Below are 72,089 nucleotides of genomic sequence, written 5' to 3'. Positions count from 1 at the left end.
GGGGAGAGAGAGAGAAACATCAATAATGAGAAAGAATCATTGATTGGCTGCCTCCTGCACACCCCCTGCCAGAATCAAGCCTGTCCCTGGGCTGGCAGCCAGCTTTGGAATGTAGCATGGCCCCTCCCCTGCAGAAGGCTGTCTGCAGGCCAACACTCTATCCACTGAGCCAAACTGGTTAGGGCAAGATTTTTAAATTCTTTAAAAATGCTGCTAATAATATCTTCCCCAATTTTATAATAACTTTCAAATAACAGTATGGAAATTTTGAACAAAATGATGAAATATTTAAAAACACATATAGTTAACCTTTTTATTGATTTCAGAGAGGGAGAGAGAAATAGAAACATTAATGATGAGAATCATTGGTTGGCTGCCTCCTACAAGCCCCCGACTAGGGATCGAGCCTGCAACCCATGTATGTGTCCTGACCAGGAATCAAACCATAATCTCCTGGTTCATAGGTTGTTGCTCTACCACTGAGCCACACTGGCCAGGCATATGATTAGAATTTCTTTCCTTGGTTTATCACCTATTTATCCATCCCTCTAGTCACCCATCAACTCATTTCATTTTTGGTGCTTTTCAGGGTAAGTTGCAGAATGAGAACACTTCTCCCTGCAGCAGGTGTGTGATGACCTAAATGAGTCTTGGTGTGTAAATGAAATTAACCTACTGAGTCAGCCTTTATTTTAAAATTTGATATTTTGTTTCTCATTTTTTTGGGCATTACTATTGATTTTTTACATATTGCACTAGAATGTATAAGTATTACTGTGATATTTGACCAATTTGTACTGAAGCAGAATCTCCCTCTCCTCGCTCTCATTCTGAGCCTGCCTGGAAGTCCCACTGACCTTTATAAATTCCTAGTGTTGGTGAGAAGAGAATGAGCTCTCCCTACTCCTTCTTATGGTTCCCATGGGTTTTGGGAACCGTTTAGAAACAAATTCTGCCCCACCTGAGGAGCAGGGTGAAAGGGATTTCAACCGAGGGGGCTTCAAGATCCGACCTGGTTGGGAAAGGTGGGGTGTGGTGGGCCTGCTCCGGTCCCTGCGCTGTCACAGCTGGGCAGACTCCACCAGCCCTAATAAGAAATCCAGGAAGTTAAGGCTCTCGACATTTATGAGTTCAGTGGCTCCTCACACAGCAATTATTAAAAAAGAGCCATCTGCTTTATTTATTTTCTAAATTAAATTTATTGGGGTAAAATGGATTAATAACATGGCGTAATATTCAGGTGCACAAGATTATAATTGAACATCTGTGCACTCTGCTGCATGCTCTGCACCTGAAGTCTAGTTTCATTCCACTGCCAAATATTTGAACTCCTCTACCCTCACTCTTTCCCCGCTTTTAACCACCATACTATGAGTCTGGTTTGGACTGTTTTGATACCTTGTTACTTTTTGTTTTATATCTCACATGTGAGTAAAACTTTATGGTTTTTGTCCTTTTCCACGTAACTTGTTTCACTTAGCATAAGCCCTTCCAGGTCCATTCACATTGTCACAAATGACAATACTTTATCTTCTTTCTGGCTGAGTAGTAATCCATTGTATATATGTACCACTACTTACTTTTTTGATTTTCCGTTAATGGATAGTTCGGTTGTTTCCATGTCTTGGCTTGGGAAGTAATACTGCAGTTACTAGGGGGCACATACATCTCTACAAGTAAGTGATTTTACATTTTGTGGGTAAATACCCAGAAAAGGAATTGTTGGATCATATGCTTAATTTTTTTAGAAACCTTTATAAATCTTTTCATATATCTGTAGGATCATATGCATGTTTTTCTTGAAAAAGTATCTAGTCAGGTCCTCTGCCCATTATTTAAATCGAGTTGGCTTCTTCTTTATATTCTTAGCTGTAGGACTTCCGTTCAGCTAATATGTGTTAAGTAGCCTTCAAGGGTGATTATTCTATCATTTGTAATTTTGATATGGTTGTGGGTGGAGGAGCAGAGCATTTACCTCATTATTGACAGGAAGTCTGATTTATAGGCTTTATTTTGTTAATATGGTAAATCACATGTATCGATTTATGGATGTTGAACCATCCCTGTATCCCTGGAATGAATCCTACTTTATTTTGATGGTTGATATTTTAAATCTATTATTATATTTTATTTGCTAATTGTATTTTCTTTAGGATTTTTGCATCTCTGTTAATCAAAGATAAAGGCCTATAATTTCCTTTTTTTAAAAAATATATTTGTATTGCCCTAGCTGGTTTGGCTCAGTGAATAGAGCATTGGCCTGCGGACCAAAGGGTCCCAGGTTTGATTCAGGTCAAGGGCACGTACTTTGGTTGCAGGTTCCTCCCTGGCCCAGGCCCTGGTTGGGGCATGTGCAGAGGCAACCAATCGATGTGTTTCTCTCACATCAATGTTTCTCTCTGTCTTTCCCTCTCTTTTCCACTCTCCATAAAAATCAATGGAAAAATATCCTCGGGTGAGCATTAACAACAACAACAAATGTATATTATTGATTTCAGAGAGGATAGGAGAGGGAGAGAAAAATACAAATATAATGATAAGAATCATTGATCAGCTGCCTCCTGCACGCCCCTCCTACTGGGGATCGAGCCCACAATCCAGGCATATACATGTACCCTGACCAGAAATCAAACCATGACCTTCTGGTTCATAGGTCGACACTCAACCACTGAGCCACACCAGCCAGGTTGTAATTTCCTTTTTTAAAAATGTCCTTGCCTAGTTTTGGTATCAGGATAATGTTGCCCTTGTAAAATGAGTTAGGAAGTATTCCCTATTCAATTTTTTGGAAGAGGTTGAGAAGTATTGATATTAAATCTTCATTGAATGATTGGTAGAATCTACCAGTACTGTTTCAACTTCCTTACTAGTGATGGGCCTATTTAGGTTTTTCAATTCCTTATGATTTAGTCGAGGAAGGTTGTAGTCTTCTAAGAATTTGTTCATTTCTTCTAAGTTATCCAATTTGGTGGTGTATAGCCTTTCATAGTATTCTTGCATAATCTTCATATTTCTGTGGTGTCCATTGTAACTTCTCCTTTTTCAATTCTGATTTTATTTGAGTCTTTTATCTTTTTTCCCCTTAGTTAGTCTGGCTGGAGGTTTGCCAATTTTGTTTACCTTTTCAAAGAACCAGATCTTTGTTTCATTCATTTTTTTTTATTGTCTTTTTTATCTCTATTCCATTTATTTCCATTCCAATTTTTATTATTTTCTTCTTTCTACTGACTTTGGATTTCATCTATTCTTTTTTAAAATAGATCTTTAAGGTGTAATTTTAAATCGTTTATTTGAGATTTTTTTTTTTGTTTCTATAGGTAGGCCAGTAATGCTATAAAATTCCCTCTTAATATTTTTTGCTGCATCCCCAAAATTTGATACGTCATAATTTCATTTTCATTTGTCTCCTTGTATCTTTTGATGTTTTATTTTATTTCTTCTTTGACCCAGTAGTTGTTCAATAGCAGATTGCTTAGTCTCTATATATTTGTCATTTTTCTAGCTTTGTTATTGTAGTTAATTGCTAATTTCATATCACTGTGCTGAGAAAATATGATTGGTATAATTTTGTTTTTCTTAAATTTATTGAGACTAGTGCTGGGTCCCAGCACATGGTCTATCCTTGAGAACGTTCCCTATGCACTTGAAAATAATTTGTATTCTGTCATTACTGGGTAGGAAGTTTTATAAATATCTATTAAATCTATTTGGTAGAATGTGTCACGTAAGGCCAATATTTATTGACTGGATAATGTACCATTGTTAAAAGAGGGGTATTCAAGTCCCCTATTATAACTGTGGGTGTTTTTTTTTTCCAGCTTCTCTCTTTAGGTCTGTATTAAATACCTTATATATTTTGGTGCTCCCTGATTGGGTGCATATCTATATAATAAAAGCCTAAGTGACTATTACAGCAGAATGACTGGTTGCTATGATGTGCACTGACCACCAGGGGGCAGATTCTCAACTCAGGAGTTACCCCCTGGTGGTCAGTGCTCTCCCACAGGGGTAGTGCTGCTCAGTCAGAAGCTGGGCTCAAGGCTGGTGAGCGCAGAGGCAGTGGTGGGAGCCTCTCCCGCCTCCATGGCAGCAGTAAGGAGCAGCGAGCAGGTGGGCAATAAGGAGCGAGAGATCCCGGACTGCGAGAGGGCACTGTCCAGGCTGAGGGGGAAACCCCCCCTCCCCCGCACAAATTTCGTGCACTGGGCCTCTAGTATATTGATAAATGTTATGTCTTTTTGATGAATTGTCCCCTTTATCACTATAAAATGTCCATCTTTGTCTCATTACCATTTTGCTTTAAAATGTATTTTGTCTGATAAAAGTACTGATACACCTACTTTTCTCTGGATTCCATTATCTTGGAGTATTATCTTTCACTCCTTCTTTTTAAGCCTATTTTTATCTTTGTATCTCAGTTGAGTCTCCTAAAGGCAATATACTGTTGGGTCTTGTTTTTTAAAACCCATTACTCTATGACAATAAGAGCCATTTTAATACAATTAATGAAATGGAAAAAGGTAAACAGCTCACACTCAGCAAACTCCCAACATTTTAATTCTTTTTTCAACTAAAGCTTGAACTTTTATCTCCTCTTCTTGCTAAAAGAAAATACATTACTCAATTTAGGGTTACTTTATAACTCTTGTCCTCTCTCAGACACTAGTTGAACTGTTTATGAGTTCACATGGGTGAACATTTCTGGATGAACCTGCAGAGGGTCAGATATCTGTCTGAACACTGTCATATAGTCTGTATAGTCATAGCTACCATTCAAGCTGCTGCAGTTTACAAGTCTTTTCTGGTCAGGGCTCCTTTGGGAGGAAAAGACATAATTATTCATGCTCATTTTATAAATTGAGCAACTGAGGCTAAAGTGTTTAAATAACTTCTAGAGTGCAAGCATATCAGTCACATTCTGTGGATCCCTACTAGCTGACTATCTACACTACGGAGAAGATACATGTCCCTGGAATTCATGGATCAGGGGCCAACCAAGCAGATTCCCACCACACCCTTTTCTTCTCCTCCTCTATCTAGTATGTTCTCACAGGTTCTTACCCAATGTGTTGCACAAAGTTAAAATCCCAGAAAAATTATGACTTCAAAACCATTAGGGTGGCTATAAAGAAAAAAACAACTGTTGGTGAGAATGTGAAATGTTGAAACCCTTGTACATGGCTGGTGGGAATGTAAATTGGTGAACAACAATTCAGTAGTTTCTCAAAAAGTTAAGTAGAGCCCTAGCCAGTTTGGCTCAGTGGATAGAGCATCAGCCTGTGGACTGAAGGGTCTTGTATTCGATTCCAGTCAGGGGCACATGCCCGGGTTGCAAGCTGGATTCCCAGTAGGAGGCATGTGGGAGGCAGCCAATCAATGATTCTCTCTCATCATTGACGTTTCTATCTCTCTCTCCCTTTCCCTCCCTCTCTGAAATAAATAAAAAAATATTTTTTAAAAAGTTAAGTAGAGAATTACCATACAACTCAGTAATTCCACCCCTGGGTATATACCTAAGAGAACTGAAAACAGTTTCTCAAAGAAATGCATGTACCTACTTGGCACAAGAACAGACATATAGACCAGTGGAATAGAATAGAGAATCCAGATATCGACCCAAACTACTATGCTCAATTAATATTTGACAAAGGAGGCATGAACATACAATGGAGTCAAGACAGTCTCTTCAATAAATGGTGTTGGGAAAATTGGACAGATACATGCAAAAAAATGAAACTAGATCACCAACTTACACCATACACAAAAATAAACTCAAAATGGATACAGGACTTAAACATAAGACAGGAAACCATAAAAATACTAGAGGAATCCACAGGCAGCAAAATCTCAGACATATGCCAAAAGAACTTCTTCACCGATACCGCTCCTAGGGCAATGGAAGCTAAAGAGAAAATAAACAAATGGGACTACATCAAAATAAAAAGCTTTTTTACAGCAAAAGAAACCATCAACAAAACAACAAGAAAGCCCACTGCATGGGAGAACATATTTGCAAATGCTAGCACTGATAAAGGTTTAATCTCCAACATCTACAGGCAGCTTATGCAACTTAATAAAAGGAAGATAAATAATCCAATAAAAAAATGGGCAACGGACCTAAACAGAATATTTTCAAAAGAAGACAGAAGGAAGGCCAAAAGACACATGAAAACATGCTCAAAGTCACTTATTATCCGAGAGATGCAAATCAAAACAACAATGAGGTACCATCTCACACCTGTCAGAATGGCTATCATCAACAAATCAACAAACGACAAGTGTTGGCGAGGATGCGGAGAAAAAGGAACCCTCGTGCACTGCTGGTGGGAATGCAGACTGGTGCAGCCACTGTGGAGAACAGTATGGAGTTTCCTCAAAAAACTGAAAATGGAACTCCCATTTGACCCAGTAATCCCACTCCTGGGAATATATCCAAAGAAACTAGAAACACCAATCAGAAAGGATATATGCACCCCCATGTTCATAGCAGCACAATTTACAATAGCTAAGATTTGGAAACAGCCTAGGTGCCCGTCAGCAGATGACTGGATCAGAAAACTGTGGTACATCTACACAATGGAATACTATGCTGCCATAAAAAAGAAGGAATTCTCATCATTTGCAGCAACCTGGATGGAATTGGAGAATATTATACTAAGTTAAATAAGCCAGTCAATGAAAGAAAAATACCACATGATCTCACTCATTTATGGATAATAAAGAACATTATAAACTGATGAACAAAAAGATAGTTACAGAGACATTAAAGCAACAAACAGACTTTCAAATTACAGGGGGAAAGTTAGGGAGGGGGGGGGTAGATAAGAAATCAAACGAAGGACTTGTATGCATGCATATAAGCATAAACAATGGACGCAAAACTCTGGGGGGTGAGGGCATGTGTGGGTGTGGGGTGGGGGGGTAATGGTAAGATATGTACACATATAATACCTCAATAAAAAAAAAGACAGTCTCTTCAATAAATGGTGTTGGGAAAATTGGACAGATACATGCAAAAAAATGAAACTAGATCACCAACTTACACCATACACAAAAATAAACTCAAAATGGATACAGGACTTAAACATAAGACAGGAAACCATAAAAATACTAGAGGAATCCACAGGCAGCAAAATCTCAGACATATGCCAAAAGAACTTCTTCACCGATACCGCTCCTAGGGCAATGGAAGCTAAAGAGAAAATAAACAAATGGGACTACATCAAAATAAAAAGCTTTTTCACAGCAAAAGAAACCATAAACAAAACAACAAGAAAGCCCACTGTATGGGAGAACAAATTTGCAAATGTTATCACTGATAAAGGTTTAATCTCCAACATCTACAGGCAGCTTATGCAACTTAATAAAAGGAAGATAAATAATCCAATAAAAAAATGGGCAACGGACCTAAATAGAATCTTTTCGAAAGAAGACAGAAGGAAGGCCAAGAGACACATGAAAACATGCTCAAAGTCACTAATTATCCGAGAGATGCAAATCAAAACGACAATGCGGTACCATCTTACACCTGTCAGAATGGCTATCATCAACAAATCAACAAATGACAAGTGTTGGCGAGGGTGCGGAGTAAAAGGAACCCTCGTGCACTGCTGGTGGGAATGCAGACTGGTGCAGCCACTGTGGAGAACAGTATGGAGTTTCCTCAAAAAACTAAAAATGGAACTCCCATTTGACCCAGTAATCCCACTCCTAGGAATATATCCTAAGAAACTAGAAACACCAATCAGAAAGGATATATGCACCCCTATGTTCATAGCAGCACAATTTACAATAGCTAAGATTTGGAAACAGCCTAGGTGCCCGTCAGCAGATGACTGGATCAGAAAACTATGGTTCATCTACACAATGGAATACTATGCTGCCATAAAAAATAAGGAATTCTTACCATTTGCAGCAACCTGGATGGAACTGGAGAACATTATGCTAAGCAAAATAAGCCAGTCAATGAAAGAAAAATACCACATGATCTCACTCATTTGTGGATAATAACGAACATTATAAACTGATGAACAAAAAGATAGATACAGAGGCAGTAAAGCATTGAATAGACTGTCAAATTACAGCGGGAAGGTTAGGGAGAGGTGGGGGAGATAAGAGATCAATCGAAGGACTTGTATGCATGCATATAAGCATAACCAATGGACGCAAAACACTGGGGGGGGGGGAGGGCATGTATGGGAGTGGGGTGGGGGGAGGCAATGGTAAGATATGTACACACATAATACCTTAATAAAATAATGGGAAAAAATAAAACATAAAATATATTAAAAAGTTAAAAAAATGAGGAAAATGCATTTTAGATTCTTAAAGAAATAAAATCCTATTGTGTTTGAGACATTAAAAAAAAGAAAAGAAAAAGAAATGCACGTACCTACTAGTACATGTTCAAAGAAGCATTTTTCACAGTAGCTAAACGGTGAAAACAACATAACACAGGGGATTAATGGATAAGCAAACTGTGGTATATACATACAACACAATAGTATTTAGTCATAAAGGAAATGAAGTATTGATACATGCCACAATAAGAATGAGCCTTGAAAATTTTACCCTAAATGAAAGAAACCATATATAAAAGGCCACATATACATGATTACATTTATATAAAATATCTAGAAGGGGTAAATCCATAAAGCCAGTATGTATACTTGTAGTAGCCAGAGGTTTGGGAGAGCTGAAAGCAGGAAGACATTGCTCGGTGGACACAGGGTTTTATTTTTGGTGCAATGGAAATGTTTTGAAACTAGATAGAGGTAGTGGTTGTGCAACATTGTGAATGTATTAAAAGACCCTAAATTGTTTATTCTAAAATGACTAATTTTATGTTATATGGATTTTACCTCACTCAATTAAAAAAAAAAAAAAACCCAAATATGTACCCTACTAAGTACACTACAGATCACCATGGGGCCTGCCAAGCCCAGTGGCTATTCCCAGAGGACCTGCCCAGCCTTAAGCACCCTGCTGACTGGTCCATGGCTGAGCCTTGACCATGGAAGCAAAATTAATTTGCCTGCGAACTAATTTCTTCCTTATTAACAGTAATAAAAGTTGGCATGATTCAGACACTATTTACTTTGCAACCAAGAAATGGTAAACACTTGCCTAACAGGTATGGTTCAATAGCTGAGTGTTGACCTATGAATCAGGAGGTCATGGTTCAATTCCCGAACAGGGCACATGCCCAGGTTGCAAGCTCGATCTCCAGCTGGGAGTGTGCAGGAGGCAGCCAATTAATGATTCTCTCTCATCATTGATGTTTCCATCTCTCTCTCCCTCTCCCTTCCTCTCTGAAATCAATAAAAATATAAAAAAAGAGATAATAAACACACTCAGCAATGATAATAATGGTAGGCTAAGCCATTCTCACAGCCTTAGATGCCCTCTCTCTTCTTCTTATGTTTAAACACTCCTCTGTCCATGGTAGTGCAAGCGGAGTGTCACCTCCTCTGGGAAACCCCCCACCCAGGTAGCTCCATATCCCACTTACCTCTGCCTTTCCGAAGCTCCCCATGCCTTTGGAGGTGTCTGCCTGCAATGGAGCACCCCTGGAAGCAGGGGTGATGTTCTTGTTCACACTATGTCCCCATGTACATCTTAGCACCAGACACACAAAGACCTAATTCAGACTGATAGGCAGGGCCCCATGGCCCTGTGACTGATTGGAATAGGGCATCTTGTGCTGGAGTTCAGGAGAGTGCTGAACTTGGCTGGGCAGGGCTCCTGGAAAAAGTCACATGGCTTGGCGGGCACCATGGTGACATGTCTCCTTGGGAACCGCTTGGAACTGCATGGAAAATGATGAGTGTTTGTTTATTTTCTGGGGAGACTGGTCAATACTTTAATCTGATCATCAAAGGAGCCCATGTTCTGACTAAAGGTCAAAACTCCAACTTGTGAACTTAGGTGATCTCCACTGAATGAATTGCTGGCCTCCCGCCTCCCTGCTTCTTTCCCTGGCTGCCCCTAAATCTGGTCAGTTCACACAGCTTCATAAGGAGAAAATTATTTATTTAATTTTTTGAGTAATTTTCATACTGTTCACCCTAGATTCCACAAGCAGGATTTCTGACAAAACAGAACAAAAAAACAAGTAAAGTTCTTCTCACTAAAAGCAAAAATATCTTACTTGATGGGATTTTATTTAAGAAATTACTATTTTTGAGGGAAAAGATGGCAGCAGGCCCAAACTAGAATTGAAACTAAATTATAGAGCAGTCAACCTAAACAACTAAAGACTAGATGAACAGAAGCCTGATAGCCAAGAATTTTCAGAAGCAATCCCATCCAGACTGGTAGGAAGAGCCAAGATGTGAAAAGAGCTGGCCCTGTACCCATGTGCCGCGAGGGATATGGGATCTCAACTCCTTGCCAGGGCCCCAGCCCAGAACAACAGAGCCAGGAAAAGAAGCCTACGTAACATCTGGCTGTGAAAATCAGCAGAGATTTTGTGTGCCAGGGAGAGATAGGAGTCTGCTGGAAACCCAGGTGCCCTATTAAAGGGCCAGTGCACAAAATCTCATTTGCAGACACCCACCCTACGCTCCAGCAAAAGAAGGTTGGGTAGGAGCGGACTAGAGTCCTATGAAGACAGACTGGGTTGCATGGCTCTGAGGAGAGAGCTGAAGAGACAGCCACCAGGGTCCCTATGCTGAGTCTTTCTCTTGTGATGCCCACAAATGCCATCTTTCCTGAGTCAAGTACTCCCCTCCAAACTGCACTCGCCAGGAGGGATTGTACAAACCCTACCTTCCCACCCCCCATCTCCTTGCCCAGCTGAGCTCTTGCCCTGCAGATGAGTCTGCTGCCGGAGGCTATGGTAGAGACTTTCCTGAAGGGACCTTGAGGGTGATCTCAGGGAGAATCAAGGACAGAGTTGTGTGGCTCTGGGGTGGAGGACAATTCTTTCCTTCTTCCCCATGCCACGCTAGAACAGTGACACCAACTTTAGCATACCCTTCCTGGGCCAGAGTAGCTGCACCACAAGCACCCAGAGTGCCAGAGAAGCTGTACCCCATACACCACAGCCCAGACCTGCTGCCCATGCACAGAAGTAGCGGCACCTCTGCACCCTCCCGGAGATCCACTAGCCCCCACCAGGGGAGAACCTTCAGCTCCACCCTCCCGAATCCTGATGGCTTCATTTTGCTGAGATTGCACATTGTTATCAGTGGGCTGTGGCTAGTCTGGTCCCTGGTGCAGAAGACTCTCCAGGAAGTTAGGGCAGACTCTAGGAAAAACTGAGTTGTGGGGCTCTTGGGTGGGGCCATTTTCTCTTACATGCCAGACTGGTGCTATCATTTCTGTACAGGGCTCTCCTTTCACACGGCCAAATATTGATATGTGTGGCCTGATGAGCACTCCTAGCTTCACGCTGATAAAAACCTGAGACCCCGCTCCACTGCAAAGGTTCACAGGCACCTGATGGGTAGCAGCTGACCTTGCGATACCCTAAGACTATTGCTGATTGGCCTCAAACCCAGCACTGAAACCAAGTTTGAATCTGTGTTAATCTGGGGAACACCACTCACACCTACCTGGTGACTCACCAAGATCCTCCCTCATGCAACTTGAGTACCACTAGAGACTCTTTCAGTGAATGAGCCTAACAGGCAGCTAACAGGTGAGGGTGGATCTTGGGGATCCTTGTGTCTTTTCCTGACCTGCCCCAGGCTCAGAGCTGGTAGAAACCAGTCTTGGTATGCAGCTGTACTCCTCCCACACATACCCAGGCCCAGGAGAGGCAACCACAAACTGTGGATCACTTTGTAGCTCCATATAGGTAGCCCAAGGCGGTGACAGGAAGCACCTGCCATTGACAAGCACTGGATCTCTTACAATGTAGCCCCAGAATTAACACACCCAGTAGTTCAGACCACATTAAAGTACAACCCAATTAGCTCCACAAGAAGTACACAAAAAGGGAGATCTTGGCATACAAAAGACCTTGTTGGGGCAAATTAAGCTTTGTGGAGTCAGCCCTTGTATAGCCGATCATATATTGTACTTGGGGTCAATCCTTACAGCCAGTCAGAGGGGCAACCCCACCCATTGATGGGCCAACAGCAATAAAGACTCAACTATGACAGGAAGGCGCATATAACCCACACAAGGAAAATTCCTGGAGCACCTAGGTCAAGCAATCAGGGAGATTGCACCACTGAGCCCAACAAGACACCTACTATGTAAGGCCACTGTGTCAAGTCATAGTAGGTCTACCTAATACAAAGAAACAAATAGGGAGGCAGCTAAACTGAAGAGAAAAAGAAAGATGCCCCAAATGAAAGATGGAGGTTCTCCCAGGGGCCATGGTTCTTGTACTGGGACCTCCCCTATTGCAGGAATGACTGGCAGGCAGATCTGAGTTCCCATCACGGCAGCCCACACTGTTAACTATCCTATAATCCAATCCCTGCCTTGCTTTCTCTCACCTTCATGTAAACCCTGCGGATTCCCTGAGACTCTGCCCCAAGCAATTTACAACCCCACCCAAGCTCTGCACAGTGACTTTTGCATATGAATGGTCAGTCCTTTCTCAGGCTAAAAATCTGTCAACCTGCAGCTGGGTCACGGAGCCCAAACCTATCAATAAGAGACCCAAGACCCAGCACCAGCATGGAACAGAGATAAATCTCAAAGGGAAAGGGGGTGGGTGGGAAGAGATTAAGCAAAGATCTCACCTATGGACAGAGTCATAGGGTGATGAACGCCTGGGATGGGGCGGGAACCGGGTGGAGGGCAAAAGGGGTCATCTGTAGTACTCTCAACAATAAAGATGAAAAAATTAAATTAAAAAAAATTTTAATGGACAGAAGACCTGAATAGACATTTCTTCAAAGAGGACATACAAATGGCCAAGACACATATGAAAAAAAATGCTCAGTCACTAATCATCAGAGAAATGCAAATTAAAACCACAATGGGATATCACCTCACGCCTGTCAGAATGACTATCATAAAAAAATCAACAAACAAGTGCTGGTGAGGATGTGGAGAAAAGGGAACCCTAGTTCACTGCTGGTGGGAATGCAGATTGGTGCAGTTACTATGGAAAACAGTATGGAGTTTTCTTAAAAAATTAAAAATGGAATTTCTATTTGACCCAGTGATCCCACTCTGGGAATATATCCTAAAACAAAACAAAACAAAACAAAAGAAAAAAAACCCACACACAAAAAACACCAATCAGAAAGACTATATGCACCCCTATGTTCATAGCAACATTATTTACAACACCAAGATTTGGAATGAGCTAGACATGAAGCATTCTTTTATAATTCTCTGGATTGGTTTTATGTGACACTATATTCTCTTGGTTTCACATCTGTGGGAGTATCCTCTAAGATGGCCGCCAATGGCCCCTGCCTCCTCTTAGTTACACACCTGTGTTATCCCATCTCCTTGGTATGGGCTGGATCACACGACTTGGTTCTAAAAGACAGTATATGGCAAAAGTTATGGTATGCCTCTTCTGAGATTAGGTTACAAAAAGTCTAATCTTTGTCTTTGACTTAAAAAGTTAGTCATTAATGCATCATTTGGTTTGATTTATGACCAAAAGGGGGAATTGTGAATTAAAAAAGAGGTTTTATGGGAAGTAACCTCACAGGATGATCTGACCAAAAATTCCTAACTGGGCAGGTCACGCTCAGTACTCATGCCATAGAACTTTTTAGTAAGAGGTTTATCTTTTTCCTAAGCAAGCCATGTCCATTGTTTAAAGTGCCTATATTTAGACCCCTCCTTCTAATGGATGAACTATCCTTTCAGATCCCCCCTTCTAAGATTTACCCACCTTCAAGAGAGAAAATAATTTTAACTATCCTATAATCCAATCCCTGCCTTGCTTTCTCTCACCTTCATGTAATCTTCCTTACATTCCCTCCTTAATTTCAAATGCACAACAAAGAAACTGCAAAACCGTTATTCATCGAAGCACTTGAGATCTTGCTCCCCAGCATATGCTGTCAGTTTGGCTCAAATAAACACATAAAAACTTTTTATTTTTTTTACCATCTACGGCTTCCATCTTGGGCATCTGCTCTCACTCACTCATTTTGAAAGAAGCCAGTTACCTGCCCTATGAAGAAACCCAGATATGAAAGAACTGAGGGAGGCCTATGGTCAAGAGCCAATGATGAACTCAGGCCAGGAGCTTGTGAGGAACTAAAACCTGTGAATAACCACCCAAATGGATCTGAAAGTAAATCCTCCCCCACTCAAATCTTAGGGTGGGATTGCAGCTGAGCCTGACAGGAGGACTGTCACCTCATGAGAGAGCTGGAGCCAGAAGTTTCTAGCTAAGTTATACCTGGATTCCTAACCAAGAAACTGACAGAATTAATGTTGGTTGTTTTTTTTTTGTTTGTTTTTTAAATATGTTTTTATTGATTTCAGTCAGAGGAAGGGTAAGGGAAAGAGAGTTAGAATCATCAATGCTCACACATGCTCCCTACTGGGGATGGAGCCTGCAACCTAGGCATGTACCCTGACTGGGAATCAAATCATGAATTCCTGGTTCATGGGCTGACGTTCAACAACAGCCATACCCGTCTGGCTATTTGCTGTCTTAAGCTGTTGCATGTTGGGATAATATGTTAGAGCACATTAATAACTAATGTACCTATCCTGGCCTTTGGCTACTTGTTTGGTTTCAGCCACTACTGCAGGAAACACCCAAACAAGGAAAAGGTAGGGCTCATCTGATAATTACTGACTACTTAATTCACTCCCCCAAACACAAAGCCTTTATTATTCTTTTTGGAAACAAAACTTCTGTGGAAACTAATATGCTTTATTCTTTCTCTAAAATCAAACTTAACTGCCTTGATTTCATAACTAAGCCTAATATGACCACTCCCTGGCCCTATTCACCGTAGGGACTGGTCCAGCAGGTTGGAATATATCCCAAGACTCGTAGGCTAGTCATTCCTTAGGACTAAAATGTAGCCAGCACCGTGTCCTAAACAATGCGAATGGTCTTGCTCCTCAAGGGGAAACATCCCACAGAAGGAAACTTCTAACAAGAAGAGACTTACATACTAAGAGTTGTGCTCAAGTGTAAAAAACCGCATTGTTGTGTTGGAAGCACACCCCACACAACCCATGCCTCTCATCTCCTCATTCGTGCACGTATGAGCTCATCACCTTCTTTTAGAACTCTGCTCTACATGCTTACAGTACAAATATGACTAAGACCCAGATGTTATTTAAGTTGATACAGAGACAAATTAACAGATAATTTTAGTACAACAAAGTTAAAGTAATTGTGCAAGTCTGAGAAACATAATGTCCTCATCAAAAGAGAATGGCTTATCTGCTTTATTGATCTCCTTAGCAAATGGTCAAAGTTGAATCTCAAATAACATTCAAGGAAGCATTAGGCTCAGATATCAGTATAATAGGACAGGTTGTCAGGGACTCGGGGACGTGAGGAGCACCATTAGCCTGAGACTCCGGTCCTTTTATAATGTTAAAGCTCAAGTGGCACCTCTTCTGGGAAGCCCGTCCTGACATCCACTGGCCGAGAGAATTGCTCAGAGCATGAGGAGGCAGAGTTATTCTGAAATGATTTGTGCATTAGAGTCAAATTTCACAGGATACAATCTTGAGCGTGCAAAAAATGAAAGCAACATTATGTGTCTATAACTCAACTCACAGTAAGGTAAAACCTGATCTTGCCAATTTCCAGCAACAAGTTGGTATCTAAGTTTTGGTGGCTGGGCCTGTGGTTGGTGGAGATGTGGCAAAAAAAAAAAAAATGTGGAGGAGGTGGGCATGTTGATTGGGTGCAGTCGATTATGATTAGGTCATATGAATGGTCAGTGCCTGCTGTGGTCTATGCCTGCTGTGTTCAGTCCATGTTTCAAGACTAAATATAAGACTCAGGATCCTTGCCCTTGAGGATGGAGACTGTATGGTTTGTAGCCCATAACCTGGCATGATAACTCCACATAACATTCATGCACTTGGCCTTAAATCAATGCATAGATGAGTAAATATATTCCTGCATTGCACTTTCCAGTGGGAGCTATGGAATTTAAAAGGTACCTGTAGGAGAAAACCTTAACCCAGAGATGACAAACTGTGATAGTAGAAATTTCAGACTTCATAACAAGCTTCCAAATAAATAAAAGGAGGACGTAGGTGATATAGTTGGGACTTTCTGCATTTTACCAATGAGACATACACCAACTCAATCCAGTTTTATGCAACCCTGGAGAATTTCTGGCCAGAGGAACCTAAAGAATTGGTGACAGACGAGTATCACTTTCTGCAGAAGGGCTGAAAATGAGAAAGGATGAAGAGAGAAGGAAGTACACAAACAGCTTAAATGTCTCCCGTTTCTTTGAGTTTTAAGAACATTTAAGGTTTCCTTTGGACACAATCCATGATTTCTCCAGCCAAGCAGACACAGAACATGGGTCTGAGGGATGATAATGAGCTGGTAGAATTTCCAGACCCTCAGTATTTGGATTTCTTGCATCAGGAATGTGGCAGAAAGGCCACAGGACACTGATTTTCTGATTGACACTGACTGCAATTGCAGCCCTATACCTACCAGCTCTTACAGCCCATTAGAAAATCCCCCACTAGTCAAAAAACAAGGAAGCCATCTTCTCTAACCCCCTTTGCCTCAGAGAAAAACACATGCCGTGTTTCTGCAGTCCTTGTGCAATGCGTGCTGCCCAGAGGGACATTTGCAGTGTCCGTGGTGGCTAAGGTGTTCAGGATTCACTTGGCCATCCAGCTGCTGTTCTCCGCTTCACACCCATTGGTCTTGGACTTGCAGTCTTTCCAGAGGGAGGGAGCCATTCTTTGGTCATGAGTCTATCTAACTCCCTGTCTACTGCAGGACCCTCTGAGGGGTGGGACAGGAAGCAGGATGAATTGATAAGCTTGGTGTAGCCATCACCATCTTGACCATGTCCTGCCTCTCCTTCGGGGGCATGGATCAGCCTGAATGTGCAGCAATGATGACCGAGGCATAGCCAGGCCCTCTTGTTGTATTAACCATCTAGTAAGATGAGTGGTCACCAAAGAGTCACAAGGAAAGGACATGCAGGGGACCCAGCAATATTACTTCTACCAACTCAACTCTGTCAACATTTCTCAATACACACTATGCATAGTGTTCTGCTAGGCACTAGGGACATAATGGTGAATAATACCCAGAAGGTGCCCTTGAGAAGCTCTTATCTGGCAAGGGAACTTTGTATAGAGACTAACAGTGATGCCGGACAGTAGAGAGGTTGATACTGAATCCAGGTTCACCTGCTTGCCTCCTGAAAGCCAAGAATGAAGAGGCAAGGGCTGGTGCAAGGAAATTTGATTTATTCAAGAGTTGCCAGCCTGAGAAGACAATGGATGAATGTCGCAAAGACCACCCTAACATCTCAGTGCAGGCAGGGGTTTTTATGAGCAGGAAAGGGGAAAGCAGAACAAAGGAAACCAGTGGGAGACTAGGACTGAGTTGTGGGCTCTCTGTTGAGGGAGTCAGCACAGTCTTCTCAATAACCATCTTGGAGCCAGTCAAGTGATGGTCTGGTTTTTGTTATCCTGATTTCAGGGTCCAAGGTGAGCAAGTCTGGAACTGAAATGCCTCAAGGCTTCCTTTCCTCCTAGAATCCTTTAAGCAAACAGGCTGTTTATGTAGCTACATGTGACTTTACAAGTCATAATTTACAGAAACAATGAGATTTTTTGTTTGTTTGTCTTGTTGTTGTTAATCCTCACCTGGAGGATATTTTTTTCCCATTGATATTTAGGGAGAATGGAAGGGAGGGGGAAAGACACAGAAAGAGAAACATCAATGTGAGAGAGACACATCCATTGGTTGCCTCTTGCACATACCCCGATTGGGGCTAGGGATCAAACCTGCAACTGAGGTACGTGCCCTTGACCAGAATCCAACCCAGAGTTGACCGGAGACCCTTATTCTGTGTGCTGATGCTCTAACCACTTAGCCAAACCGCTTGTGCCAGAAACAATGTTAAAAGAATGGCGTGAACAATAAAATTGTCTGCAAAGAACAGAAGCTGCCCAGAGAAGGAAGAGGTTGTATCTGTTCAGGGAGGTTGGTTAGGAAAGACTCCAATAGAAGGGGTCCTGTCTGAGCTGAATTTTGAAGGATGAGTAGGAGCCTTCTAGGTGCACAGAGACATTTCTTGGCAAAGGAAACTTCATGGGTTAAGATCTGTAGACCTAGCTTGTTTAAAAGATTTCAAGTATTTTTTTTTTTTTTTAGTGCAGGCAGCCATGGAGTCAAGGGCAGTTGAAAGATATAATGCCAGTGGCTTTACCTGAGTTTTTGTAACCTTTGGGTTGAACAACAAAACGGAGTGAGTTGTTTACTGATTTCCCACAGAATATGAACTCAAGGGAGATTAAAGTGGGAGTGTCCATGATGCTTTGCCAACTATCAAAGTGGAGAGGTCATAACAGTTTGTGCACAGATGGCCCTATTGGCTGAAGCTCAAGCCCCACCTCCTCTCCCAGTATATATAAACATCCAGTCTCACTGAATATCCATGACTTGGGAAGGGAAACTCTCAACACACAGACCTGCTAAGAAGAGCACACACAGATACAAAGAAAACTCAAGAGGAGAAAATCTTGGAAGGAAAGTGGCCATGGACCTGATTCCAAGCTTTTCGGTGGAAACCTGGGTTCTCCTGGCTACCAGCCTGGTGCTCCTCTATCTGTGAGTTACTGTCCAGGCTCATGGTCTCTGTGATCTTGGACTTGGGGATCTCATCAGACCTCCCTTCCCCTTATCTATTTTGGAGACCCAACGGTTAACAGAGGGGTAATTGCTTAAGTGTTGGGTGCACAAACACCAAAGGAGGTATTACCGGTCTTACCCTGATCTATTGAAGGAGAGACATCTCATGTTCACCCAACTCCCAGCTTCTGGGATCTGGAGGGTTTGCTGACATTACTTGCTCCTGGGGGTGATTTTCTGATTGACTGACAGCTTGGGTAGGCCTAGGTAATTAACCCGAATTTAGCAGAGGCAGATTAAAAACAGCTGACTTTTGTGCAGTGGGGTCCTTACCCCTTTCCCAGCTCCAGGGACCCTGGAGGCAGGAGGGAGTGGCCTGGGGTTTTGTCTCATGATCTTCACCTTTCCAGTTCTGTGTCTGCTGCTAGAGATGTGTGCAAGGAATGGCCCTTGTGTCACTAGGTTTGTACCTGCTTCCTCCCTCCCAGTGCCTGGGATAATTTACACCATGTACGACGGTGCACCCCGGACTTCCGGGTGGGGGGTGGCCTGGCGATTGTCCCACCTTCTCTTCACACTAGCTCTTTCCTCTATTCTGTCTCTCCCCTGACACTCTCCTCCTAAGACTTAGTTCCCATACTCTGTAAAAAGGCAAAACTGTTACCCGTAAGTGAGAAAGCAGTAGAGCAGAAGAAACTAAGTAGAAATCTTGAAACTGTATTCTTTTCTTTCATCTTTTTCTTCTAGTCTTTGGGGAGGGTTGGCATCATTATAGAGATTTATTTTTCCCCAATATGAAATCTGCTAACTGCCTGCACAGGCATGAGCTCAAAAGCTAATTTGGATTTAAATAGTTTCCCCTTTAAGTTGCAGTGCAGGAGGATGAATCAAACCATCTAGCAGAGGAATTCCTTTCAAGCATGAGATTCCTGGCATCATGAAACAGGTTGGGGGAGGAGTCATTTTGGACACGTGGGTGTCCCATTTGTTCTCTATCTCAATTTCACTTTCATTAAAAGTAGGAAATCATGATGGCATGAATAGAGAAAATATATAATTTGTTTCAATTCTATGAAATAGGTATTATAAATAGTTTATTGTGGCAACATATTTACTGTCTGATGACATTTTAAAATTAATTGATAGTGTTTAATTTCATTCTATTTAATCCTAGATTATTTTAGTGAGATAACACTCTTTCTAGCATACTCTCTCTGAAGGATAAAAAAAGGGCTGTTGGTTCAGAATTTTTGGCTGCAAAGGTGTGTAATTAACCTCATACTTCTAGAATAATATCAGGAATATGTGTCCATTGTACAAATATATACTTCTATAACATAGATTGTACATGTGTTTTTAAATACACCTGCCCAGCCAGTTATTTTAATGTCACAGTGAGTGAGATTGTGAGCCAGTGATGACAAGAGAGGCATCCAGGTAGCAGTCTGGATGGGTTGGGAGAACATTTCTCCCAGATACTCCTGGTTCTGGTCTCGCAGGAGGTCATCAAGAGAGCAACAGTGTAGGCATCTCATCTACTTGAAGCTTGGGGATAGGGGTACCATCAGTCATACTGTGTGGTCTGGGTCTGTCACTAGATACTGGCACCACTGACTAAACCACATTGTGGTCTTAGAAGACACTGGTACAGCAGCTGTACCATGAGGGAGTAGCTGTAGAGTAGACAATGCCCTCTGTTGGCAACACAATGTAAGTGCAATAAAAATGATTGGCTTTCATGTTAGCCCCTTTATTTGCACCAAAAGCAGCATTTCTCTACCAAAAAGAGGAAGCTGGAAAGAAAAGTTCATTTAGCCCACCTTCTGCCTTGATATGGAACCAGGTGAGTTAAGACACTAGACCAGATCACTAGGTGGGACCAATGTTGCTGACATATTCACTCAATTGCTTGGCCTCACTTGAGAGTTCATGTAACATGTTGAAAGTTCAGAAGCAGAAATGGGTTTAATTGATTTGTCATGTTAATTATTGCTGTGGGAGTTGTTGTTACTACTTATCACCTACATGTTCATTCCCTACCTTGGCTGTTCCAGTTCTGAGACAGTGACTGTTCCAGCCCCCGGACCTAATCCATAATCCCTGTAACCTGGCCTTCTCTTTCACTTTACAGATATGGGACTTATACACACGGACTTTTTAAGAAGCTGGGAATTCCTGGGCCAACACCCCTACCTTTTGTGGGAACTGCCCTGGCCTACCGTAAGGTGAGTGCTGTTTGGGCTTCCTCTTTTGCTTCTTATGGTTCCAAAATCGCAGCTGAGTTCCCTAGTAAAAGGGCCTTGCTCAGGAGGAAGTTTCCAGAAAGAGCATCATAGGCCCCGCCCTGCGTAGGGCCAGGCTTCCCCAGGCTCAGTGTCAGCGTCAGGAGCCTCAGGGGTTGGCCCAGTGGGGCAGCAGAGCTCTCAGCTGATGCAGCACACGCCTTGTCCCAACTTGTGAGCATCGCGAGGAGCATTTTCTTTCTGGGAGGTGCAGATTCCCAGGAAGACATAATCATACTTAGGATTAGGAGAAAGGCATGAAGGGATGCCTGGTCGTGCCCCAGGAAGTCGGATGTGCTAGAGTCAGACTTCCCTGTTCACAGGATACACTCAGGGTAGCCTTCTCTAGATTCCTCTTGGGTAGCTTTGAAACTTCAGTGTATTAGGCAGCCCAAGTAGTCACCATCGGGTAATTTGCACATAAATACTTGAATTCTCTAAAGAACTGATGAATCCCTGCAGTTATTTTCATGGTTCTAACTTACCCTTTGCTCCCCATGACGTCTTTGGGGATTTGAGAGATGGAAGAAGAGCTGTCTGCTTTACTTCTCTGCCCTCAAAGGAGGCACCCTGTGGCTGAGTTTGAGAGGGAGTGGATATAACTGAGACAAGATGGTGTTTGTCCTTCGACTTCAGATATTTAACCTCTAAGTGAATTGTGTGGGTTGTTTTTTTTTTTTTTTTTTTTTTTTAAACTAAACCAAAAGCAGAGTTATATGAAACTAGAGGCCCGGTGCATGAAAATTCATGCACTGGAGGGGGGGAGGTCCCCTCAGCTCAGCCTGCCCCCTCTCACAGTCTAGGAGCCCTCAGGAGTGGGAGTCGACCTGGTGATCAGGGGAAGGTGATGCCCCCATCACACCTCTGCTGCTGCCACTGCCAGTAGCACAAGCCTTGGCCAGCCCTGGTTACCTGAGCTTCAGGTGGCCCTGGGCGGCTGGGCAGCCACCATCTGAGGCTTGCCTGTGCCTTGGGCTGGCCCTGGGGGGCTGAAGGGACTGAGGGACTCTGGAGGCAGGCGCGAGGGTGGGGCTGAGGGGACTGAGCGCTGCCATCTTATGGCTGTGGGCGCCTCCATCTTTGAGGGTGTGGCAGTCAATTAGCATATTCTCTCCTTATTGGCTGTGGGCACCACCATCTTTGTGATGGCATGAGGGTCAATTAGCATATTCCCTCTTTATTAGAAAGGATATGATTTGATGAAATTATTTTAAAATTAAATTAAATTAATGGCCCTAGCTGTTTGGCTTAGTGGATAGAGCGTTGGCCTGTGGACTGAAGTGTCCCGGGTTTGATTCTGGACAAGGGCACAAGCCTGGGTTGTGGGCTTGATCCCCAGTAGGGAGCATGCAGGAGGCAGCCAATCAATGGTTCTCATCATTGATGTTTCTATCTCTCCCTCTCTCTTCCTCTCTGAAATCAATAAAAATATATGTTAAAAAATTAACTGAATGGAATGTCCTAGGTGACACATGGACTGTTAATTTTGGCAGAGCCTTTGTGATTAATGCAGCCCTAATGCTTTACCCAGGGCCTGACCCTGAGACGGAAAGTTATGAGCTCATGTTTATTAGGCCAGCGGGTAGAGTCTTCTGTGCAGGCTGCTCTCTGCCTCAGATTTTCTTTCCTGAAAGAGAGAGGCTTGATTCTCAAATGCTCATTCTCCCAGGTGAGGTCTTAATGCCTTTATTAGTGTAAGAACTTTCCCTACTGAAAAGGCAATAATTTCCTATCTACCTTCCCCAGATCAAGTCCTTATGGATGTACCCCAAGACCCACATTTCTGGGGCCTTCCTTTGCATAATTAAAATATCAAATATCTGAAACCTAGCAACATGAAGATGTGTGTTTTTAATTACAGAGGTGAGAACACAGAGAAAGTGTTTTAATTTGCTCTTTCTTTCTGGAGTGGTGACATTTACCAATCTTTTCTGTGTTGAGGTAGAAAACTGGAAAGCAAGTCACTTGGTCATTCATTCACTCATTCACTCACTTCTCACTCAACAAAGATGCCTTAGACATTTAGACTAAACCTGCTAGACTAAAAGTGGTCACTGGTATCTTAAACTTCCTAATTCTGCTAAGACTCATGAGATAAATGAAAAGGATGCTTGACCAGGAGGTCAAAGAGAGTGCAAGTCACTCTTACTCTCCCTCAGCTTCACTTCTGGAGTGTCTATGGAGGTAATAATTCTGGGGTTATGAGATTTTAGAGACAACACATTCACAACAAAAATCCTTTAAAAAGACAAGGAATTACTAAGTATCATAGATAAGGGTAAGTCGAGTGTCAACACTACTTGGAGAAAATTCAAGAGTGATTTCCAATTCTGTGTTTCAAACATCTCCATTTTCTCTCTGTTCCCCAAGACACATCTGAATAAGAGTTTCCTTCTATCTGCCTGTGTAAGACAGTAAGCCTAATTTCAAGGGATTTGAGTAATATTGGTCCCAGTTAGAAGTAGAGTTCAGTACGTTTAGGTTAATAATCTAATTTTGTTTCTCCTTACAGGGTTTTGGGACTTTTGACATGGACTGTTTTAAAAAGTATGGAAACATGTGGGGGTGAGTATTTGGGAAAATCCCTTTGGATTGACTTGTGGTTTTGATTGGGGGCCCTGTGGCGTGCAGGACAATCTCAGCCCAGAGCCTCTTGGGATAAAGCCACCTACTGTAAAGCTTTTGGAGGCTTGTCCTACCAGGACACCCAGATGTCACCAGGTGTCCAGGTCTGCATTCTGAATCAAGATGGGGAGTTGCAGGTTATCATACTCCCAAGACTTTAATGGTCTAGGGACTCCTGGTATCACTTTCAGTCCAGTGTCTCATTATTCCTCTCTTCTCTATTTTTCTTCCCTTAGGTCTCCTTTAATTGAATGAAATGCATTACTTCAGACCTTTCTTTTTTCAAAATTTAAAAAAATCCTAACCTGAGGATATGTTTTTATTGATTTTAAAGGAAAAAGAGAAAGAGAGAGGGAGGGAGGGAGGGAGGAAGGGAGGGAGGGAGAGAGAGAGAGAGAGAGATTAGAGAGAAACATTGTCCTGACCAGGGATCAAACCCACAACCTTTTGTTGTAGAGGACAACACTCCAACCAAGTCACCAGGCCAACCAACTGAGCCACCTGGCCAGGGCAGACCCTTCTAAACTATCCTCATAAATGTCTATCATAATCCCTTACCCATATGATTGACTATTAATTAAAAATCCAAAATTCTTCATTTTAAATTTGCATTTGTTATATCCATTTGAAAAAGGGCCGCGTGTCTAGGTAAACAGAATGGAAAACCATATCTGCTCAGCTTTGTTTTTACTTCCTCCATGCATATGGAGTTTGGGTTTTAAAAAATGTTTAAGCCAAGACTTCTCAATAGAGGTTTAGTTTATATAAGTATTGCTTTATCTACTCTATTCTACTGACTTTGAAGAGATGTAGGATTTTGCAAAGTGATCTTGGCCAGTTGCAGTGGCTGTTCCCACTTGGATAATTTACTGGCCTTCATCTATTTACTAACCTAACTTCTTTTTGATAATGAAATCTTTGAAACATACAAAAATTATAAAGACTGGTATAGGAAATTCCCACATAAACACTACCTGAATAAATGAATTCGGCAATGTAGCAGGATACAAAATTAACACCCAGAAATCTATGGCCTTTTTATACACCAATAATGAACTCACAGAAAGAGAAACTAAAAAAATCTCATTTACCATTACACCAAAAAAATTAAGATACCTAGGAGTAAACTTAACTAAGGTAAAAGACCTGTACTCAGAAAACTACAGGACATTGAAAAAAAAGAGATAGAGGAAGACATAAACAAATGGAAGAACATACCATATTCATGGATTGGTAGAATCAACATCATTAAAATGTCCATACTACCCAAAGCAATCTACAGATTCAATGCAATCCCCATTAAAATACCAATGGTATATTTCAAAGACCTAGAACAAACTCTCCAAAAATTCATCTGAATAAAAAAAGACCCTGAATAGCCACAGCAATCCTAAGAAAGAAGAAGGGATCACAATACCAGATGTCAAGCTATATTGCAAAGCCACTGTTCTCAAAACTGCTTGGTACTGGCACAAGATCAGACATATAGACCAATGGAACAGAACAGAGAACCCAGAAATTGACCCAACCCATTATGCTCAATTAATATTTGACAAAGGAGGCAAGAGCATACAATGGAGTCAAGACAGTCTCTTCAACAAATGTTGTTGGGAAATTTGGTCAGTTACATGCAAAAAAATAAAACTAGATCACTAATCTACACTATACACAAAAACAAACTCAAAATGGCTAAAGGGCTTAAATGTAAGATGGGAAAACAGAAAAATCTTAGAAGACTCCATAGGCAGCAAAATATCAGACATATGTCGTAGCAATATCTTTACCAATATAGCTCCTAGGGCAATGGAAAGTAAGGAGAAAATAAACAAATAGGACTACATCAAAATAAAAAGCTACTACACAGCAAAAGAAACCATCAACAAAACAACAAGAAAGCCCACTACATGGGAGAACATATTTGCCAATGTTATCTCCAATAAGGGTTTAATCTCGAAAATTTACAGAGAACTCATACAACTTAACAAAAGGAAGATAAACAATCAAATCAAAAAATGGGCAAAGGACTAAAATAGACACTTTTCGAAAGAGGACATGCAGAAGGCCAAGAGACATATGAAAACATGCGCAAAGTCACTAATTATCCAAAAGATGCAAATCAAAACAACAATGAGGGGGGGATTAGAGATCAACCAAAGGACTTGTATGCATGCATATTAGCATAACCAATGGACATAGACACTGGGGCGGTGGAGACTTGTCCTCGGGGGTGGGAGTGGTGGGGGGGGGGGGGTCAATCAGGGAAAAAGGAAACATATGTAATACTTTAAAAACAATAAAAAAAAACACCACCTGAATTTAAATGTTCTGTTATTTCTAACAATGGTCTCTAGGAATGTGGATTATGTAGCATCAGAATGAAAGTCTAGACTTCCAGGAGTGGCTCCAGCTGCAGAAACTGGCTTGTTCACTTTATTGTTTAAAATATATCTTCACTGATTTTAGTTTCTCTTTCTGTGAGGAAGGGAAAGGGAGAGAGAAATAGAAACATCAATGATGAGAATCATTGATCGGCTGCCTCCTGCACGCACCCTACTGGGTATCGAGTCCGCAACCCGGGCATGTGTCCTGACCAGGAATTGAACCGTGACCTCATGATTCAGAGGTTGACGCTCAACCACTGAGTCACACCAACTGGGCTGTCTTGTTCATTTTAATCAGCTCTTTTTTCCCAACATAGGTTCTATGATGGTCGGCAGCCTGTGTTGGCGATCACGGATCCAGACATGATCAAAGCAATCCTAGTAAAAGAATGTTATTCTGCCTTCACAAATCGGCGGGTAGGTATTCATTCCTTTTAAAACTAAATTGTTATTTATTTTTAATATTGAAAAAATGATAAACAGAAAGTTGTCAAAAATATATCCATGTAGGTCCCATGTCATGTACACTTCATTCTGTTTCTCCCAAAAGTAATTTCTTATATAACTATAGCACAATTCAGAGCAGATATTTCACATTGGTACTATCCACAGAGCTTATTCAGAGTTCAACAGTTTTATCTGCACTCATTTGTGTGTGTGTTGCTTATAAAATTTTATCACATAGATTTGTGTAACTACCACCACAATGAAGATAGAACTGTTCCATCACCATAAGTCTTCCTCTTATTATTCTTTTATAGTCACAGTGTGTAGCTTGTCTTTACCTTTATGAGAGTCCTTAGCAGTGCAAACATTTTTTTAAATTGATGAAGCCAATTTATCAATTTTTCCTTTTACGGGTTGGGCATTTTGTGTCCAAGTCCAAAAACTCTTCTCATAGCCCTAGGCCCCAAAGATTTTCTTCTATTTCTCTAAATATTATATAGGTTTATGTTGTACATTTAAGTATATGATCCATCTTGTTCTAATTTTTGTGTGAGGTGTGAACTGTAGGTCGAGGTTCTTTTTTCCCCCTATGGGTGTCTATTTGCTGTAACACCATTTGTGAAAAGGCTATCCTTCATCCATCACCTGCGCCCCCTCCCCCCCCCCCCCCCCCCCCCCGCAACACAACTCCTCCTAAGGGAAGGATCCAGGAACCAGCTCATGCCCAGCTCGGGGGAGTGTCTGGCAGACTTGCCCTAGAAGACGACTCTCTTGGGCTGCAGAGCGGGAAATGGCAGAGGGAAGGAAAGCAGGAAGAGGAGGCCAGCACAAAAATACAGGGCCTCCTCTCTTAATGGCCCTTATATTATTTTCCTAAACAACTATATCTGTGCATGTCTCATTACAGTTAGACCTAAAGCAGCCCCACCTGCAGACCCACCTGGATCCCAGATCCTTGGCACATACCTCACAAGCTTGTGAGCTCGTTTACCTGTGAAACAAAGTTAATGTTTCTGGTGGAGGCTTGAACTGGCCAAAAAGATTGTTGTCCGAGCTTGGTGTCATGTACTAGCAGGCAGGAGGGACAGGTTCTGACCTGCCAAGTCCCCTAGCAATGTGTATCTTGAGAAGAAGTGGACTGTAGGACTTGTTGGAAACAAGGGCAGGTCCTATTTAGGAGGGGCTGGGTTGGAGCAGATTACAAGGGAGGTTGGGTTTGTTATCTCCCTAAAGGTGCATGGTTTGGACCTTCAGGCAGCCACCCTGATACTAAGCACTCACTGAACAGCTGCAGGAACTGGGCTGCTACTATGCACAAGCCCAGCCACATACACCAGTGTTGGCTGCTGGAGTAGATCCCATGACAGAGTGGTAGCACAACTCGGGGCAGCTCTAGTGAGTGTGGAGGGTGGTAAGGCAGGGCTCAGGATGCTAGAATCTACAAGCGTGAAAACCTGTGGAACTATCAGCAGCAAAACCAGCAGGGTGTTCACAGTAGCTGTGCTGGCTACTGGTTTCCTCAGCAGCTGTTGAGGTCTGGTGGGGTCTTCTGCAGAGCAGGACATGGGAAATCATGATAGCTTCTGACAAATGACTGCACTAGCAGTTCCTGCTCTTCTTTGTTCTTTGCTGTCACTAGATTTGTCATCTATGCCTGCGGAGTGGGCATAGTGAAACCAAAGCAGGCCATTTGTACAGTGCCCTGAAAGGTTAGAGAAAATTGGCACTTACCCTGTTGTTCCTTCCACAGCAAGGGCAAGTCTCTCAGGCTGGCAAGTTCCCTCCTGGCACCGAGCAGTGCTGGCCTGCGGTATGACATGCAGGCAAAATGAAACTATTCTCCCTATCCATTTTGTTCAGTTATTCTCAGGGTTTGTTTTTGTGTGTTTTTTTCTCGACTCTGCAGCTGAAGATTTTTTAGTGAACTACTGAACTCCCCTAGACCTATTTTTGTGTGTGGACAGCTGTCTAATTGTTCTTTGTGGGGCAACAGAAGCTGGAGTCTCTGATGTTGCCATCTTAGTGATGTTACTCCAGGCTTTCATTAGTAAATGTGATGTTAGCTGTAGATGCTCCTTTCAAGTTAAGAAACTTTCTCTTCCTAGTTAGTGAGGTTTTTTTGTGTTGTTTTTTTTTATCATGAATGCGGAGGCCCGGAAGAAAATGGCGGCTGAATAGAGTCATGTTTGGAGTCTGGTCCTGGGGTGGAGAGTAAGAACAGCTGAGGTTCGCAGGGGGAGTGTATGTTGGCAAGCTAAGGGACAGCTAAACTCCAGGAGAAGGTGGAGGAATGCTAGGCAGGGTTCCCCTGACTGTGCAGCACCCACAGCGGTTGGGTCCCCTCCCGGAGCTGCGGGCTCAGAGGGGGAAGCCTCGCCATCTTGCAAGGGAAGGAGGATTTTAATGGAGCCTGACTTTCCGCGACAACTGCAAACACTGAACAGCTGTGAGCACCAGAACACCGGTCCCCAATTGGTGCAAACACGTGGATTCAAAGGAACTCTTCACTGCACCACGGAAAGGAGAGAGAGAACTACATAACCAGACATCCGGAGAAGAGAGACCATGGGGAGACAAAGAAATAGCCCCCATAGGAAAGAAAAGCAGGCACCACCAGAAAAGGAAGTAAACGAATTAGAGGCAAGCAACCTATCAGAGAAAGAATTTAGAGAAATGGTCATAAGGTGGCTGAAAAGGATGGAAGACAAATTCGACAATATGAGTAAGAACCAAGAGGAAATGAAGAAGAACCAAGAAGAAATGAAAAATGACATCGGTGCTGTAAAGAACTCAATAGAAAGCATTAAGAGTAGACTAGAAGAAGCAGAGGACCACATAAGTGAGCTAGAAGACAAGATGGAAAAAAACACCCAAGTACAACAGCTTCTAGAAACAAAAATTAGAAAGCATGAGGAGAGCCTAAGGAAACTTTGGGACAACATGAAACAAAACAACATCAGAATAATAGGGGTACCAGAAGGAAAGGAAACTGAGCAAGGAATAGAAAACCTGTTTGAAGAAATAATAACAGAAAACTTCCCTGATATAGGGAAGAAAAAACCCACACAAATCCAAGAAGCTCACAGAGTTCCAAGCAAAATGAACCCCAAAAGACCGATGCCAAGGCACATTATAATGAAATTGGCAAACACCAACGGCAAAGTAAGAATCTTAAAAGCAGCCAGAGAGACAGACAGTTACATACAAAGGAACCCCCATCAGACTAACAACTGATTTCTCAACAGAAACTCATCAGGCCAGAAGGGAATGGAATGAAATATACAAAGTCATGCAAAGGAAGGGTCTCAATCCAAGAATACTGTACCCAGCAAGGCTATCAATCAAAATTGAAGGTGAAATCAGGAGCTTCACAGACAAAAAAGGACTAAGGGAGTTTATCACCACCAAACCAGCAATGCAAGAAATGCTAAAGGGTCTGCTGTAAAAAAAAGAAAGAAAGAAAGAAATAGGAAGCAAAGAAGGAACACAGGGGTCTAGAATAAAAATGGCGACAAATAAGTACCTATCAATAATAACTTTAAATGTAAATGGATTGAATGCCCCAATCAAAAGACATAGGGTAACAGATTGGATAAGAAAACAAAACCCATATATCTGCTGTCTACAGGAAACCCACCTCAGAAAAAAGGACGCATACAGACTGAGAGTAAAGGGATGGAAAAAGGTTTTCCAGGTGAATGGAAATGAAAAAAAAGCTGGGGTAGCAATACTTGTATCTGACAAATTAGATCTCAAAGTGAAGGACATAACAAGAGATAATGAAGGCCACTTCATAATACTAAAGGGAGCAATCCAACAAGAAGAAATAACTCTGGTAAACATATATGCACCCAATACAGGAGCACCAAGATACATTAAAAAACTCCTGGAAGATATCAAAGGAGAGATTGACAGCAATACAATCATAGTAGGAGACTTCAATACCCCACTATCACCATTGGACAAATCCTCTAAACAAAAAATCAGCAAAGAAACAATCCTAAATGACTCACTAGACCAGATGGAATTAATCGACATCTTCAGAACATTTCACCCCAAAGCCACAGAATATACATTCTTCTCAAGTGCACATGGGTCATTTTCAAAGATAGACCATATGTTAGGACATAGGCAAAGTCTCTCCAAATTCAAGAAGATAGAAATCATATCAAGTATCTTCTCAGATCACAGTGGCATAAAACTGGAAATCAACTATAATAAAAACAACCCAAAGAAATCAAACACATGGAGACTAAACAGCATGCTATTAAACAATGACTGGGTTACCAAAGACATCAAGGAAGAAATAAAAAACATCATGGCAACAAATGACAATGAAAACACAACAATCCAAAATCTATGGGACACAGTGAAAGCAGTCCTGAGAGGGAAGTTCATAGCTCTACAAGCCTACTGCAAAAAACAAGAAACAATGGTAATAAATTACCTAACCCAACAACTCAAAGAGTTAGAGAGAGAGCAACAAGAAAAGCCCAGTGTAAGCAGAAGGAAAGAAATAATAAAGATCAGAGCGGAGATAAATGACATAGAGACCAAAGAAACAATACAAAAGATCAACAAAACCAAGAGCTGGTTCTTTGAAAGGATAAACAAGATTGATGAACCTCTAGCCAGGCTCACCAAGAAGCAAAGAGAGAGGACCCAAATAAACAAAATCAGAAATGAAAGAGGTGAAATAACAACAGACCCCACAGAAATACAAAGGATTGTTACAAAATATTACGAACAACTCTATTCCAACAAACTGGACAACCTGGAGGAAATGGACATATTCCTAGAAAAATACAACCTTCCAAAACTCAATCAGGAAGAATCTAAACAGCTCAACAGGCCAGTAACTATGGAAGAAATTGAAGCAGTCATCAAAAAGCTTCCGGCAAACAAAAGCCCGGGGCCAGACGGCTTCACAGGAGAGTTTTACCAAACTTTCAAGGAAGAACTAAAACCTATCCTCCTCAGACTATTCCAAAAAATTCAAGAGGAAGGAACACTTCCAAGCTCCTTCTATGAAGCCAGCATCACCCTAATACCAAAACCAGATAAAGACAACACAATGAAAGAGAATTACAGACCAATATCCCTCATGAACATAGATGCCAAAATCCTCAACAAAATTCTAGCAAATCGGCTCCAGCAGTACATCAAAAAGATCATACACCATGACCAAGTAGGATTTATCCTAGGAATGCAAGGATGGTACAATATCCGCAAATCAATAAACGTGATACATCACATAAACAAATTGAGAGATAAAAATCACATAGTCATATCAATAGATGCAGAAAAAGCATTTGACAAAATCCAACACCCTTTCTTGATAAAAACTCTCAACAAGGTGGGAATAGAAGGATCATACCTCAACATAATAAAAGCTATATATGATAAACCCACAGCAAACATCATACTCAATGGGCAAAAACTAAAACCATTTCCCCTAAGAACAGGAACAAGACAGGGATGCCCACTCTCACCACTCCTGTTTGACATAGTACTGGAAGTATTAGCTATCACAATTAGGCAAGAAGAAGAAGTAAGAGGCATCCAAATTGGAAAAGAAGAAGTGAAGCTGTCCTTATTTGCAGATGACATGATATTGTACATAAAAACCCCAAAAGATTCCGTCAAAAAACTAATAGACTTAATAAATGAATTTGGCAATGTAGCGGGATACAAAATTAACGCCAAGAAATCTATGGCATTTCTATACACCAATAGTGAACTTACAGAAAGAGAGACTAAAAAAGCAATCCCATTTACCATCGCACCAAAAAAATTAAGATACCTAGGAATAAACTTAACTAAGGAGGTAAAAGACCTATACGCGGAAAACTACAGGACACTGAAAAAAGAGATAGAGGAAGATGTAAACAGATGGAAGAACATACCATGTTCATGGATTGGTAGAATCAACATCATTAAAATGTCCATACTACCCAAAGTAATCTACAGATTCAATGCACTGCCCATCAAAATACCAACATCATATTTCACAGACCTAGAAAGAACTCTCCAAAAATTCATCTGGAATAAAAAAAGACCCCAAATAGCCACAGCAATCCTGAGAAAGAAGAATAAAGTAGGAGGGATCTCAATACCAGACCTCAAGCTGTATTACAAAGCCACTGTTCTCAAAACAGCCTGGTACTGGCGCAAGAACAGACATATAGAGCAATGGAACAGAATAGAGAATCCAGAGATCGACCCAAACCACTATGCTCAATTAATATTTGACAAAGGAGGCATGAATATACAATGGAGTCAAGACAGTCTCTTCAATAAATGGTGTTGGGAAAATTGGACAGATACATGCAAAAAAATGAAACTAGATCACCAACTTACACCATACACAAAAATAAACTCAAAATGGATACAGGACTTAAACATAAGACGGGAAACCATAAAAATACTAGAGGAATCCACAGGCAACAAAATCTCAGACATATGCCAAAAGAAATTCTTCACTGACACTGCCCCTAGGGCAATGGATGCTAAAGAGAAAATTAACAAATGGGACTACATCAAAATATCATGAATGCGTAATGGAGATATACATTTTAAAACAAAACATAGTGTTAAAATATGGAAGAAAGTCTCAAGTAACGTGGTTTGATAGGCCAGTCCCAGCCTGAGAAATAGAATTATCTCTTCCTTTTCCTTCTTCTATCGCTGGTAGAAAAATATAAGGATTTCCATGTAATTTTATTTTTAATAATAACAAATAGATTCATAATCTTTTAAGTATTAACTACTTTTTAAAAATTTAATAAATCTTTATTGTTCAGATTATTACAATTGTTCCTCTTTTTTCCCTCCATAGATCCCCTCCACCAGGTTCCTGCCCCACCTTCTGCCCTTACCTCCCCCACCACTGTCCTCATCCATAGGTGTACGCTTTTTGTCCAGTCTCTTCCCACACACCCCACTCCCCTTTTCCCCTGAGAATTGTCAGTCCACACCCTTTCTATGCCCCTGATTCTATTATATTCACCAGTTAATACTGTTCATCAGATTTTTTATTCCCTTGTTTTTTAGATTCACTTGTTGATAGATACATATTTGTTGTTCATAATTTTTATCTTTATCTTTTTCTTCTTCTTCCTCTTCTTAAAGAATACCTTTCAGCATTTCATATAATTCTGGTTTGGTGGTGATGAACTCCTGTAGCTTTTTCTTGTCTGTGAAGCTCTTTATCTGACCTTAAATTCTGAATGATAGCTTTGCTGGGTAGAGTACTCTTAGTTGTAGTTTCTTACTATTCATTACTTTGAATATTTCTTGCCATTCCCATCTGGCCTGCATAGTTTCTGTTGAGAAATCAGCTGACAATCGTATGGGTGCCTCCTTGTAGGTAATTAACTGTTTTTCTCTTGCTGTTTTTAATATTTTCTCTTTGTCTTTTGCTTTTGGCATTTTAATTATGATGTGCCTTGGTGTGGTCCTCTTTGGATTCCTTTTGTTTGGGGTTCTGTGCGCTTTCTGGACTTATAAGTCTATTTCTTTCACCAGGTGGGGGGAGTTTTCAGTCACTATTTCTTCAAATAGGTTTTCAGTATCTTGCTCTCTCTCTTCTTCTGGCACCCCCATAATTCGGATGTTGGTACGCTTGAAGTTGTCCCAGAGGCTCCTTATACTATCTTCATATTTTTGGATTCTTTTTGCTTTTCCAGAGGAATGTTTTTTGCTTCTTTGTATTCCAAATCTTTGACTTGATTCTTGCGATCCTCTAGTCTGCTTTTAGGTCTCTGTATAATATTTTTTATTTCAGTCAGTGTGTGCTTAATTTCTAGTTGGTCCTTTTTCATATCATCAAGGGTCTCGTTAAATTTATCAGCCTTTTCTAGGAAATTCTTGAAAAACCTTATAACCGTGGTTTTGAACTCTATATCCAGTCCTTTGCTTTCCTCCATTTTCTTCATTTGTGACCTGCCTCTTTGTCTCCGCATTTTAGCTGCTTCCCTGAGTTGATGGAGTGGCTTTGTGTGCTAGGTGTCCTAGCAGCGCCCAGTGGCTCAGCCTCCCCAGTTACCTGAGGTGTACACTCTTGGTGTGCCCCTTTGTGGGCTGTGTGTGTAGTCTTGTTGTAGTTAAGCCTAGATTGTTGTTAGTATCACTGCGGGGAGTTGACCTCCAGGCCAATTGGCTGTGAGGATCAGCTGTGTCTCCACTGGGAGAGCTTCTGTGCTCAGCTTGGATGGGGCGGAGTCTCAGGGTGGAGCAGACAGCCTTTGTTTCCTGTCAGCCCTGCCCTAAGAGGCCCCTGTGTCTCAGTGTCCCGTGGCAATGGCTGCACGCACCTCTGAGAGAAGGCTGCTCTTGAGTTTCGCCCGCTGCCAGACAGTCCAGTTTCTCCCCGAATGAGTCTGGGTACACAAAGTGTCACCTGAAACTGGAGTTCAGTGCAGTTGGGAGGTTTTGTTTCCCTCCCGAACGAGAAAACTAGCCGCGCACTGCAAGTAATCCGCCCGCATATTAAGCTGCCGGCCCTTTCCGCGCACGGGTTTCCGCACCTCTGTCCTCCACAGCTCCTCTGAGTCTCGGTGTCCTTTTCTCTTTCCTTCTAGTTGTAGAAATTCCACTCAGCCAGCTTTCCGGTGGTTCTGGACGATGTCCGCTCTGTCTTCCAGTTGCAGTTTTGAAATTGTTGTGCGAGGCAGCAGTATAGGTGTTTACCTATGCTGCCATCTTGGTTTCTCTCCTTTACTTTTTTTTTAAAAAAATCACCATATCAATACATTCTTTTTTTCAGGTTGATTATGTTGTATATATAAGTAAAAGACAACTGGTCTGAGGCAATATACAATTTGCCAAAGCTATCTGGCTATCAGTCAAGAATCCCTTTCTGTTCCGCACAGTCCTGGAGGATATACTAGGACTTATTCCTATTTATTCCCCTGAAAAAGCAGTTTCTCTAAAACATGGGTCATTTGCACTAAAAATATGATTAGAATAAAGGCTGGAAACCACATCAGATGGCTGGATGTCTCCTGCACCTTCATGAGATGCTAGACATTTGGGATAAGTATTTATTGTGTATCTAGCATAGGGCATGCTATTAAGTAGACAGTCACTAAATATTTGTTGAATAATTGATGCCCATTTAACAAATTTTCTTCAACTGTTGAGAACTCCAAACTTATTCAGGGCAAAATATCTTTTGCTTTTAACTCTAGCCTATGCCTGCAGTGGGATTTATGAAAAGTGCCATCTCTATATCTGAGGATGAAACCTGGAAGAGAATTCGAACTTTGCTGTCTCCAACCTTCACCAGTGGAAAGCTCAAAGAGGTAAGAGTATAAAAGGATATTTAATTTGAAACTTAAAAAATGCATCTGGGGACAGGTAGAAAGTAAGATAGTTTCTTTCCAAGGATAGCCTGCTGAATTTGAGCTTCTAATAATGGTCTTTTATCTTTATGTCCTAGAAGTGACATTATAAGATTCATGATAAGATATCACTTACTACTCCATGCTTGAGAAAGCTAGGTCTTGAGTCTTCATATCTAACTTTGGATGGTGTTGTATTTTGTGTCTAGATGTTCCCCATCATTGGCCAGTATGCAGATGGGTTGGTGAGCAACCTGAGGAAGGAAGCAGAGAAAGGCAAGCCCATCACCTTGAAAGAGTAAGTAGGAGGCCAGCTGCTGGGATTTGGAGCTCGTCCTCAAGACCCTCCAGCCGCCTGCCCGAGCCGAATTCCCACTGAATTGCTATAATGACCAGACAGAAGTGGGTGTGTGATGTTAGAACTCCAAAGGGCTACCCAAGAGGATGTGGCTCACCCAAAAAGGCAGCGCAGCCAGGAGAGAAAGAGCTTCTCCTGTGCACATCAACCAGGATTAATCTGTCTGCTTAGTTGTCACCTTGGATATTTTTGAAGACAAAAATACATAGTTTAGAGAGTAGAAACATGATTGTACCAAAGTTTTCAGTGTAGAGGATATGAAATACTGGCAGGGGAAGGCACTGGTACATATTGGTGGGCAGTGGGTGGGGCTGGGAAGTTACAGTGTGGAACTTGGAACAACATCATGATTTTGGTGAGGATACCAGCAAAATATGAAATATTAAACCTTACCACCACTTCTCCTTTCTTTAGTCTCAAATTAAAGACGGTCCTGTATTGACTATGGGTAGGGTGAGCATGTCATTTATTGTCTAAATTAAGATATGTTTAACTATTCAGGAACAACACAGGTAAAGTGGGACTGATCTGGGGAAACTGGGGACATATGATCACTTACCATGGGAGTCTACCAAATTGATTTTGGGGTGATTTTTTAAATTATTTCTTAAACCAGAAATATTCTTAGTTCTTACATTTTACAGAAATGAATGTGCCCTAAAGGCAACTTGAGATCACTGGACTTGAGGAGAGGGGGTCTTTCAGGAGCTTTAGCAGGAGTGCAGAGAAGGAGGGATGGCATTCCTGGCAACTCAGACCAGGGCACTGCTGTTCTGTAATGTGCTGAAGCAGAATCAGCTCTAAGTATAGACACTGTGGTGAGGCAAGACCCAGGTCAATGTCACCTTTCTTGACTCCACTAGGAGGAGTCATTACCTACCCTTTGTCCTGCTCAAGCACAGTATGGCTACTATTGTCCAGACTCAAAACACACTACTGTAATTTGTCTGATTTTGAGTCTCCATCCCTCTGACTGATCTCCTATTGCTCACAGGTGGGTCTAACTTGCCTTAGTATCCCCATAACCCACCACAGGTCCAGCTTTATCACTGGCACATGATAAACACCTCATGATAGACTGTGACAGGAGGATAGATTCTTTGGATGATCCAGCAGATGGTTTTGACAGTTGTGTGGCTCTTTACCTGTCTTTGTCTGGGTATATGAATTTACATGTCCTTCCTATCGTATGTGTTGGATAAGAATAGTAAGGAGGTGCTGATTTTAATTTTCTATGTCTTTATTTCTCTACTCAGCATCTTTGGGGCCTACAGCATGGATGTGATTACTGGCACATCATTTGGAGTGAACATTGATTCCCTGAACAACCCACAAGATCCCTTTGTGGAAAATATCAAGAAGCTCTTAAAATTTAATTTACTTGATCCATTCATTTTCTGCTTAAGTACGTGGAGTACTGTATTTTTTTCTTTCTCTTTCATTTCCTCACACCTTTCCCCATCTCTTCTCTCTCTCTCTCAGCTCATTTGAGATATCATTCACATACTATATAATTCATCCATTTAAAATGTACAATTCTATCATTTTTATAACCTAGTGTCTGTCAACAGATAAATGGATAAAACATGTGGCATAGATAGATAGATGATAGATAGATAGATAGATAGATAGATAGATAGTAGGTAGGTAGATAGATAGATAGATAGATAGATAGATAGATAGAATGGATATTATTCAACCATAAAAAGGAAGAAAATCTTGCCATTTGCCACAAGATGGATGGACTTTGAGGGCATTATGCTAAGTGAAATAAGTCAGTCAGAGAAAAACAAATACTGTATGATCTCACTTATATGTGGAATCTAAAAAAATACCCAAACTCATAGAAAAGCAATGATTTGTGGTTATCAGAGGCAGAGTTTGAGGCTGGGGGTTTTAGTTTAAGGTGCTCGAAAGATACAAACTCTCAGTTATGAGATAAACAGGAGTGTAGAATCTTAAAGTTCTAATCACACAGAAAGAAAAATATTTTTTAACTATGTACGGTGATTTATGTTAACTAAACTTATTATGGTAATTATTCCACAATATATGTATATCAAGTCATTATGCTGTATACCTTAAACTATGTCAATTATAACTCAATGAAATGGAAAAATCGTTTTTAGTACATTCAGAAATATGTGCAGCCATCATTATATTACCTAGAACAATATAGAGGCCCAGTGCACAACATTTGTGCACTGGGGAGAGTCCCCCCAGCCCAGCCTGTGCCCTCTTGCAGTCCGGGACCCCTCAGGGGATGTCTGCCTGCTGCAGAGGTGGGAGAGGCTTCCGCCACCACCGCTGCACTTGCCAGCTGTGAGCCTGGTTTCTGGCTGAGGGGTGCTCCCCCTGTGGGAGCACATTGACCACCAGGGGGCAGCTCCTGTGTTAAGTGTCTGCCCCCTGGTGGTCAGTGCGCGTCATAGTGACCAGTCGTTGCATCATTCGGTCAATTTGCATTTTAGGTTTTTATTATATAGGATTTTTGTCAACTTAGATATATGGTACTTTTTTTAAAAAATATATTTTATTGATTTTTTACAGAGAGGAAGAGAGAGGGATAGAGAGTCAGAAACATCGATGAGAGAGAAACATCGATCAGCTGCCTCTTGCACACCCCCTACTGGGGATGTGCCCGCAACCACATGCCTTTGACCGGAATCAAACCTGGGACCCTTGAGTCCGCAGGCCAACGCTCTATCCACTGAGCCAAACCGGTTTCGGCTATATGGTACTTTCTAAAAAATATTTTATTGATTTTTTACAGAGAGGAAGGGAGAAGGATAGAGAGTTAGAAACATCGATGAGAGAGAAGCATTGATCAGCTGCCTCCTGCACAACCTCTACTGGGGATGTGCCTGCAACCAAGGTACATGCCCTTGACCAGAATCGAACCTGGGACCCTTCAGTCCCCAGGCCAATGCTCTATCCAGTGAGCCAAACCAGCTAGGGCAGATAAATGGTACTTTTTAACATCAACATTCACTCCCCTTAGCTCAAAGCAATCTCTAATCTACTTTCTGTCTGTAAAAATGTGCATTTGCCTATGCTGGACACTTCATATAAATAGAATCACATATGTGGGCTTTTGTTGCTGGCTTTTAAAAATTTAGTATAGTGTCTTCAAGGTTGTAGTATGTATCAGTACTTTATATATTTATTATGACCCAATAATATTCCATTGTATGTACATTATGTTTATTCATTCATCAGTTAATGAGCATTTGGGTTGTTTCTACCTTTTGGCTATTCTGAATAATGCTGCTGTAAAAATTCTGTATACTTTTTTGTGATTACCTATTTCAATTTTGGGAGTTTTCATTTGGTTTTAATTCTTCCACTCAGGGGTGAAATTGCTAAATACTATATTAATCTGTGTTTACCTTATCCCTTGATAAACTGCTAAACTTTATTCTACAGTAGTGACACCATTTTACATTCCCATCAGTAATGTATGAAGGTTTAAATTTCTCCACATCCTCACCAACACTTGGTTGACATTTTTCTATCTTTTTAAATTATGGCCATTCTAGTGGGTATGAAGTGGTATCTCATTGTGGTTTTTATTTGCATTTCTCTAATGACTAATGATGTTGAGCAACTTTTGATATATTTATTAGCCATCTTTGTATCTTCTTTACATAAATTTCTATTCAAATGCTTTCCCCATTTACATTTGAGTTGTTTGTCTTTTTTGTTGTTGAGTTGTAAGAATTCTTTATATATTCTAGATAAAAATTCCTTATCAGATATATGAGTTTAGAATTTTTCTCCTATTCTGTAGGTGTCTTTTCTTTTTCTTGATAGAGTCATTTGGAGCACAAAATTTCTCATTTTGATGATCTACAATTTATGTATTTTTTCTTTTATTGCCTGAGGTTTTGGTGTCATGTATAAGATCCATTGTAAAAAAAAAAAAGATCTATTATCAAATATGTCATAAATAGTTATCACTTGGGCCAGGGATTGAACCTGCAATCGAGGTACATGCCCTTGCCCAGGAATCAAATCATAAGCCTTTGGTCCGAGGGCCAACGCGCTAACCGCTGAGAAAAACTGGCCAGGGCATATCTGTTTCTTTTTGAGTCAGTTTCTATAGTTGTGTCTTTCTAGAAATTTGTCCATTTTATCTAAGTTATCTTATTTATTGGCATACAGTTGTTTATAATATCCCCTTATAGTTTTTTTTTTTTAATTTCTTAATGTCAGTAATAATCTCCCCCTTTTCATTTCTGATGCCAGAAGTTTGAATCTTTTTTTTTCCCCCTTGGTCAATTTATCTAAATGTCTTCAAAGAATCATCTTTTGATTTCATTAATCTTCTCTATTGTTTTTTATTCTTTATTGTATCAGTTTCTTTCTTATCTGTATTATATGCTTTCTCCTGTTTGCTTTTGGTTTTGTTTGCTCTTTTTTTTCAGTGTGTTAAGGAGGAAGTTTGGTTATTGATTTGAGATCTTTGTTCTCTTTAAATGTAGACATTTATAGCTATAAATTTCTCTCTGAGCGCTGCTTTTGCTACATCCATAAATTTTGGCATGCTTTCTCTTCATTTTTATTTATCTCAAAGTATTTCCTAATTGCCCTTTTGATTTCTTGTAGGACCCATGGATTATTTAGAAGGGTATTTTTAAATTTTCGCATAGTAATGAGTTTCCCAATTTTCTTTGTTATTAATTTCTAATTTCATTCCATTATGGTTGAAAGACTCTGTATTATTTCTATCCTAGCTACAAATTCATTTTTTTAAATATACTTTTGTTATTATTTATATTATTATACAATGCACATTTTTAATAAAAATTTCAGAATTGTTTTAAAAGACAAAGAAGAAACAAGACTCACCTATAATTAAACTCTCAGATGCAATAATTGTTGACATTTTAGTGTCTAGTGTTCCACTGTGTCCATGCTCGTGCATCTGACTATTATTTCTTGAACAGTGTGATTAATTAAATAAATCAGACTCTGCTCTGATTTAGATAAAAGGCAAAGCTGTTCAGGGATGTAATCCTGTTTCTTTACTCACCCAAAAGATGGGGAGGGGCCACTGATCTCACTGCTGTAGTGATGGCCCCTATGTGTGGCCTTGCCCTTGCTCAGCCAGGGGCTTGGAAGTCTGAGCAAAGGGCATAGAGGGACTGGCTCCTGGCCGAGAAGCCTGGTGTCTTTTACTCTTCTCATTGGTAGAGAAAATTATAATTGCTCCCGGTACGTTTTGTATTTTCATTGTGCTTTCTTTTTTTCTTACAGCACTCTTTCCATTCCTTGGCCCAGTTTTTGAAGCATTTAATATTACTCTGTTTCCAAAAAGTGTGACTGATTTTTTCAAAAAATCTGTAAAAAGAATGAAAGAAAATCGCCTCCAAGATAAACAAAAGGTAAAATCTGGTGGTGGTTACATGAGTGTGTTTATGGGGAATGAAGAAGGTGGAGGTTAGGAAAGGAAATAAAAAATGAGTCAGAGAGACATTGTCTAAAATGTAATATAATAATGGGCACAAAGGTCAGTATATCACTGCATGAATATTATTGAGATGAAAAGTTTTCCACTTGCCTTCAATAAATTATCAAAGTATAAAAATTACTGTTTAAAGTTTGTTTTCCTGGTATAATTCCCCAGAGATAAAATTGGCAAAGAATCACATCAATTCCAAGCCTCTTATTTTACACATCCTGCAGTGGAAGTTCCCATCAGGCCCCTGGTGGAGTGTGCTCTCTGTTAAACTGGAGCCTGCTCAGAGACTGGAGAGAGCAGTAGTCTTCTCTGGGCATTGAGGTTGCAAGCTGGCTAACCCAGCCTTGCCTTCATGGGCCTGGAGGCCAGCACAAGAATGTCTGCAGGCCATGGGGATAAAGCTGGGTATCCCAGAATCACACTGAACCTTGTGGAGAGTTCTGGGACGGTGGCACTTGAAGCTGCTCACAGGAAAACTGCCAATGAATTCTTCAAATATCAGGAGATTCACCTATGTGGCCTTTCATCAAGAATTAAGGCTGGAGAAAAAAGTATTGAAGTCAGGGACATTTTTGTGAGCATATAGACATGACAGGAGATGGAGCAGGTAATTCTTTGGCCAGGAAGCTATGTTCAAAAGTAAGAGAAGCTGAAGATCAGAGAGAGTGAGAACCAACAAGCAGTTAGGCATGATGGCTGGATCTTTCTCAGGGAAACATCCTGCTCTCCAAGATTTGTAGATGGATGTTTTTATTCACTGATAACTGAAGCCACACTAGGCACACTTTTGGATTTAAAGGGGCGATCTTATTAGGAAAGAAATTTAGTATTGCACTTTTTTGTTGTTGTTAATCCTCACCTGAGGATATTTTTTCATTGATTTTTAGGGAGAGGGAAAGACAGAGAAACATCGATGTGAGAAAAACACATCGATTGGTTGCCTCTTGCACAAGCCCGGACCAGGGCCTGGGCCAGGGAGGAGCCTGCAACCAAGTTATGTGCCCTTGGCCAGAATCAAGCTCAGGACCCTTTGATCCACAAGCCTGACATTCTATCTACTGAGCCAAACCAGCTAGGGCTAGTATTGCACTCTGGATTTATTTCTAACATTGAAATTTTTCCTTCTGCTTCCAGCACCGAGTGGATTTACTTCAGCTGATGATTAACTCTCAGAATTCCAAAGAAACAGACTCCCATAAAGGTAAACAAGACGTGCTTCAGAGGGCCACTGATGGGGAGGCTCAGAGGTAGTTGATGACCTTAATTTGGAACACTTGGTTAAAATTGTGTTCACTAGAGTAATCTACTGTAAAGTTTTATTTTTCATTTGTAATTAATAAGTAACTTGTTAATTTGAGACTAAGTAAATATTCTGTTCCTCTTCAAACTTTCACCTACTAGTTTTATCATCCATTGATGGTTTTTGACTGATCATTATTACTATGAGAGTTGCAAAAATATGACTTTCTAATTCCATCATTTCTTCTACATTTATGAATTGACTAGAGGCCTGGTGCCTAAATTCATGCATGGGTAGGGTCCCTAGGCCTGGCCGGCGATCAGGGCTGATCGGGGCCTTCCTTCTCTGGCTGCCAGCTAGGGCCTTCCTTTGTTCCATGCCTCCCCCTGGTGGTCAGCGCATGTCATAGTGAGCGGTTGAACTCCTGGTCGGTCGAATTCTCGAGGGGACAATTTGCATTTTAGCCTTTTATTATATAGGATATTTCATTGTAAAGTTTTCTGTTCTCATTTATTATTTATTTATGTCAATATGATCTTATATATTATAAATTTACTCTCTTACATCTTTTTTTTGTGTGTGTGTGATCAAATTCTTTTAGGTTTGCTCACTGAAGTCCCTTTAAGTGGGATCTGGGTTTCTTCTTTCATTTTAATATATTTTTTTCCAACAGACTTTTTTAGGGTAGTTTTAGGTTCACATCAAAATTCCACAGAAGGTACAGAGATTTCCAATATCCCACCTCCCTCTATCTGTACACAGATTCCTCGACTATCAAAATCCCTCACAGGTGTGGATCATGTTACAATTAGTGAACCTATAATAACACATGATTACCACACAAAGTTTATAGTTTACACAAGGGTTCACTCTTGGAATTATACATTCTAAGGTTTTGACAAATGTATAATGGCATATACTAGTATACAGAGTGTCCAGTATCATTTTTACCTATCATTCTTAAAAAATATGTTCTTATTGATTTCAGAGAGAGGAAGGGAAAGGGAGAAATAGAAACATCAATGATGAGAATCATCTATTGGCTGCTTCTTGCACACCCCCTACTGGGGATCAAGGCCACAACCAAGGCATGTGCCCTGACCAGGAATTGAACCATGACCTCCTGGTTCATAGGTCAATGCTTAACCACTGAGCCACACCAGCTGGGCTTTACCTATCATTGTTTTTGTGTGCACTTCCTTGCTTCCTGGCATGAGAATATTCTAGGTTTCTCTTTATTTCCCTTCATCAGGTCTTGAATCAGTCATTTCTCAAGGAGCTTTGGTCACTTTAGTAACAAGTGATATTTAGAAACCAATATCTACAATCTGGGAATACTCATTCCTACTAGGGCTATTTTTCTGCTAGATCTCCTTAGTGGACAAACCTAATAATATCAAATATATTTACACAGGTCTGATAAATATAAATATTTCTATACTAGAAGCCTGGTGCATGAAATCCGTGCACGGATGGGGTCCGTGGGCCAGGCCAGTGATCAGGGCCTATCGGGGCTGTCTTGCCCAGTCCCGATTGGGGCCTGCTGGCTGCCAGATGGAACCTGCTAGATGTGGGGAGGGACCGCAGGAGGTTGGCTGGCCGTGGGAGGTTGGCTGTGGGAGTGCACTGACCACCAGGGGGCAGCTCCTGCATTGAGCATCTGCCCCCTGGTGGTCAGTGCACATCATAGCACCTGGTTGACCAGTCATTTGGTCATTATGGTTGCTTAGGCTTTTATAGATAGATAGATAGATAGATAGATAGATAGATAGATAGATAGATATACTCATAACTAGACTAAGGATCCCCCTCTCAAAAATCTGATTAATAACTTATTTCCTTAATATAAATAATCCCATTATAGTTAACTTTAAATTACCAATAGTCTGACAACCATCTCACAAAATGTCTGAATATTTAACATTTGGTTCTAGAGAGCAGGGATGAGATGATGCTAATATACCATTATAAATACATGGATATCTATGTTTAGATTCCTCCCTTCCTTTCTTCTTTCCTTCTTTCCTCCCCTTTCTTTCTCTCTCTTTCTTTTCTTTCTTTCATTATCTGTTTATCCATCTATCTATCTACAATGGTCCAATACAACCTTCTGTGATGAAGGAAATATTATATATATACAAGGTGTCCCAAAAAATGTATACAAACTTTAACAGCTGATAGCTGTTAAAATTTTTTTGGGAAAAAAAATTTAACAGCTATCAGCTGTTTAAGTTTGTATACTTTTTTTTGGGACACCTTGTATATATATAATATTTATATTATACACACACACACACTAATAAAAGGGTAATATGCTAATTAGACCGGGTCGACCAGATATCTTCCAGACATCCAACTTCTTCAGACAAAGCCACAGTGGTGGGGGCCAAGGCAGAGGCGGTTAGGGGTGGCCAGGTCAGCAGATGAGCAGTTAGGGGACAGCCAGACTGGCAGGGGGCAGTTAGGGGGCAACCAGGCCGGCAGGGGGGCAGTTAAGGCGTGGCCAGGCCAGCAGGGGAGCAGTTAGGGGGCGATCAGGCTGGCAAGCAGAGGCAGTTAGGAACAATCAGGCAGGCAGGTAGAGTGGTTAGGAGCCAGCAGTCCTGGATTGCAAGAGGGATTCCTGCTGCTGGTTTAGGCCCCATCCCTCAGGGATCCAGCCTATACTGGCAGTTGGACATCCCCCAAGGGGTCCCAGATTGGAAAGGGTGCAGGCCGGGCTGAGGGACACCCCCCCCCCCCCGCCAATGCATGAATTTTATGCACTGAGATATATATTATTCAATACAGTAACTACTAGACACATGTGACTATTGAGCATTTGTGTAGTGGCCAGTGCAACTGAAAACAATCTTAAATTGTATTTCATTTTAATTAATTAATTAATTAAGATATAAAGTTAAATCATCATTTGTGGCTTGTGACTACCATATTGGACAACACAGCTCTAAACTTTGAATATTATGTGGTATATGCTAACTGAGGGAAAGAACTTGATAGCTGAATTTATCCTCCAAAAGCATCACAAAAATCCTCATTGAAAAATCAGAACTCTGTAGCGATCATACATTATTGACTGTATTTATTGACTTCAGAGAGGAAGGGAGAGGGAGAGAGAGATAGAAACATCAATGATGAGAGAAAATCATGGATCAGCTGCCTCCTGCACCCCCCCCACTGGGAATTGAGCCGACAACCCAGGCATGTGTCCTTGACCGAAATCAAACCTGGGACCCTTTAGTCCTCAGGCTGACGCTCTTTCCACTGAGCCAAACCAGCTAGAACTTGACTGTATTTCTTAGGTTGTCCTTTACATCCACATGACAATTTTGTAACTAACAATTTGTACCTCTTAGTCACTTTACCTTTTTCATCCAGTCCCCCTACCCCACTCCCTCTAGCAACCATCAGTCTTTTATTTGTATCTATGAGTCTGTTTTTATTCTGTTCATTTATTTGGTCTTTAGATTCCACCTATAAGTAAAATCATATGGTAATTGTCTTTCTCTGTCTGACTTATGTCACTTAACATAATACCCTCTAGTCCATTCATACTGTTGCAAATTATAAGATTTTATTCTTTTTTAATGGCTAAGTAATAATCCATTTGACGGGCACTTGGGTTGCTTCCAAATCTTGGCTATCGTAAATGATATTACAATGAACATAGGGGTGCATGTAGTCTTTCAAATTAGTGTTTTGGGATTCTTTGGATAAATTCCCAGAAGTGGAATTTCTGGGTCATAAGGCAATTCCATTTTTAATTTTTTGAGGACCCTCCATACTGCTTTCCACAGTGGTTGCACAAATCTGCATTCCCACCAGTAGTGAAAGAGGATTTCCTTTTCTCCACATCCTTGCCACCACTTGTTTGTTGATTTATTGATGTTAGCCATTCTGACAGGTGTGAGCTGATATCTCATTGTGATTTTAATTTACATTTCTCTGACAACTAGTGATGTTGAGCATCTTTTCATATGTCTATTAGTCATCTGAATGTCCTCTTTGGAGAAGTGTCTATGCAGATCCTCTGCCCACTTTTTAATTGGATTACTGGGGGGATGGGGTTGGTTTGAGTTGTATAAATTCTTTATAGATTTGGAGTATTAACCCCTCATGGAATGCATCATCTGTGAATATTGTCTCCCATTCAGTAGGCTGTCTTTTTGTTTTGTTGATGGTTTCCTTTGCTGTGTGAACTTTTTAGTTTGATGGAGTCCCATTTATTTATTGTTTCCCTTGCCCAAACATATGTCAGGGGGAAAAAATTGCTAAGAAAAATGTCAGAGATTTTACTGCCTATGTTTTCTTCTAGGGTTTTTATGGTTCAAGTCTTACATTTAAGTCTTTAATTCATTTTGAGCTTATTCTTGTATACGGTGTAAAAAGATAGTCTAGTGCCGCCCTGACCAGTATGGCTCAGTTGGTTGGAGCATCCTCCTGTACACTGAAAGGTTGTGGGTTCAATCCCAAATAGGGCTCATGTCTGGGCAGCAGGTTTGATCCCCAGTTGCAGCCCCCTCTCAGGGCACATACAGAAGCAGGGGGAACTGATGGATGCCCTCTCTCTCTCTCTCTCTCTCTCTCTCTCTCTCTCTCTCTCTCTCTCTCTCTCTCTCTCTCTGAATAAGCATGTCCTTGGATGAGGATTTTAAAAAAGATGGTCTAGTTTTTTGTTTGTTTTTTGGCTCATATCTGTCCAATTTTCCAAACATTTATTGAATAGACTACTTTTACTTCCTTGTATATTCTTGTCTCCTTTGTCATATATTAATTGACCATATACAGTAGATCTGGGTTCCCTATTCTGTTCCATTGATTTATATCTGTTTTTATGCCAATACTATGCTGTTTGATTACTATAGTCCTGTAGTATAGCTTGATATTAGGTAGTGTGACACCTCCAACTTTGTTCTTTCCCAAGATTGTTGGCTATTTGAGGTCTTTTGTGGTTTCATATAAATTTTGGGTTTTTTTGTTCTAGTTCTGCAAATCATCACATCTCTTGACAGTTGATACTGTGATTTGGTAGTTTTCATAAGGGATTTAATATTCTGCATTTCTAATAACTTTCCAGATTCTGCTGATGATGCTGGTCTATGGACAATACTTAGAGTAACCATATTTTATGTGTAGCCCAGTATCATTCTCTTAAGTTTCTGCAAACATTTTTGAATGAAAGATCCTTTCATTTTCCCCTGCATAAGTCTTAGTGCAAAGTCTCTTAAAAATTATCCAGTGCCCTGGCCAGTTTGGCTCAGTGGATAGAGCGTCAGCTTGTAGACTCGGGGGCGGGGGGGGGGGCGGTCCCGGGTTTGCTTCTGGTCAAGGGCACGTGCCTGGGTTGCAGGCTCCATCCCCAGTGGGGGACATGCAGGAAGCAGTGGATTGGTGATTCTCTCATCATTAATGTTTCTATCTCTCCCTCTCCCTTCCTCTCTGAAATCAATTAAAAATATATATATTTTTAAAAGATATTTTTAAAAAAATTATCCATGTATATTTTATCTAGAATAATTTAAATTTGTCCTGGGGAGAAATCTATCCCATATTACTTGTAGCTAAACTACTTTTGGGATTCTCCAAGGGACATACTGATAACACTGTGCATGTAACACAAAACACTATGTCTTAAAATTGCACAGCTATGTTGTGGACAGAGTGAATAACCAGAAGCAGATGGTGAAGAATAGAATAGACCTTGGCGGGGGGAAAAACAGATTAAGACATTTTTGCCTTTTTCTGGCTCTATTACATAAACATCAGAGTGTAAAACACTCCCAATTTAAGCTGAATTGTTTTTTCAATTTTTCCTGTAAGGGTTTGGGAGTTTCATTTGGATTTCTCATAATCTAAATTGTGATGTTGTACATTGACCTGCTTTATAAAATATCTTTCTTCTCCTTTTAGCTCTGACTGATCTGGAGCTTATTGCCCAATCTATTATCTTTCTTTTTGCCGGCTATGAGACCACTAGCAGTTCTCTTTCTTTCCTTATGTATTTGCTGGCCACTCACCCTGATGTGCAGCAGAAATTGCACAAGGAGATTGATGCAACATTTCCCAATAAGGTGAGTGGGTGGTACTTGGAGAACGAGGGAGAACGTAAAGCCTTATCAAGAATGCCTCCTCACCACTTCCGAGGAGAATTTTTACAAAGAACGTAAGCATCCATTATTTTACTTGTGCTATTTAGGAAGGATGTAAAAAGACAAAATCATACAAAAAATATAGGTAATTTTTGTTATTAGAGATATATAAGATCTTTGAAAAAAAGTGTTGGTCCTGTTGTGTCAGTTATCTGTTATAATAATGTCAAATGGAAAAAAATTTAAAATCTCAGTGGCAATTAACAATAGGAATTTATTGCTCAAGTGTCTAGATAATTATCTCTGTTGATATTGACTGGACTTGCTTTAGTCTGGCTCTTGGCTGATCTAGGCTGGCCTTGGCTAAGCTGGCTGGGTGAATCAGCTTCACACATGATCCACACATCTCCTATACTCCAGACAAGAAGTCTGGGTATGTTCTTCTCAGGCAATGGCAGAGGGAAAGACCAATAAGCCCAAACATATGGGTGCCTTTCAGAACTCTGCTTGCATCACACTTAGCCAACATTCCATTAATTTAAAGCATGCACCATGGTCAACCCCAGCATCATAATAGGAGGGCACCAAGTTAGATGACTAAGGGCATGGACACAGGAAGGTGTGGAAAACTAGCACTATTCCTGGAATCTACCACCTTGGGTAAACTGCAATCTAGGAGAAGGCTGGTATACAGAAAAGAACGTAGTGTAGGAAATAGAAGACATGAGTTTGAGTCCAGACTGTGGTTTTGGATAGGTCTTAAGACCTCTCTGTGTCATAGGTCCTTCAAATATAAAATAAAGATACATTTTAGGGTCCAACTAAATTAAAGAGTACTTTTCTTCTCTGGGTAAGCCTATATTGGAGATCATGTTATTGCAATAAGATGGAAAGATCACTAAGAAACAGACTAGCTAAAGCATTATGTCCTCCCCCTCTTATTAAGAGTTACAATGATAGCCGAAACCGGTTTGGCTCAGTGGATAGAGCATCGGCCTGCGGACTGAAGGGTCCCAGGTTCGATTCCGGTCAAGGGCATGTACCTTGGTTGCAGGCACATCCCCTATGGGGGTTGTGCAGGAGGCGGCTGATCGATGTTTCTCTCTCATCGATGTTTCTAGCTCTCTATCCCTCTCCCTTCCTCTCTGTAAAAAATCAATAAAATACATTTTTTTAAAAAAGAGTTACAATGCAACAACACTAACAGCTAACATATACTTCTCACTATATTTGTCTGTTCTAAATGCCTTATATTTATAAATGAATTAAAATTTTTAAAAAATTATGTATTAAAAATAGAAACAGACTCGTATATACTGTAGAGAACAGACTATCAGAGGGGAAGGGGGCTTAGGAGGCTAGGTGAAAAAGATGAAGAGGTTAAACAAAAAAAAAACACACTAATTGACACAGCCCTAGCCACTTAGGCTCAGTGGATAGAGCTTCGACCCTCAGACTAAAGGGTTCTGGGTTTGATTCCTGTCAAGGGCACGTACCTTGGTTGCAGGCTGGACCCATGACCATGATGTGGAAGCAACCAATCCATGTGTCTCTCTCTCATTGATGTTCCTCTCTGTGTGTCTTACCCCCTTCCTTCCACTCTCTCTAAAAATAAATGGAAAAATATCCTCGGGTGAGGATTAACAAAAAATAAGAAACTCATAGACACAGACAACAGCATGATGATTACCAGAGGAGAATAGGCTGTGGGCAGAAGTAAAAGAGAGTATGGGAGAGGGCGGGATAAATGGTGATGGAAGGAGACTTGACTTGGGGTGGTGATCACACAATACAATATACAGATGGAGTATTGTAAACTGAAACCTATATAACTTTATTAACCAATGTCACCCCAATAAATTCAATTTTAAAAAATGATATATTAGTCAGAATAGGCTAAATTTGCCACAACTACAGATTAGCCCTCTATTCTCAGTGGATTTACATAGCAAAGGATTATTTCCAACTTACATTAACATGTCCAACATGGATTGTTAATGAAGGATGGGAGTGGGACTTTGTGCTCCACAGTTGCTTGGAAATATAAGCTAAAAAGGACTCATTTTCTTGTAGCTGCACTTTCTGGAGCACAAGGCCTTCATGTTGGTTGGGGAATAAAGAACTAGAGTGTTGCTCAGTGGATTTTCAAATGTTTTGGCTCTGAACTGACATATGTCATCTCAGCTCGGAGCCCATTCTCAAAGCTGGTTTCCCCTAGCTTTAAGTGGGCTGGGAGATGTGGAGACCACATGGATATTGGGTGAGCAGTGATGTCTCTGCCAAACAACCCTATGAAGTGCCAACTCTAAATATCTCCACGTAACATATCAGAAAACTGAGGTACCGAGAGGTGAAATAATTTTCATACACTAGTCATATAGCTAGTGGTGAAGAAGCCACTAGCAAAACCCTTAAGTATAACACCAAGTGATAACCACATACTGTATTGCCCACACTGTTTTCAGATACCTGACAAAACTGGAACTCTTTGTGGTATGAAGAGACTGGCCTCTGGGGCTGGAGAGGCTTGTATGAGATCTTCACAGCTTACAGTCAAACCCTGAAGCAACAACTAGGAGACTGTTCCAGCAAGGCAGCATGAGGCTGAGTGGGGTGGCACCTCTTTATAACTTTTTTAAAAATATATTTTATTGATTTTTTACAGAGAGGAAGGGAGAGGGATAGAAAGCTAGAAACATCGATGAGAGAGAAACATCGACCAGCCGCCTCCCGCACACCCCCCACCGGGGATGTGCCCTCAACCAATGCACATGCCCTTGACCGGAATCGAACCTGGGACCCCTCAGTCCGCAGGCCGACGCTCCATCCACTGAGCCAAACCGGTTTCGGCTCTTTATAACTTTTTCTAGAATGAAATTGTGTGCCCTGCTACCTAACATCCAGTCACACCCTTCTTTTGCTACACTTGGTTTAGAAAGGAACTTGTTCTCTCCCTGTCATTTATAGAGTTTCTATTTATATGGTGTTTCTCTCCAAATTATATATATAATCTAAAGGCTTAGTAAGCAGGATTTTTCAACTAAAAACATTGTCAAGTTGGAATTTTGCTCTTTTACACATTCTCTTTCCTTGGTACAGAAGTGTGCCTCTCTTTTGAAAACAAATAGTGACCTTAGCATATTTCAGTTAAGAATATGGGTCATAGTCTAGTACTCACATGAGTTAAAAAAAAAAAATCACTACATGGTAAGGTGAGGGATTTCCGGTCCTGTTTAGGGTATTGTCCCCAACGTCCCCCATAGTCATAACTACTCCACACATTTCAATGGGCCATTAAACAGGTCAAAGGACACGACAGATATTAAAATGTCTATAAACCCTAAGGTCCTTTACCCAAATAACTTATTCTTTGGAGTTCCTAACATTTCTATAGAACTACATAGACTGAGTTGAAAGTTGATCTCAAATCTCATTTTATCAAAATCTGTTTCTTTCTTCCCAGGCAACTCCTACCTATGATGCCCTGGCACAGATGGAGTATCTTGACATGGTGATGAATGAATCCCTCAGATTATTCCCAATTGCTGGTAGACTTGAGAGGTTCTGTAAGAAGGATGTGGAAGTCAATGGGGTGTTCATTCCCAAAGGGACAGTAGTGTTGGTGCCAAGCTTTGCTCTTCATCAAGACCCAACGTACTGGCCAGAGCCTGAGGAGTTCCGTCCTGAAAGGTACTGGACCCCTGAGAAAGGAAACCCACCCTAATTCAGGCTGGTTGGACATATTCTGATGTCTTTTAGTATAGATTATGAACATGTGGTTGTACAATTTTCTGTTTTTACAAGTTTGTTTTTTCTTATTACAAGAGTAATCATTTTTTTGTTGACAAAATCTTACAAACTCTAGACTAGATAAAAGAAAATTGTATCTGTCCATAGTCCTAATACCTTAAGATAGGCCTCATTAGTAATGCAATGTATGTCATTATTGACATTTTTCTAAGCATATATAGATTTTTAAAATTAAAATAGTAATATATTTTTTATTTTGAACTGCTTACTTTATTTACCAGTAAACTATAAACAGTGTCCTATTACATATAACCATCATATATAGGTATGCATACATATAAATATTTATGCATATGTGACTATATGCTTATGCCATAAATTCCTTAATCATTATCTGATTTTAGGAATGTAGGCTTTTTTACTTCTTTAAATTTTTCTGTGTTGTTCTCACTAGCTCTGAATTTACCACCAACATTCCCACATTCTGTTTTTTTCACATTGGTGGCCACACCTTTATCATTATTGGGAGAGTGCATTACGAGAACCTGAGAGGTCCTCATCCCTGATGATTTAAGCAGCCCCTTGAGGACAGAGGTGAACACAAGTCACTGGTCTGTCTTTGGCTACAGTCCTGTGTCAGCTTCCTCCTACTCTCAGTATTTGGCGACTTCCAAAGAAAAGTCACCTGCTCTCCAGACGCCTGAGACACTCCCCTAAGATGGTCTTTAGCATGTTCTTCTGGAAATTCAGAGCCAAGGTCTAGCTTTGGGCATAGCTTGAACTCTAGAAAGAGCTGATGTTTCCCATTTATTGTATTGATGAGCAAAATTGGAATTAACTATTGAGGGCACTAGCTGGAATCTAGGCTTTCATTAGCCCTACTATAAGATCCCTAATGGCAGGGACCTTCTCTCATTTGCCATGGTGTTCTTAGTTCTAGCTTATTGTCTACACATAGTATTTGGTGAAAGAAGAAGTTAGACGTGACCAAATCCTCTGTTTTCTGGACCAAAGGGCCTCTGTGTTTCCTCTAAGCTCAACCGTTTTCCCTCCCCCCGGCCCCATACCCTGTAGCTTCATAAACATGAAACCAGAGACCACTGACTGTACTGCCCTTTTGATCATTAAGTCATCCACAGAGAGTAACTGCTTACCATGTAGGAAGTGGGCAAGGCAGTGAGAAATCCAAATGTTAAAAAAATGCCTATTATGGAGAATTAGACATTTACACAAATATACAAAATCATTTTCTATAGATACGAGTCTACTTTTAATTCATCTATGTGTGCCCATCACATGTTTACAGTCATCAAACTATGTCTGCTGCCCCATTCACACACCATTACTACCATCCTCCTAATTCCAATATTATTTTAAGGCATACCATCTCTAAATATCCCAATGTTCAAGAACCTTTTAAAAATACATAACCCCAATGCCATGGTCACTTTCCCAAATCTACATTTTCCCTTAATATAATCAAATATTGAGGAATCAAATTTGAATAAAACGTAAGTCTAACCTTCAAGGAATTTATAGCCTAGTGGAACACATAGACAAGGAAATCACAGATTATACTAGAGTACAGGAGCATCATATGCCCATATGAGTCATCTGATTTAAGCTATTCAATGGGAGAGGGACAGAAGAGGTGAAAGGAAGGGAGGAGAGGAAAAGGGCAAGGGGAAAGAAAGGGAAGGGAAGGAAAAAAATAACAATTCAACTAATGAGAGATATGATTCCTATTTCCTTCCTCCATGAGCATGTGACTAACATGAGTTTGATGGAGGCAGGGACCTACTTTTTCTTCAATTAGTCTCATTTCCTACTTGCCTTTCAGAGTGTGAGCATCTCAATACTCTGAATGTAATTTAGTGTTTAAAGATAAATTTTCCTTTAAACAGCATTCATGTCATCTCTTCAATTATACTGTTAGCTCGTATAGGGTATGGGGAATGGAAAGGATCTGTAGCTTACCATTCTTACAGCAAAATAACTATAGCAGGATTTCACTGACTAGCCCAAGGAGTATTCTGTATACTACTTGTAGAGGAGCCTAAGAACCCCAAACATGTAGCTCTTGTGGTGTTTATGTCTCATTAATTGTTTGCATCTACTGTTATATAACCAGGTTTAGTAAGGAGAACAAAGACAGCATAAATCCTTACATATACACACCCTTTGGAACTGGACCCCGAAACTGCATTGGAATGAGGTTCGCTATCATGAACATGAAAATTGCTATCGTCAGAGTTCTGCAGAACTTCTCCTTCAAACCTTGCAAAGAAACACAGGTCAGAAACTTAACACGTTACCACTCTGCATGAATAATGCTTGATTGAGAGTTTTTCTTAAACTGAGGTACAGATGCATGAGTGTGCTCATTCATTGTTTAATACTTTGTTCGGTTGGTCAGAGAATCTGTCTGGAGTCACATATAACCTTTAAGATCCTGGTAGCCTAGAGTGCTAAGCCTGTGTATTTATAACTATTCAACTATAAAGGCCATCTAGAGTCAATGTAGTTAGTGTGACATGATGATGTAGAGTCCTTTGAGAAAAGTTTAAATTTGATTTCAAGTCCACTGGAAGGAAGGGAAAGTGCTGTGCACAGTCCTGAAGTACAATGATAACTGGGTCATGACTTTTGAACACTGCTCTTTTCCACCAGAACTTACAGAAGCTCTTGTGATAGCGTTCTCAACCCCTGGTTATACAATGAAATCAGCAGAGATCTTTTAAAAATCCTATGCCTAGGTCATCTCAGATTCTAAAACAATCCATCCTGTGTGGCTTTAAAAGCACCCCCTTTGGTTCTCATGTGCAGCCAGGGTTGATTAAAGCATTTCTGCCTGACGTAAGAACTCCTACAGTCCATGGCCATCCTGGCTACTTGAAACCTACTTCTGGGAGCCAGGCTGCAATCAAGTTGGGTTCTTTACATCCTAATATGAACTCTATGATGTTTTTTATCACTTTCTTCCCCATTCTGCTCTCATCTTTCATGCCCTAGTTCACTCCCAAAGCCCTTCCAGGAGGCTTCCCATCTAGTCCAGAGCCCATTTTCCTCTGCCATGTTATTGCTACTACAGGCTGGTATCATCACTATCCTACCTAACCGAAAACTTTATAATTAAACCATCCAGTTTGGTACTCTATGTTTTCTTTGTATCTAAGAATATCCTAAAGTCTAGCACCTCATTTTATTCCTTTCATAAATTCCCAATGGTGCCTTGCGGTCATTCAGGAAATGCTTAAAGAGTATTTTGCAGTTGATTTGGAGATCATGAATCCACATTTTAAATGATTTAATTTGAAAATTTTAACAAATAGCATTTGTAATGTACATTTTCTACGTGTGTTGGTCTGTGTACAGGGGAAATATATACATGCTATTTGAAATTATAAAATAGGAAGGTTTTACATTAATAGAAGATCTGGAATCTCTCCTCTGAAGAACATAATAGTTGTCATTGAGTCATAGCAAGCAAGGCCCTATAATAAGGCTTATTTCTAGGACTTGTATATTTATTATGCAGATCCTTTCCTTAAGTAGGCTTTCTCAGAGAAGAGGAGGAGGATAGAGATGGTTCCCATCTTATTTGTGGCTTTAGGCAGCTGTGTAGCAGTCCTGTAAGTACATACAAAGGAGGTCTTAGCCCTGAGAGGAGTGGGCCTCTGGCATACCTGGGGTGGTGCAGACACTCCCTGAAAGCTCCCAGTCATCTCTGGCTTGTGCTTTTCACCCTCCATGACAATTTTCTTGCCCTTCAGTGAACTGAGATCTAAAGGTTACTGTGCTGGTGGCTCCCCAACACTGAGGGAGTGACTGGGTGGGAATAGAGCTAAAAAAAATTAGTCAAAACACTATTTAGGTCAAAATGCTATTCAGAAGTTCACTATTTACCCTGGGAACCAGGAGATGTTAGAAAATAGGCACAACACTTGACAAATACCTTTTCCCATCATGAAACTAGAAGGCTTCCACTGGGAGATGTGACTGGACTCTTTAGAAGTGATGGATAATTCAAATAATTAAAATGTATAATATTCACTCAGGTTACCTTGTAAGTTCCAATATGCACAAAATGAATTCTGTATGGCTTTTATAAATAGTTTTTCATAATGCCTAAGAATCTGGTTTAAATTTCAAAAAATCATTCATTTGCTTAAAATTCAAACCAAAAATAAGCACAAACCAATATGATTTTGTCTCTGGCCTGGTACAGAATAGATGCTGTAATTGATATTTTCTTGAATGAATGTATTGATGAATGCTTTCACTGACCAGTCTCGAGATAGCTTACTGAATAAGTATAAAGAAACAAAGATAAAGTCACCTGCTAAGACTGACTATATTATGCTAAGAGTAATTTCTATATATTGTAAAGCATTATTGTCCTCAATGTATCTTATCTGCTTTGCTTTTGGTGCTGACAGTGCTTCATTAACTGGTCCTCATATGCTGTTTAACATTTGCAGATTCCTGTGGAACTAGATTTTCAAGGAATTATTCAACCAAAAAAACCCATTGTTTTAAAGGCTGAGGTGAGAGATGGAACTGTAAGTGGAGCCTGAGTTTCCATAAGAACTTACACTTTGTTCTTCAAAGAAGTTGTATCCCCTGACGCCGGAGAACTCAATGTAATTTGTGAATAAAAAAACAGAAATGAAGATGGGCTTACCCTACTGCACTTGATGGATGACTAGGGAGTCTGTACACTCACTTATCTTCTCAGTGTCTATACAGAGTATTACATATTGTGTAATATAAGAGAGGTGACTAAATAAGTAGATCCAGCTTATTGGGTTCTTATAATACTATCTCCATCTACTCCCACTTAATACCATCTACTTATTTAGTACTAATCATGAATACAAATTTATAATTTTCTCAACAAACTTTAATGAAAACAAGAATCATTGTGGAAATGGCAATAGTGACATTTATATCATGCTTTATATTGAATATCCTATATTGTATATTATATTGAGCAACTCAATAAACATTTCTTCATAATAGTATTATCTGATGCTTTCATGCACAGCCAGTGACTAAATGTTTTTAACCATCACAATCACTGGTTGGGTGGGACCTTTTCAGAATTCCAATTTGATATATTAAGATAGGTGAGAATAAATCCACTGTGATTTCCCCATTATTTAGAAAGTACATTCATAATGTAATTCCACCTTTTTTGGAGCACATATTTTTTATAAGACTCAGCTGAGGCACTTATTATTTTATTATTAGTTTTGATTTAATGTTTCATCTCATCTCCCCTGATAACTCTGGAAAACAGGAAACATGTTGTCTTATATTCTTTGTATGTCATCCTCAAGTCCCAACCCTCTTAACACAATGAACATGGAATAAAAGATAGTTGATTGGTCAATTGATTGGGTAGAAAGGCTACAAGCGTTCGTCAGTTTCAGAAGTGCACAGGGTTCTTCCTTTTCCTTCTCTATCTCTCTCCTGCCATTTACTTCCCCTCACTTTACTTCCTTCTTTTCCCTTTCCTGCCATTACCGCCCCCCCCCCCCCCCACCCACACACACACACACACACTTCCCTTTCCTTTTTTTCCTTTCTGGATAATGTGGTCCTAAAGCCAAAAGGTTCAATACAGCATTGTGAGCAGACACACATGGCAGGGGCAGAGGCAGAGAAGGGAGTCTCAGTGGCTCTAACAAGGAGTCTGAGTAGGGTAGAAGGGTATTCACATGTAGGGAATCTTGGTATGGGTGTGGGAACCCAAACAAAGTGGGAAATGTGTCCATGCAGAGAGGTACCCTGGTGAAAGCATCCAGAACCTAAACAGGGTGTGGAGAATCTGAGTAGGATGAAGAGAGTATCCATTAGTGCAAAGGGATGGAGCAAATATTCATTATATCAAGGAGGAATGATCAAACAAATAAACATATTAAAGATAATGAAATCCACATTTCTCACTGTTAGAGAAGAGAGTCACTGATTCAGAAGGAGAGAAAAACAGAATTAACCCTGTGGACTCAGGGTGTGCTTTTCGATATAGACTAGAGGCCCAGTGCACGAATTCATGCACCAGTGGGGTCCCTTGGCCTGGCCTGTGGAATCGGGCCGAAACCAGCTCTCTGACGTCCCCTGAGGGGGTCCCAGATTGCAAGAGGGTGCAGGCTAGGCCGAGGGACCCCATTGGTGCACGATCAGGGCCAGGGAGGGACACAGAGGGTTGGCCAGCTGGGGAGGGACCGTGGGAAGGCTCCAGGGCATGTCCAGCCTGTGTCGCTCAGTCCCGATCAGCCAGACCCAAGTAGCAAGCTAACCTACTGGTCAGAGCGTCTGCCCCCTGGTGATCAGTGCACGTCATAGCAAGTGGTTGAGTGGCCTTAGCATATCATTAGCATACTAGAGGCCCAGTGCACAAAATTTGTGCACGGGGCGGGGGAGTGTCCCTCAGCCCAGCCTGCACCCTCTCCAATCTGGGAACCCTTGAGGGATGTCTGACTGCCCGTTTAGGCCCGATCTTGGGCGGACATCCCTCTCACAATCCAGGACTGCTAACTCCCAATCACTCACTTGCCTGCCTGCCTGATTGCCCCTAACCGCTTCTGCCTGCCAGCCTGATCACACCCTAACCACTCCCCTGCCAGCCTGATTGACACCTAACTGCTCTGCTGCCGGCCCGATTGCCCCTAACTTCCCTCCTCTGCCAGCCTGGTCACCCCTAACTGCCCTCCCTTGCAGGCCTGATTGCCCCCAACTGCCCTCCCTTGCAGGCCTGATCGCCCCCAACTGCCCTCCCCTACAGGCCTGATCCCCCCCAACTGCCCTCCCCTGCAGGCCTGGGTCCCCCAACTGCTCTCCCCTGCAGGCCTAGTCTCCCCTAACTGCCCTCCCCTGCAGGCCTGATCGCCCACAACTGCCCTTCCCTGTTGGCCATCTTGTGACAGCCATCTTGTGTCCACATGGGTGCAGCCATCTTTGACCACATGGGGGCAGCCGTCTTGTGTGTTGGAGTGATGGTCAATTTGCATATTACTCTTTTATTAGATAGGATTATGCTTTAATTGGTTGAATGGAACTTAGCATATTAAGCTTTTATTATATAGGATAGATAATAGATAAATAGCTATGAAGATAAATAGATACAAAGAGATAGATAGATGATAGATAGATAATTTGTGTGTATGTTATGTATAGAAAACACACATTCTCTACTTCTCTCCATGGGCAGAGTTTAAAAACTTTATAGCAATGAACACACCTTGTGCCCTGATCTTGGCTTATAAATACCATTTTCCACCTCAAGCGACCCAGGCTCCTTAGAGAAATGGCTGACTTGGGGCCAGGTTTGAGAAAGTCCAAGATGAGCCTGGAATATCTTGTTGAGCTAGAAAGCAAGAAAATGCTAGACACTGAGGGGGACATGCCAAAAGGACATAGATGCCAGACTGATGGGCTTTCAATGACCAAGCCAGGGACAATTTGAGCATCATAATAAATATTGATGGTAAGAATAAATAATAAAGTAGGAAAAGATGAGTACATACAGACATAAATAAATGGATAAATTGCAACTGGATGAGGATATTTATAGTTTCAAATACTACAGCTCAAAATACCCATTAATTACAAAGTGGAAAGTGTAGTTTCACAGTGGAACACACTGGTAGACATTCCCTTGATCAAGTGATCAGAGTGAGCATCATCAAGAATGAGATGAATTCATCATGCATCACCTGATATGACACAGTGAGAAGAACTCAGTATCACCTCTGTAATAGATTTCATACAGCTCCCCCCATTTCATGGATATAAGTATGTTTTAGTCATAGTCTGTATGTTTTCTCAATGGACTGAAGCTTTCCCTTGTAGACAAGCTATTGCCTCTTCTGTGGCTAAAGTTCTATTAGAAAAGATTATCTCTGCCTGGGGATCTCCTCTCAAACTCTATAGTGATTGAGGATCACATTTTTTGCATATAAGATTTTTTTTTTTGTCAATCTTCACCAAAGAATATTTGTTCCATTGATTTTTAGAGAGAGTGGAAGGGGGAGAGAGAGAGCAAGAGAGAAACATCAATTGGTTGCCTCCTGCACAGGGATCAAATGTGTAACACAGGTACATGCCCTTGACTGCGAATCGAACCCCTGACTCTTTGGTACACAGGCTGACTCTCTAATCACTGAACCATGTCAGCCAGGGCACACATTTGACTAGTCAGGTATTTCAACAAGTCTCTGCTATTTGCCTAATCTTACAACATTTTCATTGTGCTTACCATCCTCAGGTTTAGTCAAATGTACTAATGGCATTATTAAGGTTAAGTTGGCAAAATTTGTAGAGGTCCTCCAAATACCTTGGCCTTAAGCATTGCTGTTGGTCCTTTTAAATCCCCCTTTGGAGCTCATAAAATTTCACCTTTTAAGATAATTATGCCCCATTCATTTGGCTCCTACTTCTTTCAATCATAGTTAGTAAAGGGAGAGAAACTTCAATATTGTAAAAACTTAATTGCTTTTATTGAAAATAACCAACTTTGGAGTGACTTCAGAGGAATAACTGGAGATAGGTGCTCCTGGTCTCTCCCATTGAAGTTTCAACAATTTTAAGAGCTACACTTCAACAAAGGATTCCCTGCTCAATGCACAAATACATCTGAGAGACCTGAGCATTGAAACATCTGAAGGCAGGCAAATGGGAGCAAACTGGGGATTTGGGAAGGAAGAAGAGCTGAGAGGATGCCAGAGATGCAGCTTGGCTCTCACAGAGTGGAGCTCACTGCAGAGGGGATGAATACAGAAACAAATATCCTAAACAAAATACTAGCAAATCGAATACAATGATACATTTAAAATAATACATCACAATCAAGTGGAGTTTATTCCAAGGGCAGAAGGATGGTTCAAATATACAAATCAGTCAATGTAATATACCACATTGATAAAACAAAGGATAAAAATCATGTGATCTTATTACTAGATGCAGAAACATCCACTTATGATTAAAATACTAAATAATATAGGAATAGAAGGAAATTACCTCAACATAATAAAGGCTATCCTCTCTAATAAAATGGTAATATGCAAATCAACCATCACTCCGCTACATAAGCCACGCCCACCAGCCAAGCCACGCCCACCAGCCAATCAGGGCAAGTATGCAAATTAACCCCAATCCAAGATGGCTACAGCCACAGAGAGCAAGGTTTCCTAGGTAACAGAGGAAGCCAAGCTTTCCGCCTGCCCTTGCCAGGCCTAAGCCTCCACTCAAGCTACTAAGTTTCAATTATAGAAGGTAAACAAATTCAAACAGAAATGGCGGCAGAATGGAGCTTGAGAGAGCAGGCCAGGGTTGCCCCCGGCAACAGGGGAAGCAAAGCTTTCCGCACAGTCTGGCTGGGCCCAGGCCTCCACTTAAGGTTACAAAGTTTCAATTATAACCCCAACAGAAATGGCTGCCGGCCGGGGTGGGAGCCCCAGGCTTGGCTCCGCTCCAGGCTACAAAGTTTCAATTGTAGAAAGAAAATAAATTCCAGATACCAGGGCCTCCACTTGGGTTGCCAGGGGGCGTGGCCGGCCTGCAAACCACCACAGGCCTCTCACTCAGGCCGCCCCACGCCCCAAGGGAACCCCACCCTGATCAGGGACACCCTTCAGGGCAAACCAGCTGGCCCCCACCCATGCACCAGGCCTCTATCCTATCTAATAAAAGAGTAATATGCAGATTGATCATCACTGCAACACACAATATAGCTGCCCCCATGTGGTCAAAGATCCTGCCCCCATGTGGACACAAGATGGCCACCACAAGATGGCCAGCAGGAGAGGGCAGTTGGGAGGCACCCTGCCTGAAAGGGAGGGTAGTTGAGAGGGACCAGGCCTGCAAGAGAGGGCAGATGGAGGTGATCAACCCTGCAGGAGAGGGCAGTTAGGGGTGACCAGGCTGGCAGAGGAGGGAAGTTGGGGGCAAAAAACAGGCTGGCAGCAGAGTGGTTAGGGGCAATCAGGAAGGCAGGCAGGCAAGCAGTTGGGAGCCAGCAGTCCTGGATTGTGAGAGGGATGTCCGACTGCCCCACCGGGATCGGGCCTAAACGGGCAGTCGGACATCCCTCCAGGGGTCCCAGATTGGATGGGATACAGGCTGGGCTGAGGGACAACCCCACTCCGTGCACGAATTTCGTGCACTGGGCCTCTAGTTGGTACTATACTTACAGACCTTGGTCTTGGAGAATATTATGAATTTAACCACAAAGAAAATGAAAATAAGGCAAAAGTGTATGAATGGGTCTAAATCAAACTAAAAGTCTTCTGCACAACAAACAAAACTGCTAACAAAACAAAAAGACAACCAACTGAATGGGAAAAGAATTTTTTATATATATATTCCTCACTAGAGGAAATGTTTTGTGATTTTTAAAATTTATTTTATTTTTTCCATCACCATTTATCCTCTCTATGCCTTCTTCCACCTCTACCCTCCTTCCCCCCAATACTGTTCTCCATGTCCACAATCACCATAATGTTGTCCATGTCCATGAGTTCTCTTGCTTTTATTGATTTTAGAGAGGAATGAGGGTGGGGGGGGGGGAGAAAGAGAGATATTGATTGGCTGCCGCACCCCAACTGGAGATGAAACCTACAACCTAGGTATGTGCTCTGGCTGGGAATCAAACCTGCAACTTTTTGGTGCACAGGGAAATGTTCCAGCTAATTGAGCCACCCATCCAAGGTTAATGGGAGAAGATATTTGCAAACAACAGCTCTGATGAGGGATTAATGCACAAAATTTAGCATAAAGAACTCATACAATTCAACACCAAACAAAGAGACAATCCAGTTAAAAAATGGGCAAAGGACCTGAACAGATACTTATTTCAAAAAGGCATGCAAATGGCCAAGAAATAGATGAAAAGATGCTCAACTTCACTAGCTATTACGGAAATGCAAATAAAAGCTACAATGAGATCCACCTCACACCTGTTGGGATGACTATTTTCTGTAAAACAAGTAATAACAAGTGTTGGAGAGGTTGTGGAGAAAAAGGAACACTCATTTACTGCTGTGGGAATGTAAACTGGTACAGCCACTATGGATAACAATATAGAAGTTCCTAAAAAAAAAAAATTAATAATAGAGTTACCATGTGACCCAGCAAACCCTCTTCTGGTTATCTACCTGAAAAAAAATTGAAAACATATATTCGCAAAGATCTATGCACCCCTATGTTCATTGCAGCATTATTCACGGTGGCCAAGACACAGAAACAACCAAAGTGTCCTGAATATGTGGTATATACACACAATAGCATGCTACTCAGCTATAGAAAAGATGAAATATTGCCATTTGTGACAACATGGTGGACCTTGAGAATACCATGCTAAGCAAAATAAATCAGACAGAAAAAGTTAAGAACTATATGATTTCACTCATGTGTGGGATATAAAACTGAAAGCAACAAATGAACAAATAAGAAAAACCAACAAACAAAAACTCATAGACACAAACAACAGTATGGTGGTTACCAGAGGGAGGGGGTGGGGGGGAGTAAAGGGTAAAAGGTGACAGAAGATGATTTAACTTTGGGTGGTGGGCACCCAATGCAATATTCAGATCATGTATTACAGAAATGTACATTTGACACCTACATAACCTTATTAACCAATGCCACCCCAATAAATTTAATTTTTAAAATGTAGTTAATGTCATAACCCAGTATTTAGTCACAGGATATAAAAGGGGGAGTATGAAATAGATAGTAGAATGGATTTCACCAAAAGACAAAAAAAGAATTTATCTCCTCTTACAGGGAAAGGGTTGGTGTGTTTTATTCCTCTTTTTGGGAAAAAGTTAACATGTTGTTGGCGGTATATGGGATAGTTGTATCATGTTAGGTAGAAGGATAACTTTGTATTGTCATTGTTTCAAGATTATGTATGGTTTAAAGAGATGCATATGAGTGCCAATTTTACACATAACAAAGCCACAAATACTTATGTTCTAGGTAGACCTGTAAGCCTTCAAAATATAGGCCAGGCTGGTAAAACTGGGATTATATGAGTGCCTCAAATTTTTACTCAAATTTTCTAATCAGCTCTTAATTCTCACATGAATAGATCAGAATGAGAGCTTAATTTCCATGGTGAAGCCCAACATAAAAAAAATAATAATAATCTAAATCAATTCCCAAAATATCTACCCTATCCCTCTTTGTGTTTTTCCTCCTAATCATCATTATAGACCTTTATGCATTTCAGATTGCCTACTCACTTTTTGAAGTAAAGAATTCAGTACTAAATGTATTCTTCAAAATATAATTTGACCATTAATAAAGAATTCACAGCTCAGCCAGTGTTGCTTAGTGGTTGAGCATCATTGAGAAAGTCACAGTTGGATTACCTGTTAGGGCACATGCCCTGGTTTCAGGCTCGATCCATAGTATGGGGTGTGCAGGAGGCAGCCAATCGATCCTCTCTCATCATTGATGTTTCTCTCTCTCCCTCTTCCTTCCTCTCAGAAATTAATAAAAATAATTTTTTAAAGAAAAAATTCACATTTACTACCTGTCTCCTCATTAATGCAGACTAGTATTTCATGTTTTTGGCTTTCACTTCACACTGTTATTTCCAACTCAGTTTCTTGTGGACTAACAGCCCAACTTTCCCTACAACCCACTTAATTAGGTATCCATATACTTACCTATCTCTTTCTTTACTCGTTTCCATCTTTCTCTGTAAATCTCCATAGGGTAAATTTCTTCATCGTCTGATTCATGTCTCTCTTCCTCCCTTAAACAACTGTTCTAATAATTTCCCATTCTGTTTTGTGGCTCTCAAGTGACTTTTTTCCTCTGTCTTCTCAGAAAGCTTTCCTCATGGACTGACCAAATATCACCCTCTGGCTTAAGGGATGGGGAAATAAGCTGACAATGCCAAAGGATGCCCTAGTTTCTAATCTAGTTCCTGGATACCTCAACCCCCAACATGACCTCACCTGAAATTTTCTCACAGAGATTTATAGGCAGATCAAGTATGTAAGTGAAATGGCAAGGGCAGGATAGGCCCACACTGACTCACATGTTGGCTACTGATGAGGAAGTGCTCATCACTCTTCCTTCTCTGACCCTGGAAATCGTCATTTACTGGTGGAATGGCATAGAAGATATTGTCCTTACACAGTCGTCATCGTTTGCACTAATTATCCTAGTGACAGAGAATCACTAGGAGTACAAATATACAGTACATGTAATTCTGTAATGTTCTTGCAATCTGTGCTCAGATTGTGAACTCCATCAGCACATATCAGAACAGATTAAGTAACTGAACTTCTTTAACCTCTATTATTTGGTTCTTTGAATCATGCATATACTTTCTCTGCCTCTAAACATATACAGTATTTGAGCTGCCTCTCCATCCCAAAATAGCAATGAGAGTTTAGGCAATAAGAAATTCCATTAATTGCCTAGCCGGTGTGGCTCAGTGGTTAAGCATTGACCTATGAACCAGGAGGTCACAGTTCAATTTCTGGTCAGGGCACATGCCGGGTTGCAGGCTCGATCCCCAGTAGAGGCATGCAAGAGGCAGCCAACGCCGATTCCCTCTCATCATTAATGTATTTCCTTTCCTCTCTGAAATCAATTTAAAAGAATTTTTTAAAGAGAACAAGAATTTCCATTAATGCTACCTGATTAAAAGGTTAAATTTACTACCAGCTTAATCATCAATGAGTTCAGAGTTGAAGAACATCTGTTTTGGGATTTCTGCTATTTTGGATCACTCAAGGCACTGTCTTCTTAGCTCCTTCCCTACTTAGTAAAATATGAATTTGGCTCTAGCACTGGTGTTCTTACAATAACCCCCTTCCTAAATGTTTCCTCAGCAGCAATGATAGGGATTATAATGAGGACACATTAGCCTGACATGAGCAATCATGAAGGAAGAGGAGCATCACCTGTGAGAAATAAAGCATTTGTAAGCCTACCACTGAGAACCTAAGATGTCAGCTGGGGCAAATTAAGGACATTACATATATGTCATCAGGGATTCCAACCCAGAGGACATCCTGATTCTCTGCTGGAAACCATTTCTTAAAATGCCAATTAGGCTGTGCTGTGTGCAATGAGATAAGCATTCCCAAAGGACTTTGTTTGGGGTTGGTTTGCAGGGATCAGGGGAATCAGATATTTTGAAGAGTGTGGCTTTAAAGATAACATGAGAGTATTATCTCCCAGGGCCAATTAACTGTGTAGAGAAACAATCCCTAGTGTTTTCTGGCTTATTTTCTATCTTGAAACCCACATTTCTCTAGCCCCTTTTCATCCAACCCTTTTGAGAATACAGTATGAGGAAGATCTAGTCTCAAATGCCCTTCTGAGGATTTTCCCATGTGCCATATCCATAAAAAAGAAGTCAAAGAATGGAGGCAGGCACTTACTACTAGTATATCACACCCTAGCTGTTTGTCATACTCAAACTAGATTACAGTTTGTCCTTATGTAGAAAATTTAATTCAAAATGGATCAAAGACCTTATATAAGATCTAAAATAATAACATAGAAGAAAACATAGGTATTAAATTTATGGACCTTGGTTGTGGAGAACATTTTATGAACTTGACCCCAACGGAAAGGGAAGGAAAGCCAGAAATAAATAAATGAGACCATATAAAACATAAAAGCTTCTACATAGCAAAAGAAACCAACAACAAAATAAAAGGGCAGCCAACTGAATGGGAGGAGATATTTGCAAACAATAGCTCTGACAAGGGGTTAATATCCAAAATACAGTATAAAGAACTCATGTAACTCAACACCAAACAAAGAGACAATCCAATTTAAAAATAGGCAGCCCTAACTGGTTTGGCTCAGTGGTTGGAGTGTTGGCCTATGGACTGAAGGGTCTCAGGTTAGATTCTGGTCAAGGGGTACATATCTCAGTTACAGGCTCAGTCCCTGTCCCTAGTCGGGGCATGTGCGGGAGACCAATTGATGTGTCTCTTTCACATCAATGTTTCCCTCTCTATGTCTCTCACCTTCCCTTCCATTCTCTCTAAAAAAATCAATGGAAAAAATATCCTCAGGTGAGGATTAACGAAACAAAAAATATGGGCAGAGGACCTGAACAGACACCTCTCCTAAGAAGACATACAAATGAGCAACAGATAGATGAAAAGACATTCAACTTCATTAGCTATTAGGAAAATACAAATAAAAACTACAATGAGATATCACTTCACACCTGTTAAAATGGCTATTATCAACAAGACAAGTAATAACAAGGGTTGGAGAGGTTGTGGAGAAAAGAAACCCTTATTGACTGCTGGTTGGAATGTAGACTGGTACAGCCACTATGGAAAACAGCCTGGCATGGCAATTCCTCAAAAAATTAAGAATAGGAGGAGAACCAAGATGGTGGCATAGTCAAACGCCTATACACGCTGCCTCCCACAACCACATCAAAATTACAACTAAAATACAGAACAATCATCATCCAGAACTACCAGAAAGCTAGCTGAATGGAAGTCCTACAATTAGAGAAGTAAAGAAGAAAGCACACTGAGACTGAGACTGGTAGGAGGTGTGGAGGCAAGGAACGGGCTGGTCAGGCACTCACATGTGCTGCTTTTTAATCAGGAGGGAGATAGTCTCTGCGGAGGCCACTGGAGGAGGAAGGGGTCCCAGCCCCACACCAGACCCCCAGCCCAGGGTCCCAGAGCTGGGAAAAGAAGTCCCTATAGGCAGTAAGAACTACAGGCTATAAAAACCAGTGCGGATTGGGGCTCAAGTGACACAGAGGCTGCTAGATACACAACTGCTTCTCTTAAAAGGCCAGCACACAAACTGAACGTATAAGCTCTCACTTCCTCTGAGATCCAGCACCAGGGCGAGGCTCTGGAGGACCTAGACCCATACAAGGAGAAACTCTACCTGGCATCCAGGCAGGAACTCAGGGGTGGCTTTCTTCCAGACGGAGGTGCTCACAACAGTCATTGTTCCTATGCTTTGACCTCCCTGGTTGCAGGGCAGCCATTTCTGTTTACTCCACCCTGGTGATTCCCTGAGACCCCGCCCCATCCAATTTATAACCCCAACCAGCTGAGTGCAGCAGGTTTTTCATATAAATGGCCTGTCCTTGGGCTAAAACCTGTCAAATAAGCTGCAGCTGGGTCAGGAAGCCCCAAACCTACCAATAAAAGGCCCAAGACCAGGCACCAGCCTGCCTTGCTTCACAGCTGGGGCCTCATCCGGGCACTGCCAAACCTGATACAAAGAGGAGGAATCTGAAGATCTCTCTGTAGCTCCAGGCAGTGTGGCTGACTTTACACCTCCCCAGAAACCCAAGAGCCAGTATACCCAGTGGTCAGTGTCAGACAATACAAGATTATAACCCTACACATCCAAAAGTGACACACTTAAGGGTCAGATTCATTGAGCACCAAAGCCCCATTGAAGCAAGTCCTGCTCCATAAGGGTGTCTCCTGCACAGCAGCTCTCCCACTGTAGTCACAGCTGGTCCCCACAGCCAATTGGCCTGGATGTCAATTCCTCCCAGTGACATCAACAGCAATCAAGGCTCAACTACAAGACTGTGAACACAGCCCACAAAGGAGTGCACCTAAAGTGTTCACCTCAGGTGATTGGGGAGGCTGAGCTGTGGGCCCTACTACACAAGGTCACTCTATCAATTCAAGGAGACTTAGCAGCTCTACCCAATGCATAGAAACAAACACAAGGAAGCAGCCAAAATGTGGAGACAAAAAAAGTCACAAATGAAAGAAATGGAAGAAAGCAAACTACTGGATATAGACTTGAAAACCATGGTTATAAGGTTACTCAAGAATCTTCTAGAAACCTCCCAGGGACTTAGTGAGACTTTCAAGGATCTTAGTGAGAATTCCAAATAAATGGAAAAAGACCAGTCAGAAATTAAGCATACACTGACTGAAATAAAGAATAATATACAGGGATTCAACAGTAGACTAGAGGATCTCGAGAATCAAATCAACAATTTGAAATATGAGGAAGCAAAACACACCCAACCTGAAGAGCAAAAAGGAAAAGGAATCCAAAAAACATGAAGATAGTATAAGGAGCCTCTGGGACAACTTCAAGCATACCAACATCCGAATTATGGGGGTGCCAGAAGAAGAGAGAGAGAGCAAGATATTGAAAACCTATTTGAAGAAATAATGACAGAAAACTTCCCCTACCGGGTGAAAGAAATACTTACAAGTCCAGGAAGCAGAGAGAACCCCAAACAAAAGGAATCCAAAGAGGACCACACCAAGACACATCATAATTAAAATGCCAAGGGTTAAAGACAAAGAGAGAATCTTAAAAGCAGCAAGAGAAAAGCAGTTATTTAACTACAAGGGAGCACCCATACGACTGTCAGCTGATTTCTCAACAGAAACTATGCAGGCCAGAAGGGAGGCCTCAAGAAATATTCAAAGTGAGGAATAGCAAGGACCTACAACCAAGATTACTCTACCCAGCAAAGCTATCATTCAGAATTGAAGGTCAGACGAAGAGCTTCACAGACAAGAAAAAGCTAAAGGAGTTTATCACCATCAAACCAGTATTATATGAAATGCTGAATGTTATACTTTAAGAAGAGGAAGAAAAAGAAAAACATAAAAAATATGAAAAACAAAATGGCAGCAAATACATATCTATCAACAATTGCATCTAAAAATCAAACAAATAAGAAATCTAGCCGAAACTGGTTTGGCTCAGTGGATAGAGCATCGGCCTGTGGACTCAAGGGTCCCAGGTTCGATTCCAGTCAAGGGCATGTACCTTGGTTGCGGGCACATCCCCAGTAGGGGGTGTGCAGGAGGCAGCTGATCGATGTTTCTCTCTCATCGATGTTTCTAACTCTCTATCCCTCTCTCTTCCTCTCTGTAAAAAATCAATAAAATATATCTTTTTTAAAAAAAGAAATCTAATGAACAGAATAAACTGGTGAATAAAATAGAATCAGAGGCATGGAAATGGAACAGACTGACGATTCTCAGAGGGAAGGGGGGCGGGAAGAGATTAAAGAAAGATCAAATATGCGTGTATGTATTACCTATGGACACAGACAATAGAGTAGTGAAGGCCTGGGGCAGGGCAGGAACTGGGTGGAGGGAGCTAAAGGGGGGTGGTGGGGGAGAGGGACATCTGTATAATCTCAACAATAAAGATTATTTTTTTTAAGAATAGAGTTACCATGTGACCCAGCAATCTCTCTCTCTCTCTCTCTCTCTCTCTCTCTCTCTCTCTCTCTCTCTCTCTCTCAGGTATCTACCTGAAAAACTCAAAAACATTTATTCTTAAAGATATATGCACCCCTATTCACTGCAGCATATTCACAGTGGCCAAGACATGAAGACAACCGAAGTGCCTTTTGATAGAGGATTAGATAAAGAAGATTGTGGTACATATATACAATGGAATATTACTCAACCATAAGAAAAAAGATAAAATGCTGCCATTTGCAACAACATGGATGGAACTTGAGAATATTATACTAAGTAAAATAAGTCAGTCAGGAAAAGCTATGTAGGATATAACACTGAAACTCATATACACAGGCAGCAGTATGGTGGTTACCAGAGGGAAGGGGATGAGAGGTGGTGAGGGGTTAAGGGAACCAAATATATGGTGATGAAAGATGGTGTGACTTTGGGTGATGGGCACACAATGCAATGAAAATGTATACTTGAAACTTATATGATCCTATTAGCCAATGTCACCCCATTAAATCTAATAAAAATCCTATATAATAAAAGGCTAATATGCAAATTGTCCCCTCAACTGGGAGTTTGACCAGGGGGCGGGGCCAGCTGGCCAACTGCCTGCGGTCCCTCCCTATGGTTGACCCTGCCCCTGATCACCCCCCCACCCCAATCAGGGGTGGCCAACTGCCCACAGCCCCTCCCCCCAGCCAGCCCAGCCTGATCAGCCCCAATCAGGAGGGTAGGAGGGGTCAGCCAAACCACACCCATGTGCAAATTCATTCACCAGGCCTCTAGTATATAAATTAAATATCTATAAAGTACCTTTTAATGCTTTAACTTTGAAAAAAATAAACTAAACACAGTGTGTGTGAAATTTTTATCATTAAACTTGGTATCCAAATCAGTGAATACTGCATTCTTTTCTTTCTTCCTCCTTCCTCCTTAATAGACTATGAGGTTTGATATCTTTTTGAGGCAGAGACAGTGTTATGTGTTTAACAAACCATTCACTTTCCTGACCACTGGGAAGACTATACTTGTCAGCCTCTTTCTTTGGGGCTAGGTGGGGTCCTGTGACTAATTCTGGCCAATGTGAGCCTAATGGATGTATGTCGCTTCCAGGCTGAGAGGTTAAGGATCTGATTCGACCTCCCTATGTGC

At 41.1% G+C, this 72,089-nt stretch overlaps 1 protein-coding gene across 1 annotated transcript; it reads left to right on the top strand.

Moving 5' to 3' along the window:
* The first annotated feature begins 18,584 nt into the window (after positions 1-18,584).
* On the top strand, positions 18,585-57,408 carry LOC307109093 (cytochrome P450 3A12-like). The gene is made up of 13 exons (XM_079787649.1): positions 18,585-18,724; positions 20,877-20,970; positions 23,540-23,592; positions 26,351-26,450; positions 35,672-35,785; positions 36,034-36,122; positions 37,439-37,587; positions 41,442-41,569; positions 42,781-42,847; positions 48,797-48,957; positions 52,439-52,665; positions 54,857-55,019; positions 57,207-57,408. The coding sequence occupies exons 1-13, from the start codon at positions 18,654-18,656 to the stop codon at positions 57,300-57,302; spliced, it is 1,512 nt and encodes a 503-aa protein (XP_079643775.1). The 5' UTR covers positions 18,585-18,653; the 3' UTR covers positions 57,303-57,408.
* Positions 57,409-72,089: the final 14,681 nt, after the last annotated feature.

The sequence above is a fragment of the Cnephaeus nilssonii genome (assembly GCF_951640355.1).
Source record: "Cnephaeus nilssonii genome assembly, chromosome: 2".
NCBI lineage: Eukaryota > Metazoa > Chordata > Mammalia > Chiroptera > Vespertilionidae > Cnephaeus > Cnephaeus nilssonii.
Note: the sequence above shows the minus strand (reverse complement) of the source record. Positions and strands in the feature narration are given on the sequence as shown.

Coding starts and splice junctions, on each gene's coding strand:
- LOC307109093 (XM_079787649.1), top strand. CDS start 18,654: ATGGACCTGATTCCAAGCTTTTCGGTGGAAACCTGGGTTCTCCTGGCT. Junction 36,123..37,438: donor AAGCCCATCACCTTGAAAGA/GTAAGTAGGAGG, acceptor TTCTCTACTCAG/CATCTTTGGGGCCTACAGCA. Junction 41,570..42,780: donor GCCTCCAAGATAAACAAAAG/GTAAAATCTGGT, acceptor TTCTGCTTCCAG/CACCGAGTGGATTTACTTCA.